At 39.8% G+C, this 72,089-nt stretch overlaps 1 long non-coding RNA gene across 1 annotated transcript; it reads left to right on the top strand.

The window, feature by feature from the left end:
* The first annotated feature begins 23,982 nt into the window (after positions 1-23,982).
* Positions 23,983-62,004, top strand: LOC114015706 (uncharacterized). Its single transcript, XR_003559775.2, has 2 exons — positions 23,983-24,095; positions 59,893-62,004. It is a non-coding gene; the product is annotated as an uncharacterized LOC114015706 (long non-coding RNA).
* Positions 62,005-72,089: the final 10,085 nt, after the last annotated feature.

The following is a 72,089-nucleotide window of genomic DNA, read 5'->3' as shown; positions in this document are numbered from 1 at the left end:
CTGGCAGAGTCAATGTGCCTAATCAGAACAACTGATGATCCACCCTGACTGAACAGTGAGTTAGCATATTTACTCACTTCTCTCTCATGCTACACAGAAATCATTAAACATTCAAGTGCCAGTCTATGGAAAGTAGGGCCAAATATTCAGAATGGACAGAAGCTGACCCAAAGATAAAACTGATCTCTGAATGGAGCAAATTCTGCTCCTTGGTAACACTAGTGTAGAGCCAGAATAATTCCATTAACAGTAATGTAAACCAGAAAGGACTTTGGATCAATTTTACATCACCAGAAGTGACCATGTTTTGCTGTTCTTTTGTTTGTTTGTTTGTCTTACAATAAAATTAATTTTGCCTCCTAACTTTCTGTGTTTCCCAATTTAGCTAAGGGAATGAAAGAACTATGTTTATTTGGAAGGATTTTAAGAAAACAAAAATAGGAAAAAATTCATCATTAGGGCTACAAACCAAGAAATACAGTGTATTTCTCATTAATGATTTAAAATATCCTTTCAATAAGAAAGTGGGAGTATTTACTTCTATCTAGTAATATAGTTAATTGCGTATGCTAAAATGCTGCTTACATTAATGAAACAAAGTTTTGAGTTTTTGTCACTATGTAACCTTCATTTCTTGTGTGTATTACTTTTAATGGGACTCACTGTGTTCTCAGGAAATTATGTGCTAAGCTTTTTACCTTCCAGAAAAAAGATAATTGAAAGTACTATCGATGTAAGAAAATTCTTCCACCCTCATCTGAGCAGACTTAAATTATGTATTTACAAAATATCTGTGGCAAGTACAGTGTGTCTGTGCTAAAGTCAATGAAGCATACAATGAACAGGACACAGTCACATGAGGCTTGAGTTCATTCCAGTTTGTACTCTGGAATTTTTATTTTTTTTTTTAAGCTCAGATGATTGCAGTGACCAACATGTGATTCGGAGGGAGGATCACTCGGGTCAGGCCTGCAGAAGCTAGCGGCAGAAGGCCTGAAAGCAGTTCAGACCAGGAGTGTTTGTGTGTGGTAGTTCAGAGAGCGTCACATGCAGATGGACACAATTTTTGAGAGAATGCCAGTGCAGCTGGGGCTGTTTCATGCTGACATACTAACAGGGTGTTCTGTTGAATGGTAAGCGCTTCTGAGATAATGCCTGAGATCTGGATACCCCTTGGCACTGAAGGGGGGGGTAGCTGTTCCTTTCCCTTAGTTGTTTCCAGAGGTATCTTCCCAGGTGTGGGTCTCCTGAGCACCTCTCAGGGCAGAGCTCAGTTTCACAGACACTGACCAATCAGCCTGCAGAGAATTTTCCTTGTACCGCTTAAATACATTACCAAAGTACATACATTATACTAATAAATACATGTATATGTAATAATACTAATACATAATGTCCATAACAATTTACATAAGCAACAAATTTTAAAACAAAATCACAAAAAATAGCACCGCTGCTAATCCACTGCTCTCTTATTCCCTGCGTTGCACAGACCACTGTAGCCTTAATACAGCTTTCCAGGGAAGAGAGCTGAAACATTTATCATAAAGAAGCCACCACTCGTCCCCAGACACATAGCAAGTGCAGAAACTGATACGGTAATCTGGGAGCAGCTTTGGTGTTTGGATGCCCCCAGCTGAATTTGCAATAGAGATGTCTTAAACTGCTTCTGTCTTTCTGACTCATCTTATCCAAACTATTCTGGGTGTTTCCTGAAAATAGCAGTTGAAAGCTATTGAAACCATTTCTCTAGCAACAGTGGCTTTTTTTCTGTTCCGAGGCAAACTCTGCCGTCCCATCAAATGTCAAGGGTGAAAAATCCTCACCCACAGAAAAAGCACTCAAGACTAGCATTTAATGTAATTGTTTAATAGCTCCCCCACATTAGTCAAATCTCAGGCTTAGGAAGATTGTTAGTATTTAAAATAAAGTTGCAGCGTCCTTCTCATTAAGCTGTCCTTCTGAAGGAAGCCACACTGTAAGTACGGAACATATAAATAAACACAATTTACACTGGAATATTTAAGGAAGTGGAACTAAAGCACAGAGGTATTGATGCTTTCACCTTTCTGTCAAATACTTGTGAAAAAGTAGTAGTCATAGGCAAACCCCACGGTGATATGAAGGTAAAGACAGATCCTCAAACCGTGCAATGGTGCTACATACAGCCACACTGCATGCCAGATGGTAAGCAGGCAGATTCCCTGGGAGGTGGGTTGCCTGCTCCTGCTGAGGCATCTGAGGGGACAGAGCCATGGCACCAGCAAGTAGCAGTATAAGCAGATGAACACTGGCTCCTACTGCTCATATGGGACTAAATTTATAGAAAAATAAAATCATTAGGAAAGTAATTACAGAGGCTGGCAGCCTGCCTTTGTATGAGGCTGTGACAGACGTGTCTCACACAGCCCATTCTACTGAAGTTATTGCTTACAATGAACCTTACTTACGCTGCTATTCCTTCTTCACTTAACTAATTTAGGTAGCTCACGTGCTGGGCTGATCTCGTGACTAAGAGCAAAGTACTCTCATTTAGTGGCTACTTCATCTCTGGAATTCTGGCAGCAGTTTTTTTCCTCAATGTTATGCTGCATCTTTTCTCTCCCAGCCTTCTCTTTCAACACATACAAAGGAAGGCGGATCAACTGCACGACGTGCCCCCACATTCCACAGAGATATCAAGGGCTTAGATGCCTCACCTTAAAGGACAAGACGGGAAAGGAATATTTCATTTTAGTGGGAATTCACTGTCACTATTTCATGTTGTTATCTACTTAACTATAATATTCTTGATGAAGAAACAAGAACAACCCTAATTTTTCATTAAATCCTGAGTCATGTAAAGCTAAACAATAAGCTAAAGAAAAAAAAAAAAGATCAAAAGAAAGAAGTGTGATACACAGGATCTGTTCAGCAGTGTGGCACAGCAGCTCTACAATGCTATTGCTGAGCTCTTCACATTTGGCAGGAGTGAAGAAGTTAATTGACAATATACTACTGTAAACATGTTTGTATTTCATTCACAAGGTTATGTTCACTCTAGTGGCTAATTTACTAGAACAGCTGTTTTTTATGAAGAATCTAGTGCGACTTGTCGGCCACAGTTATTGGAAAAAACTTTTCCACCACTTTGTGGTCACAAAAAAGTAAAACAGTGCAGAAATGGACATGAGAAAATACTGAGTGTTTGAATGTTGGTAACAAAAGTCTTATTGTCACCGATTTGCAAAACTGGTTTTCTAGACTGTAATAAACAGCTCTTATTGATAGGATTATTGTTGCAGCATTTTATTCAATACTATGGGTAGCTGATAACTAAAATATGCTTCCTTGAGTTAGTGTATTTTTGTAAAACATCCATGGAAAGCATCTGGCATGTAGAAAGTAAAGAAAATGTATTTTTAAAATCTCTTGGACTCATAGTCACTCTCCTTTGCTGTTATATTTACCTGTACATTTATAATAGTTTTTCAAAGAAGTTAGAGAACTCCATGTGGAAATGAGATGTTCACTGGATTGTACACATAGTTGTCTGGCTTCTACTGACAACTGCTGCTTTTGCACCTGCATTTTGATCGTAAGACCTTGTTTGAAAGGGGTGAGGAAAATAAGGTTGTTCCTAAAGCTTGTTTATTACTAATTCTGGGGTAGATGTTGATACTGTCTATTTAACACCTCACACTGTCGTCTTCAATTAAACTACAATACCACCATTATGGATAATAATATCTGGTCCTTCACAGAGTATTATTTTCATTTTGACTTGTATGTTTAGATTTCTTTACAGCAATCCATGAATCTGCAAAAGGGTTTAACAGAATGCTGTGAAAAAATTGCTGTCTGTTCATGGCAAACAAGCACATACATCTGATTTAGCCAGTCACCTGGGGGCTTTTGCCAGGCCTTTGGCAGACACCACTGGAGGCACACGCGTACAGAGATCAGTCCCAGTGCCAGAGTGCTCCAAGGTAAAAGGAAATAACAGTATTTTAAGCCCAAAGTTTTCTGTGATGATGCTCTTATTTCGATAGATGTCTAGGCAGGTGTGAATGAGGTTATTATGTTACAACAAAAGCGGCTGGGAATAGAATTTTAGGCTGAATTCTGGCAAGTTGAAAACAAGAATTTATGATTATTTCATCTGACACCTTGGCTGTGATTAAATGTAAGGCTTTCAACACTTGCAATGTGGAGGGTGGTGTTTGAACTACACACCTGAACTCCCTTTAATAGCAATAAGTCTGCAGGTCCAGAATCCTATTAAGCTCATCCCAAATCAGGCATCTAAACCACATCAAATCAGTCATGTTGTAGAAATGCCACTTAGAGTCCATTTGGTACAAACAGGGTCTAGATCACCAGCTCAGATGCTAATATGAATACAGAAAACATGAAACTTTAGGTAAGATGAACCTAATTCCCCTTGATGTGTGAATGACCCCAGATGGACCACTTAGATGTCAAGAAGCTCTGCATCGATATTTTGAGGAAAGCTATTTTAAGAATTTATTCATGTTCTATACGTATGTACAAACTTCTGAAAGTCACAACATGAAATCCTGTGACACAGAAATAAATTAAGACTTGAGAAGAAATGTTTAAAGAGCACAAAAAAGAGAAATAGACTATTATGTTTTTAAAGTACAACTTCACTCTGAAGCAGCAACATTTATGAGGTGAAATCTCAGAGGAGAACAGGGAATCACTATTCTAATAATATACTGAGTCTGGGTAAGGACAAAAGCTTTTTTTCCTTGTAAGAACTACAGAGAAAAGATTTGCGTACATCAAGTTGCATACATTTTTCTCCATTATATCCATTGGTCTACTAGAATATGTTACCTCTTCCCAGGAGCCTGGTGTCACCAGAACTGCTGTCAGATGAAGTTATTTCTCCAGTTTCCAAGGCATGAACATTCACACTGGATATTCTATCTGGCTGAGCATTTTGCCAACTATCTGTTGGTGGAAATGAAACTACGGAGAGAATACACACCACCTAGCAGGATTTGGCCCTGAAATGTCATGAAGAGCCAACAACTGGGCGTGACACGGCCGATGCAGCTCTTTCCAACAAGACACGAAGGGTTTTCAAAGTGCTTTCTAAACATTCATTAACTGAGCCACTCGCCACTTAATGTGATTAGGTTAGACTGGAATAATTTCTTTAACACTGAAATATAACTGTCACGGTGATAGCGTGGGGGAAATGCATGAGGCCTGGATCCTGTCTCAGAGATGACGATGGGAATTTGAAGTTGTGTTCTCCTCGAAATGGCTCAGATATAAGGACTGCCTGGAACCTTCCCAAGGACCTCAGCTCTCAGAGTCCACTCTGAGCTGTAGGAAAAGAAGTTAAGGCTCACTGAGTTGGCACTTTTCCAGAAATGAAGGTAGTTTTCATTTCTTCTGGGGGCAGGAGGGGGAAGTGCTTAGACAGTGATTGCAACTGCTAACAGCTTCCACTTTATAGTCCCTTCAAGAATCAGCACTTCTGTGTCCCCTACAAACACAAAGCCTATAAAGTTGGTGCTGGAAACCACTACCAGTGAGTTCCTCCTTAAGATCTACCCAGAAAGCCTTGACCTAATCCGAACCTTATCTGCAAGAACTGATAGGATCAGAACAGAAGCTGCCGTATTTGCAAGCATACTAACTTACTATAAGTAAGATCTTGTTATCATGTCATCCTGATTATTTTTTTTCCTGAATAAGAGCGATGAACATATACAGAAAAACTGCTGTAGTTTTCTGAAGGTCAGGGGAGGTTTCCTAAAATACATGAATGGTTGGTTGCTTTTGCTCTGCAAGCTGATGAACACCAAAATTCTGGTCAAAATGGCTAAATGCCAGTTCTGATTCCAAAAGCAAAGCAGGGCTGGACAAAGTTTTCCTCCAGTAAGAGAGTTGTCTCATTTGGTTGATTTCAATTAACAACTTCCTTAAAACATCATTGACCTTTCTGGCACAGTACACTTTCAAGCAAAATGCAGGATGCCAGTCTAATCCACTCAGCTCCAGAACAGCTTAACCAATATCCGTAGGGCACACATCCTGTGACTTGTTTTAATCTTATGATCAGGGGAGTGTCACTTGATGTGTTAGGTGCTGAAGACTTAGGAGGCCCTTGACCTTTTTCACAACTATAAGACTTCCTTGTTCTCAGAACAAAAAGAGTGATGATGAAAAGTGATATTTTTTTTTTTGCATTTCTGTCATCTGATGAACACAAAGCAGAGGAGAAAATGACAAGGATTACACTTGTAGAAAACCATTTTTAAATTAAGTATTTTAAGATGTCTCTTTCCAAAATGAACTTGATGATGTTCCAGAAGCACAGTTATTGATCACTGCTGCATTTCATTCAAGTGACTATAGTTGCATAGTCATCTGAGTGTTTCCGTCACTGGTGAAGAGAATTGGTGCTGTTTGTGACAGTTTCTGCTATTCAAAATGGCTAACTGCTCTCCAGAAGTAATGTTTTCTTTGATGTTACTTCAAATTGTAATATTTATGGGGAAGTAATACTTGGTTTTTATTTCATTCAGCCAATGTAATTGGTGAATTCCTTGCAAATTTCTAAGCCTTTCATTTGAGACATCTGGTGACACAAAGATAAAGTGACGTTTGTAACGATTAAGTAAACAGCTCTCATCATCTATGTGATTCTGAAGAGTCTTGTGTTAAGTATAAATGTGCATATTTCTCTGCACAGGTACCTCTACATAAATGAAACGTTTCCACAGTTGTTCAGAAATTGAGCCTAATCTGGGATCTCTCCCTGCTGTTGGGTTCCCTCAATGTAACACTCACTCTGTCATCTGGAAATTTGAGATCTATTAGGAAAAACAAAAAACCTCCAAAATTAAAAATGCCGCCTTCTTGTGTGTCTTGGTTTCTTGCTCTAAAATTCAAAGCAGATGCCTGAATAAGCACTGTAGCATGGACCATCCCTGAAGTCAGTGAGCATCTGTCTCAGGCAATGCAGGCCTTCTCCTGGGCTCCAGAACGGCTGGGACACAAAGACCTTCTGAGTGTCAGAAACAGAGACTGAGGATTAGGGCCCTTCTCTCCCTCAAACCCTTGTAAAGACCAAGGATGTATGTGTATATATGCATCTTTAGCCTGTTTCAGTCTCAATAGTTGCTGTGAGTGGTGTATTTTTAGCCTAAGAAATTAGATTTATGGGATTAAACCATTAATGAATCTGTCAACCACTTTCAACTAATTTCAAGAGCCAGGTCATATCTCAAAATCCTTTACTGCTATTAGAGGTTTGAGCAACGTATGACGCACAACAAAGGCACAGACAGAACAGAGCCAAAGAAACCCATCAAGAAAGTTTGAGTTGCACAGTTCTGGTATGACACAGTAAGAAGTAAAATCTGAATTGTCTATTTTATTTAAGACAGAGACTTTCAACTACAAAGCTGACATCTTCAAATATCTTATCTGTCAGACTTTTAATTTTGATGAAATGATTTCGAATGCATTTTAAGGGTCATGGTTTTGGTGGTTTTTTTTTCTCACAGTTATTTGCAGACAGTATTTTGCTGCTGATAAGAACACCTAGTGACCTGACTCTGCTAATTTATCTTAAATATAATCTTGGAAAAAGCTTCCTGTAAAAGACTCTCTGTACAGCTTCTTTTTCATTTTAATGGTAATCAGGTACATAAGAAATCTCAGACCGCTTCCAGGCTTCGTTATAACACTGAGTCTGCTCATAATAGACTTTGTAATGATTTACTCATTCATTCATTCATTCATTCATCTATTCATTTACTGAGGCGACAGTAGTCATGTGGCTTAGACCGCACTTGTTCTAGTGGCAGCACATAATCTAACTGATTAAAGAAAGTTACTCAGCTGTCTTAAGCTCCTTTTGGGAAGTCTTTCAATTTCTATATTATTTTGAGATCTAGATCTGCAATCAGGACTCCTGTTGATGTTAGGAGACATGCAGCGTTCTGAAAGAGATTATGGACTGTGTTTTGATTTATATATCCTCAAAAGGTCCAATCCTATTTCTCCCAAAGGCCAATTCCAAATTTTGCATGGACTGACCTAGAAAATAATTATCTTTTCTGTGTACATAAGGAGGTTTTCTTATATTTGACAGACCAAAGTGTAGCTGTATCCTACATTGATATGTTTACCTTTGTCTGCTAATACCAGTCTCATACTTCAGTTTTGATGTTATTTTTGGCTATATCTAGCTATGTCTGGCCAGTTCTGTGTACAGACGACACAAGAATGAATCCCAGAAGAGCTGCATTGGCATAATTTTATGGCCAGCACAGCATTTGTGCTAGTACAGTAACGTGGCTTCCAATTTGAGACCTACTCTTCATGGCACTATCTGGGGTATCTTTTTATGTCCCAGCATAGCACAATGTTAGTATAACCCTTTCACTTCTGATATATCTGTACTTAGGCTCAGCACAAACACATCACCTAAGCAATCTTAATAATAATAAAATTGTTTAAAATGTCCCATTCAGAAAGCAGACATTAAGACACAATTACATGCCAGAATTTAACTCACTCATGCAATCCTTTGGCAATTGTGAATGACGTTCTGTATTTCATTAAGCAATCACCATCATTTCATAAGATCTTTCCCCACTCTTTTTCTTACAAACAGACACATGGAGAATTCAAGAGGACAGTGACTGTTCATTGCACACAAAATCTTCGGAGAGTTCTGCTGTTAGATTTCAAGACTCCATTGAATGGAGATTTTATAATTGCACAATACAGATTAGATAGGGTTGGCAGTTTATTGGACAGGGAAAAGCATGCTCTTGCAAACGTGATCATAGCATGCTTAGGGTTCTGCTCAAAGGTATGGCCTTTCAGTAAAGGCATTTAAATAAATTTCAAAGATAAGCAGATATTTTTGCATTTTTCTCTGGTTTTTGGGGGTTTGAAATAGCTGAACTGTATTAGTTGAAATAAAATAAAATAAAAAAAGAATTAAAGAATATTAGTCTGAGAAGAAACTTTTTCCTAATATTTTGGGAAAACTATAAAAAATAAAACCATGAAAGCTTAGGGTATAAACTTTTAGGCAATCTTATTACCTTAACCAAAAGTGTCATGAAATTGTGACTTTTTGATCACATACAGGTAGAATTCTTTTTTTCTAAAAATGCTATCGTATCTGGTTTAACTATGCTGTTCAAAAATATTCAAGTTATATGTAGGGTTGTGAGGAATTCTTCCCAGTTTGCTACATTTTGTGTAATAACACTTTTTGTTCCACTAATAGTTTTGCAGGAACAAGCTGGTTTATATGGCGGTTTCTTAGTGGTTTCCTCAATAGTTAAGCACATCACCCTTCTGACTCTCACCATTGAGTGTCTGCCTGCTGCTGTTGCAAGACTGCAACAAAACTGAGTTGCAACAAATGGAATTTGACCTTTAATACACAGCTGCCCATTTTCTTTTAGACACATGCATTTAATACATTTTTGGGTTGTTTTTTTTTTTTTCTCCCTTTTTTTTTTCTGGTCTGTGGGAGGTGTTTTTCTTCCGGGTGTAAACCTCGTCTCACCTTTGGAGTAGGAACTTATAAACCTGTGCTGGCCAGAGGCCAGAGCTCTTGGTCGAGCATGGAAGGCAGCTGCCAGGTTGCTAGTAGAAAGGAAATGACATGATCACGCTGCCACCTGTTTCCAAAGAGCTACGCTGGCTGCCCGGTTGCTCATTTGCCAGGTCACCTTGTTGTAGCAGGGCCAAATCATGCTGGGTGCTGATCTCACTGGCTTTCCAGCACCCTGGGTGCCTTGTGCAGAGCCTGCCTCGGGCTGGCCATATAATTGACACTGGCTGGAGGAACTATGATGCAATTTTTTAAGAATAGTAACTTGGAAATGTCAGGAAATCTTTTTTACTCCTTTTCTATGTAGATGTCAGCGATGACAAAGGGAAAGAGGCCAGTGATGCCAAGGAGAGCGTCAAGTAGTTGTCCTAAACCACCACAAATTGATTTCAACAAGCTGCGTGCAGTTTTTGTTCATACAGCAACAATTTTTAAGACTGGGATTTATGGCATGAATTCAAAGCAACTCTGCATCATGTGTGCACTGAAATCAGACTCCCAGCACAGGAGGTGTGCAGTTTCTACACGTGTGTCTGCATCTGACTGGCTGATCAGGAATGCAGTAGGTACATGAGGCTTAATTTGTGTCCTGGTTTTGGCTGGGACAGATTTAATTATTTATTTTTTTTTCTGTAGCAGGTGCAGTGCTGTGTTTTGGATTTAGTATGAGAATACTGTTGACAACACACTGATGTTTTTAGTTGTTGCTAAGGTATGTTTATACTAAGCCAAGGACTTTTCAGTTTCTCAGGCCCTGCCAGCGAGAGAGCTGGAGGGACACAAGGAACTGAGAGGGGACACAGCCAGGACAGCTGACCGGAATTTGCCAAAGAAGTATTTCATACTATACAGCATCATGATCAGTATATAAACCAGGGGGAGCTGGCCAGGTCCTGCGGATCACTGCTCAGGGACTGGCTGGGCATCGATCAGTGGGTGGTGGGCAATTGTATTGTGCATCACTTGTCTGTTTTTTTTTCTTTTGGATTTTATTCCTCTCTCCTTCTTTCTCCTTTTCGGTACAATTGTTGTTGTTATTATTATATTTTATTTTATTTAAATTATTAAATTGGTCTTATCAGCCGACCAGGTTCATCTTTTTCCCAGTTCTGCTCCCCAACCCACTGGGGGCAGGAGGGACTGGGGATTGAGCAAGTGGCTGAGTGGTACTTAGCTGCCGTCTGGGCTTAAACCTCGGCAATTTGCCAGACCAACAGCATTTCCTGTGAGCTCCTCTCCATGAGGCTGGGAGCAAGCTCGGGCTTTTGTGCCCATCTCTTGTGATAGCTTTATCAGAAAGCCAGCTGGCAAAGAAAGAATAGGCCCTGATTGGTGGTTTTAATATTAAAACTGTCCTGCTAATGTAAAGCAGCAAGAATTCTCTGAGTGGCTTTAAGAAAGTTGATATTCTGGAGTGATGCTTGCTCAGAAACAGATGCATCTAGAGCTGCATGGACCAAGGCAAAAGTAATGTAAGAAGAAGAAAAGATGGGCTGTGCAGTAGCTCTCCTACTTCATAATTTGGACCACTCATTGCACCACACAGTTCCAAAGTGAAAAAGTCTGAAGGTCTTGAGGTAAATCTGCACTGAGAACATGAAGAATTCCCCAAACCGCTGCACTAACACTGCACCGATGTGCAGTGCTTGTGGGATGCAGCTGGTGGAACTGAAGAGCTACAGCTGTGCTGCCAGCTGCCCTTTGCACCTTTGCTAACCCTGCATGAAGCTCAGCTATCCAGATTCTCCTTGCAATGCCAGTAGCTGGTCTTGTTTGCAATACACAGTTAAGGAAACTTTCACTGTTACTGTTTGGCCAGAGCTTGTAGCCCTGCAAAGGCAGGAGAGCTCCCCAAAACTGTCAGAAATAAAGCCACATGACTTGAAGAGTTCTCCTCAAATGAAATGTTTCACATTAAGCCATAATGAAATAACATTGCTTGCACATTACTGGCTTCCCTCCCACACAACACACACACATACACACTTTCTGACACAGCAACCATGTGAAAAAGATCCGTTATCTGTGCAGCTCTAGAATTTAGACCGAGACCCACAAAGGACTCGGGGTACATCCATGCGTTCACTGCAGGCAGACACAAGCAACCTCTGTCCACACTCTAAGCTCACAAAAAGCCCACGTGACTACAGTTTAGTGAGTCACTGAACCTCAGCTAACATGCTCTGCTGAGACCAGCAAACATGTATTTTAACTGCAGGGCAAAACATTTAAAAATGTGTTTACCGCTGTCACATTTCTTGGTATCCAAACAAGTATTTATCAGTACCATTTTCCATAGCATCTACAGGCCCCTGGCTCCTGCTGTGTTAAGTAGAAAAAACAAATATGAGAAAGACATGGTCCCTACCCTTCACAGTTTGTGATTTAGCAAAAGGTAGAGACAGCCAGCAGGTGGAAGGACAAAATAAGCTGTTGTATTACACCAAGGTCACCTTCGGTTTGAGTAAAATGTTGCCTGCCTGTCCCATCATCTTCCTGTGTTTTCTTTGGGATGATGCAAAAGAAGTCTTTTCAGGGTTTAAGGTCATATATAAAACACTGATGTGGCTAGGCAAAGCATTAAGAACAACACTCCTTTTGGCCTTGGTAATTAAAATGCATTCGTACTCATTTTTACGTAGCCTTAGTGGAAATGGAAAGTAAAATTTAATGTGTATGTGCACTTCTAAGGCAGTAGAGCAGACTGCAGAAACTGCATCATCAAGGCTTTTCTGAAGCAGAGCTAGCCTCTCCCCTTTATGCCTTAGTCTCGTTACACACATGTTATGTTACATATTAACTGGAGTTATGGGTGATTATGGAAAGCCGCTATCCTCTGGGTCAAAAGAGTGGCTGTTTGTGGGAGATGATGCCTGAAGCTACTCATAGAGGGCATTACTACCCAGTGAGAGTAAATTTCTTTCATATCAATGGATATTCTTACGCTTACAAGCTAAATTCTCTCTGTAAATAAAATGAATAGTGTTTTTGTATGTATTAACTCTCAACAACTAGAAAGGGCTGTGTAATTCCAAACATCCAGTGCTCAATACTTTCTCGAAATGGGCCTGTCAGTGAGATCCTTGAAAAGCCCCAGACAATCAAACCACAAGTTCATTTAAAAAAACTCCACCTAATTGAACACACATTTTATTACATCCTTTAAAACAAAGGCAGCAGTAAATGATCATATGCTCCGAAGTTGCTTGGATGTTACAGGGGTAAGCTCCTGCATACTTATCACCGACACTTACTTCTCCAGTGCCCTCTAATCCTGAGCAGACATCTGCTTTATCGCTCTCTTTTTAGAGCTCGTGGCAGCATGGCACAACCGCTCCGCTTCTTTTCCAGGCAGCTTGATACTAGTCGTTTTGGGATGTTGTCACTGGGGGAAACATTCCTGAGTAATGACTTCAGGACTGTGTCTGATGGAATTCCTTGCTGAGAAGTAAATCTGAGGCAGTCTTCAATCCTGTGTGTAATTCTAACACAAATGTTGTTATTTATCCCTTGATATCAAGTATTACATTCCTTTCAGCTGCTTCAGGTTTAAGCTGTGTAGATTTTCAGGAGTGGGAAATAGAGATGGTTTGAAATTAAAGTTTTGGTTTGCTTTGTAGAGGTAGCCAGTGAAAGAGCTTTTTTTTTTTTTTCATGTTTTATACTTTTAATTATTTTGAAATGGAAATACCACAATAAGTGTCATAACGTGCTGGAACACGTCCAGAGAGGCTGTACAATCTCCATCCTTGGGATGTTCTTGAAAAAATCCACTGGACATAGCTCTGAACAACCTGTTTAAAGCTTTGAAATTAGTTTTGCTTTGAGCTGGACTGGGATTAGATGACCTCCAGAGGTCTGTTCCAGACAAGAAATATTCAGTGATCCTATGGTACTAGCATTTGCCCCTTGAAATTTTTGCAAACCTTCAGGTGTGTTTGCACATTGCTGTGGATATGGAGCACAGATTTGAAACTAAAACTAAAACTGACCTTTGCAATAATTCTGCATGGCACAGAGCATCACCTCACAGACACACTGGCTCCAGTCCCAAAGCATTAGAGGCATTCCTTATGATCCAATCTGGTCGCTCCAGACTTCCTGAGAGTTTACTGTACAGCTTATTATTTAAGGTGTGATGCTTTAGAACAACTCCAGGTCTCCAAGAACCAGGGAGAAGCTGTTGCAGTAAATACAGTCTGGGTTATCTTTTTTCCTGCATCTACTGTCCAGTGGTGCAAATGCCACCAGTTCTGGTCAGTCTTCCCTCTGTTCAGGACATTTGCATGGTGAGATTTGACTTTAGCATTACCCAGCCTGCTCACAGGCTAAGGAAAGTCTCCAGTGTGAAAGCTGAAACTCTTGGAATAGCTGAGGAGCTTGAGGATAGTCACCTGGTATCAGTATTAACAGAGGACGCTAACAGAGTTACAAATGGCAATCAAAAGTGCAGGCTGTGGTTTTAATTTGCTGTGAATGGCGCTGTGTTGAAGACATTCTGTGCTAGTAGCCTTTAGTATCATAGCAGGAGTAATATAGGATGTTTTAAGCTACTAGCCAAAGCATGAAGTGGCATTCGGAAATATAAAAGCTTTGTTGCCACAGTTCTTCCCAATCTCTAAAGAAGCAAACACTCCCACAGTTTCCAGTCAATTCTCATGTGGAGGCATCCTGGGCGAGGGTGCTGGCCGGGTCTCCCAGGAGCTGAGCTCAGAGGACTCCGAGCCCCATCCGTATTCAGTCATGCTCTGCTTGAGCCCACAGGAACCAAAGGCACTCAGCACTTCACTTCTGATGCCTCATAGTGTTGGGCTCTGTGTTACACCACATATTACTCTACCTCACTGTCAGAAAGCGCTTAAATTCCTGCTGATTTCAAGGAGCATATATTCATAACCAGTAAACACTGATGCGCAAATGATTTGAATAAGCTGTTTAATTTTTCTGCAACCAAGAAAAGATCTCGTGATACAGATTTGTAAAGAAACCTGTCTACTCACCATATGTATTCACTACTGGTATTTGAAGACTATTATACACATAATTTACAAAGAGCTTTTGTTTACTGGATTTTTATAGGAATCAAGAAATGTCACTGGATGCTTCCTGTTGGCTCTAGCTAGGGTCGCAGAGGCTATGTCTCTAGTAGTTAACTCACACAAGAAACAGAATTCATCCCGCCTCACTTCTGTCATCCAGAAGTTAAGCATCTCATCTGTGCTACTCACTGAGGCCTCCTTGATAGTCTGTGCAAAGAAGGCATCCGAACTAGGCAGAATAAATATTTGTCTGCAAGTACCTGATTCCCTCTATTGACTACAGGGAAAGAGTTGACTGTCTGAGACTAGCATCTGATGTTTAATTCAGTGGAAAATCACTTGAAGTTTGTATGTGCATTATCTGAATGTGCTCAGATGAAAAAAGGTACAAAATAAGCTAAGGAAGATTTGGATATGTAAAGGGATTTATTTTTCAGTTTATTAAAATATTGAATGCTTAACATTAATCTCAGTTGAATGGCTATACTTTTGTCAATACACAGTGGAAAATAGCACTGCAGTTTCTAGAGTTATTGCTATTTTAGGCGACAGCAAGAGCTGAGTGTCCTCAATAACTTTCAAGATAAAGCCTTTAAAGTAGTTATTGAAGACATAAGGTTCAGGAGGTTTCTATGGAGATGGCTCTTTTTGTGTAGGTGTATCAAAATAAGCATTTGCATCAAAGGAGACTTCTGGAAAATGGTTGTTACAAAGTCTGTGTTTTTCAATCCGTAGCTTGTCATATAGTATAATATAATATCCCTGATCTAAATATTGAAGCCAAAAGGAGTAGCAGGATTTCACCACCTATGCAAATCAGATCATGCAGATTAAATCCAATCCTATAAAATCCTGTTTTACAACAGGAATACCTTCACTCTACTTACATCCCAGATGGCAATCCACAGCACGGCCACTGCCGGCTCCTCTCTACACTGGTGTTAGGTCCTTCATTCCTGCTTTCTGCAGCTTCCCTCAGTGGGTACCATGTAGCACTCGAGATTGCTCAAAACCATGCCACTTGGTGAGACAGGCATTCATGTCCTGTCCAAACTCTGTGACAATTGCGGTAAATTCCCTAAATCCTGCCTAACATGGAAAACTTCCCAGTGTCACTGGGGCTTTGTACCCAAGCCAAGCTTCTGGTGGTGTCCCTCACTTCTGCACCTGCGTGGTGGGGTGAGAGCATGGAAACCCCTCGGCATCTCCCACAGCCCACAGTGCCTCAGACCTGCAGCATCCACTTCCCTGATTAAGCCCCAACTGTGAAAATGCAGGGTGGCCTGCCTAGGTGGATGTCTCATCTTGCTGACGGCTGTCACAGAGGTGAGGATGACTGGCAAGGGGAGCCACCTGGCAGGGGCGCAGTGCCTGCTGAGTGCGGCTGTGGCTGTCCGCCCTCCAGCACCAGGCGCGAGTGGGAATGGACCTCTGACATCCGTCCTCCTCTCCCTTCAGCAGTGAGTTCAGACGCCAGTTTCTCCCTGTCAGTTGCAGAGATCCTCTGTGCTTTTTCTGACTGCATCTTTGGGTTTTTTGCCTTGCTTCTGAAAGATCCTCTGCTCCTTTTCCCACTTTGGAGCTCACATCTTTGTAAAAGTGTAACTCTAAAATTTCCTCTGCTTCTGAGTGCTTGTAAATGTCTGTCTTTGGGATGGTGTGACACAGATGGGAGCACACTTGGGATAGAGGCATCTACTGGTTAAGCTCTTTGACTCCACTTAGAAACTTAAATATTTGATCAACTATCTTAGTGAAGGGCAAGGGGTAACACTCCTCTGTTTTTCAAAAAGGAAAATGTTTTCAGGCTGCAATGTTTTCCTAAACCCTATTAACCATATTTCCTAGTGAAGTTAGATAGCCTGCAGATTGAAGTTCAAGAAAGTGTGTTTGCTGAGCCCATGAATATATGAACATACCCTAAGGTATTGATTTGCTGTCATGAGCTGCTGAAAACCAGAAAAGCATTTCACTTAAAAAAACCCAGGGGTTTAGTAACTTGCTATACCTTTAGACCTCCTTCCCATGTTAAAAATTAACCACTGTAGTTAACAAATGTTTATCAGCTAACAGCAAGTTCACTTTGCTGATTCTCCAAGTATTCAAATAGAATTGACATCTGATCCATAGCAATTTCAGCTCACGTGGTTACAGACACCTACCAGATCAGATAGGTTCAGCTTTCACTGTTCACTGCCTCTAGGCTGGGATTTGCCCTTGACCCACATTTTTCAGCTGCTCATATAGAAAAGAAATGGGTAGATTATAATAAAAATCCAAAACAGGGCTACGTATCTATGGTATGATACATACATAAGACTTCGAGGCACCGAAAAAAAAGTGAAAAATCTATATATCAAGACCAGCATATGAAGAATTCAAAGCAAAGCTCTACATATTTTACACACACACAGATGCCATAGTAAACATACTCCAAAGAGCACTAAGGGAACTAGTTAATGAAATGTTCAATAAGAACATCTTGTACATTTTACTGAAAGAACATTATGTTGTCTGGAAGAACAATTTGAAGGAATGATTAATACCATCACTGGCCCCTGTGAAGAATAATTGCAGGCGTCTGATTTTATTAACCTAAAATGGCATACGCTGTATCTAGACTGTATGAAAGAGAACATGAAGAAAAGAATGTTGTATATATGCAGTAAAAAGGAAGCATTAATTACCAGTCAAAACATATATTATAATGGAAAAGAAGCACTTGAAATGCATCAAAATTTTTTGATAGCAAAGGGTTTTCTGGATTTTACAGTAATGATTAAATGAAGTTACACAGTAATATATGGAATACCTATTTGTTTCATATACCAGATCAGAGCTGTAGAGATTATTGCAATAACTATAACATGTTTTCCAGTGTGAAATAAATAAGCCTTAAGAGTCCCATTATTTCATATATCTGTGTGGGGATTTATGCACATCCCTCCCAGCACCATTAACAGAGATAAGACTTATGTATGCAAATCCTAAGATAGCATGTGTAGAATACACCGGTAAATTTTGCAGAATAGCTATTAGACTGAAATTATAGAGGAAACACAAAAACGAACTGTCTTGTAAGAAATTAAGTATTCTGGGCTTGATCTTTATGCCCAGAGCATGACAGATGGAAAAAAAGTATAAATTGCAAGATTAAGATGTAAAATAGTACAGTAGAGAATGTTTCTGCCTGTACTCCTGGTCATGGGCAGGCAGTGCCAGAGTACGTTGAGGTTATTAACTGGAAGATGTTAATATGAAGGTGTGCTGAGAGGGGGAACAAAGGGCTCTGTTGAAATTATGTGTCATAGGTACCTGATTTAGGAGCTGGAATTGCTCTGGGATTTGAGGTCAGGAGGGTGATGAGTGAACCAAGCTCAGGTGCCCAGGGCTGGCACACCCTAGTTTCCTGCAGAAGCGATGGGGAGGTATGCCGATATTAGGTAGCCTGGTTCCTCCTTATATGTTGCAGGACATAGTTTCAATCTATGGAAAGCAATGTTACAAAAAAATCTTGGAGGACAAAGACAAATGTGCTAAGCACTCCTGGCTCTGTGGAGCCTATTCCCCAGAGCAGTTCATGAAGCTCAGGACTCCCAGTAACATCCTGGGACTGGGGCACATGTTGCTTTCCTTGTGCAGTCTCTATCACTGGCTGGGCTTTGCCATTTCTGATTTGTGGGTAACCAGTTAGCAGAGCCCTTCTATACACGTCTTTTCTTTTTCCTCCCCCCTCTGGGGTTGAGCAATGGTTGAGTTCCTTTACCTTATTATGACTTTTAGGGTAGCTTTACGTTCAAGATCTCACCTTGCCCGTGACTCAAACTGTGCATGCTATAACTTTGATGTGTGCCTTAGATGTTTTCCAAGAAATGATGTGACACTATTTATTTACCTGCAACTGTACACAAAGCTGGGCAGATGTTGCATCTGTCTTTCTGGATGACAAGATAGTAGCTGATGACAGAAAGAATCTCTGCCACCTTCTCGTCTATTAATTATGGTTTTATGTAATTAATGTAAATAATGCTCATTTTGTACATTATGTAATTACAGTACAGCGTTAATTATACCATTTGGAGATCTACTGAATATGAAAAACATATGGTGACTTTGTTTTCCTGATCAACCAAATAATTTTAGACAATATATAATGTTTAGACAACTTGTGATTTAGGGAGAGTGGGAATGTTGTTGGGGTCTAGTTAATTTTGTTGAAGTTCCCATTCTGTCATGAAAAGTGGGAAAACACAATAGCTCTACTAGCTTTTCTGTCATTATATTGGTAAAAGAATCAGTCTTGTAATAGGCTATAGGGCCCATCGACAGGTACCAGAGCTCATTTGTGCTGAGAATTGTACAAAAATGTGACAAAAAGAAAGTCCTTGTTCCTGAAAGCCTAAATAAATTTTCTGATCTGCAACACAGCTAAGTGGAGCGGTTAATATTTTCAGCAACTCTTCATTCCTCTAGTATATAATATTAATTAATATTTATTTTTAAAGTAATAATTTTGTTTTGCAAGTGACAATGACCTTTCCAGGTTTCTTTTAGCAAGAATAATTTCCAAGTTCAGATAATATCTACTTCCCTACTGCTTGTGCTAATGGAGAATGCTCTTTCTGTCATTTTGAGCTATGAAATTTAATTGCCCAGAGTGGCTGATACTTATTTTCAACAGCTGCTGAAGAAACTCTTTAAAATGCTATAATTGCATATACAAGAATCCTTAATTTAATGTATGCCTTGTGGCATTAAAAATGTAAGTGTATGCAAAGGAGATAAAAAGCTCACAGGCCTTCTGAAGAATCTTCATTTGGGGAGGAGCACATCATGTGCTTTTTTGTGCTCTCACCTACATTTGTTATAGACGGAAGTAAAGTACTTCATTTATATAGACTTTTCCTCAATTTTACAGGTAGCAGTGAAGGGCGGTTTCAACTCTTCCTTTCATTAATTGCTTTTTCAACGAACCCGAACACCTGAATGCCACACCTCATCTTTGGTAGTCTTTGTGGTAGTGCGTCTTTGGGTGACAAGCGCAATATAATTTCTCCCTAGAAATATTTTCATGTCATAATTTGTAGTTCAGTATACAAATGAACCTTTTTACCTGAAAGGGAAAAGTCTTTGGGTGCAAGCTAGTATCTGCTATCACAGACCTATGCGACATCCTGACATACATTGTGCAGATGATGTATTTGAATATGTTTTTGACAAAAGCAAAAAAATACTATGAAAAAGTCTTCAAGAGAAAGCATTCAGAAATTATCTGCTGTAGTAGGTAATGCACTGATTTTTGGGTGGTGGCCAGGTATTGCAGCACTTACCCTCCTTCATGCTCCCTGGAGGGTTCCTAAGGTTGATGGCTCTCCCTGGTCTGGTTGAGGTTCACTAAAAGCTGAAGAAAAATCCAGCAAAGCCCAGCATGAAATAGCTGTGAGCAGAACAGTACAGTACAGTAGCAGATAGAGGTTTTAAACATTTGACTGTTAGGTAAATCAATCCAAATATTTATATTACAGTTAGCAGTCTGGGGTAGGAAACTCTTTGTACTAAATACCAGGAGCTGCCAACTGAGACATGCCTTGATGTACTCTATGTACCAAAGAATTGAGAACTTCTGCCCTGGAGGGGTAGGCATATGAAAGAAAAGTGGTTATCTGATATCAAAGAGTACTGTCTAGATTAGAGCAGCAAGATGTAGCTGCTGAAGTGCTGAAGCTCTCTGAATTTAAAAAAAAAAAAAGACATTTTACCTACTCTGTGGGGGCGTGCCTTTTCCATTATACAGGTCACAGAGTAATGGTTTAGCTACCTAGGCATGTCCTCTTTCCAGTGATAGAGTCACTGGCTTTGCCTAACCTAGGTCATATAAATGCTGCCAGGGGATCCATTAAGTGCACAGTGTAATTCCCACCGTTCCCATAGAGGAATGGTGTTTTTTCTTAGCTGTATGTTTGCTGTCGATGAACTCCAGCATTGAAGGACTTCCAGGATAACAGCTCTAAAATTAACTCACAGGTTCAACAGAGAGCCAAGTAGAGATTTCTTGCTTAGTGGAAGTTCTGAAAATAGAAGGGGGTGTCTTAAATAGGCTGGTTTTTGCTGATCAGCAACCACAGGTTTCTGTTCCCTTCTATTTTGAAGAATCCCAACAGAAAAGAAATCATTTCAATGAACTTGTGAAGCAAACAAAACACAACAAAACTCACTCAGCAATCAGAATTTACTTGGAAGTTTTTCTCCTCCACCCTTAATAAAAAGCCCTAGGTATTTGCATAATCCCCTCTCTGGCTCTTGGGACTCAGCAAGTCATCTGTTTTTAGGATGTGCTGGAGTGGGAAGAGAAGTGGTGCACATGGGCAGAAAGCACATTTATATGTTGTCACTTCTGAGCTGCTCTCTGGGGACTGACCTTGCAGAGCAAGCAGCATTTTCCCTGAAACAGTGTGGAAGCATTACCAGATTAATATGGAAATGTAGGTTAAAAATGTTCTCTGTCATTGGGAAGCTACAGGAATTACTTAGCTGCTACCAAGGGATTGTGAATGAGTTTCAGGGCAATTGAGCACTGAATTTCCTAGTGTATCACAATTACAGAAAGAAATGTGCTGTGAGTGGGAGAGCTTTTAAAATGTTATTAATTACTTCATCAAAGGTTTAATACCACTATTTGTGAGGATCATGCCTTTCGTCCCCCTTTTCCAGCAATCATCATCGCATTTCCTTTATTCTTTCAGCTCATGTATTTGGATGCTTATTGTACTTATTTTCCAAGTTTGAGGTTGTCAAATACACTCTGGGATGAGGAGGGAAATGAGTGGAGGTAGGAAAATACAGAATTAGAAAGATGGTATTTATTACAAAATGTTTCAGTTAAAGGAATTTTACTGAGCTGGAAACCAGACATTTCAATTCCCAGATCTTCCATTGTCACCTACAAATGAATTTGTGTCCATCCCGACCACATCTGCTTAATTGAGATCTCTTATCCCACATGAAGGAAATTATTATTATGCACCCATGCCACAAGTAAGACAACGGAGAATTTGCAAAAAGCACACTGTCAAAACTGGGAAGAGATCCATCAGCGCCAGTTTGCTTTGCGGTGGACTGAGGAGCATGTACACACACAGCTGGCTCCGCTCCACTTGAAAGTGGGAAAGGGATGGATCTCCTCAAAACATGGTGACAGGGTTGCTTGTGGTCGTGTAAGCATTCCTTCATAGAGGTCCTGGACTTTAATGGATTTGTTAGATTCGAGTGTTGTTTAAAAGAATTGGCCCAGAGTTAAATAACTAGGGTTGCTGAATTGTCTGAAGGAATACAGAAAGCATTCACGCCAGCATCTGGTGTCTCTGTTCCTCTAAGCATCTAGGATCTCAAGTCTTTCTACTTACACTAGGAGCAAACACATTTCCACTATAACTTGGCATCTTCTCAGAGCATTTTGTATTATTCTGTAGACATCCCTAGAAAGCTCTTTTCCTTAATTAGAAAAGGAAACAGCATTTCAGGGCTACTGAACACACTTAGCTTATACCTACTTGTGGTAGAGAAGGTATTACAGAATGCTTTTTATGGTTTAAACCTGGTACAATTTTCATGCAATTCTGCAGATTTTGAATGGGCCTCTAACACTTGTTGTTTTTTTCTTTATTTCTCCCTACTTTTTATTAACTGCTGTTTAATCATGGTTGTCCTAACCTCAACCTTTAAAGGTCTGGGTACATTTCAGATGGATATTATGGTAATCGAATTATTAAGGCTGGATAAGAACTGGAATACAGTTGAAGCAAAAAACTACATATGATATAAAACTTCAAAGACTTGGTCAGCTAAATTCAAATAGGGTTCCAGGTCATATTTAGTAAATCACCTCCAGCAACAAAAGGGGTCAAGTCAGCCATCACTTTTTTTCAGGAAATCTTGCAGGGAAAAGGGAATCTCTTTTCTTCTGTCCTGGAACCATCAATTCCATTCATCTCCACTGGTTGAGGCACATCACTGTAAAATGACAAATATTCCTGCAGAGTTACAAAAGCCATTCCTTTTTGTTTTATTCACTGCCTGCGTGGTAGCGGAGGGAGTGACTGGGGGGAGAGGGCAAGTGCAACACAAGGTGCGTGTGGCTTTCAGGGGTCTGCGGGCAGCGGTGCCCAGGCGGCCAGGGTCGCTCAGCTGCTGTGACACTGAACTGCTGGTCACCCTCACGCTTGAGAGCATGGGGTTGTGTGGTGGCACAGCTGCCCCCCCCGCACCACAGCTGCCCCCCCCCGCACGGCTGGCAGCTGTTTCGCACGGGCTGTCCAGCAGCCGTCAGCTGGCAGCAGCCCTCAGCTGTCACTCCTGGCCTCATCCGTATTCCAAATGCTGGGCAAAAAGGGAGGTTAAAGACCGCATAGCCCTTCAGCTCCTCACCTAAATCCAGTTTTGCAATAAAACTAAGACCATAGCATAAAAGATAAACTGGTGTTATCTAAGTCGCAGGGTGTGAGCCCGAGGTGTCCTCCAGGGGCTCATTCCAGGCTCTGAGTTCCGGGCAGCCAGTTTTGTTGTATAACTATGTCATCATCAGCTGAGTTTTGGTATTTTGTTTTCCAGAACTGCTAGTGCAATAATAATAAGCCCAGTAGTAATCTTTGCAAAATCCCTTCTCATTGCCTACTATATTGAAGTAGAATGGAAACAAATTGGCAGCAGGCATCTAGAAAATTAGATATTAACTTTCAAAAGTGCATGCTAGTTTGCCCTGTAATAGCTGGGAAGCAAGAACATTATGTTTCAGCACTGAACTTTTTTGTGGAATCAAAATATTCTCTCACTATAGCCTGGTTCACATCTGCTGTGGGCTTTAACGTTGTTAACAATACTTGTGATTGCAGTAATAGAAATGTAGTCAGGGAAGAGAAAAGGAAAAGCCCTCTTATTTGTATTCAGACCTCTAACTCTAACAATGCAGTTAATCCTACTGCAATTACTGTGAAAAAAAAAAAAAAAGAAAGGAACAAATCTGAGAAAAGAAAATTAATGTGAAAAAACCCCACTCCTCTGCATTTATTTAATGTTAAGGATGTGAAATAAACCCACACAATCAAAGAAGTGCACAACTGTGACAGGAAATTTGGATCAAAATCAGGATCTTGATAAAGACTGTTATTATAAAAATAGTGTAGTTGACCACAGAGGAAAAAAATACTCCCTTTGACTATTTAGGGCAAATCAGATAGCTGAGGCTGTTATTAAAGTGACCATGGGTTACAGGCTAGAGGTAGCAGCATTACTGGAAGGGAAGTTGCATAACGGCAGTCACTGCTCTGCCCTGGGCCTCTGAGCTCACCAGGCGCTGCCCGTGGGGCAGGGGCGCTGCGGCTGCTTGGCTTTCTCCTTCCCAATAGACCTGACCGAATAGCACAAATCATTTGCTGCAAGAAGTAAAAGAGAAGGTATGCCCACCCTTCCTGGTTTCAGCAAAGGGGCACCTGCCCATTTTATCCCGTTTTCCATTTACCATTTTTCTTTGAGCATTTTGGTAGGCTCCTTATTCCCTGTCTTTCACTGCTGCCTGACATGAAGCTTTTTTGGACATTTTCTGCTTTTGGCATCTGTGACTCGAGCCCCTGCCCATCAGCTTCTCAGGAACTTCAACATGAACTTTCCCAGATTTGCTCCTTCCTTCTTGTCACATGAAGATCTGTCTGTCCCACTCTCTATAGCTTCTTATTACTCATGATGTCCCTCGTGTTTTTTCTTCCCATCTACTAGTGTCACCATCCTTCCTGATTGGGTTTCATCTCCCTTAAGTTATGTACACATTAGATATCCATGCCTGAACTGCTCACCCAGGCTTCCTTTGGCAGCTGTTTACAGGAATAGACACTCGTATTGTGACTCATCTGACTTGTTTTAGATGTCCTCATTGGGATGAAATGCATTCTGGAAATGCCCATATATCTTACTGAAAATAACAGGGAGTTATCCAAATAGGCCAGATGGAGTTGTTGGCATTGTAGCTGTGTAAAATGAGGTATGATGACTGCCTCTGATATGTTTCTTCAGAAGGTAGCATAGAGAATAAATACATCAAGAACTTTTTCAAAACTTCTTATGCCTAAATCTTAAGTCAGTTTCTGAGAATGATTAAAGAACCCAGATAAACTTCACACAATACCTGACTTTTATTACAAACAAGAGCACTATTTTCAGACTATTAAATAATGCTAAAAATGATTCAGAAGCATCTGTTTTCCTTATATGTTGACTTGTTTCCTCCTGCCCATAAAATACATACTTTTAATCTTAATGACTGATAAAAATTGTGGTTTAGCAGAAACTTTATGGTATACTGTTAAAAGAAAAGAAAAGAATTTGTAGATGTTGGAACTTAGTGCATATATATTCTGAAACTATCTTCAATCCTGTGCAATAGGATATTGAAATTGTGAGCTGTCTAAAAACTACCTTAGGGCGGTTTTTTGGATATATATATATTTTAAGCACATCTTTTTGATTGTTAAATTATATTATTTTATAATAAAACAGTTTTGGTTTTTAAGTTAGTCTCCTAAATCAGATCTGTCAAACTATTGGGTTACATCATTGCTCATTACACATCAGGACATACAATAACAGATTTTACATGACATAGTAGCGTTTTACAATTTCTCAAATCACCTCGAATATAACCGTGTTTAATTCATAGTTATGTTGGTCGTCTGAGTATTGGCTGGTTCTGCAAACACGAAGCTGCGCAGTTAATACATTACAAATGCACCTTCCTGCCTCTTGCAGTGAACCACTGCCCTGTCGCGGTGCGCTCTGCAGCCCTCTTCACCGGTGAGGCCAGTGCTGAGATCTTTCTGCTTTACCCCAGTTCACTGAAAAGATCATTGTGGTCTGTCTGGCCCAAGCATTTGACTCAACACCCTTTTATTTCTCTCAGTGGCTTATACTTCGCTGGTGCATCTAATCGGTGCCTTGCCCTGAGGTCTCCACAGAGTTTGTCCCTTCCCTATGTGACCATTTTTTGCTGCTTCTGGGTCATTCTTAACCCTGTTGCAGCACCAGTGATTCTGTATCCAGTTCTCTCTTCATTAATTTTTTTGTCTTCCGTTTGCGGTGTCTCCCAGGCAAATCATCACCTGGGATTCCTCTCCTGACTGGCCTGCAGCTCCCTCCTCCTGCAACTTGCTTCTCAATACAAACTTTTGCCAATATGGCTACAAAATTCAACCTATTCAAAATTGCTTTATAGAAGTACAGGTAAGGGTATGGCATAAGTTCACGATATGGAACAAAACAAAACAAAGTATGAAATACATCTCATATATATTTTAGCCTTTGTTCCCATTCTTAGCATGTTTGTTTTTCTATAACCGTAAGTATTCATATCATGCATTTATAAAGCCTAACACAACCTGCATGTTACTGAAACATTAAAGATTTTCAGAGATGCAGAGGTAGAACCTGTAAACATTAATGCTCATTATGGTTCAATATTTGGTACAGCACCATATACACAAACCAGATGTTTTTGAAAGTTTAATCTTTTTATCTTGAATGCTTCCATGAATTCTGTTATTGTTGCATTTCCTAATTATACCTCATAATTTATAGTATATTTGTCTTCCTAATACCAATGCAATGCAAATATGTGCTATTGTTCCCATTTAGCAGATGGAGAACTAACGAATAGAGAAACTATGATCCAATAAAGAGCACTGACATCCAAAGCAGAGCAAAATTGAGGTGTCTAGATTATTAAAAACAAACTTAAAGCCACATTCGATAAACTTCACTCTCTATGAACATCATTGTAACTGACTGCATACTGCAATTGTCAGTCAAAAAAACTCAAAATAAGGGTTATTTCTAGATTTATATCAGGATTTAATGCACAGTATCTGATTACTGATATCAGTTACCCATGAGGCACCATGCAACAGTGGACACAGAATATTCAAGTTTCACATCCTTGTATATGTGAGAAAACTCGCAATAACAGTAGTGAACAAACATAAAAAAAATTAATCACACCCATGTAATATTTACCATTAAAGAACAAAATTACTTTAAACTGAGAAAACTAGTTAAAAAGAATAATTAGCTAAAAGGGTAATTTTTCTTCCCTGAACTAGTAATTGAACAGCAGACAACAAGGGATTATTAGTAGAAAAGAAATCATCTATCAGAAATGAAATAAAGCTTTCCCTCCCACCCCTACCCCCACCCCCCTACCTCCCCCCCAAAAAAATGGGGGGAAGAAGTATTTCAAATGTTTGGAAGGAAAGTCATCTGTTAAAGGCAGATTCATTCGTGAATAGGATTGTAATAAACAAAGACTCTAGTGCAAGCCTATAGATGATTTTTTTTTTTTTTTTGCATTAGTGGTCATTGTAGGAAAGACTAAGGAGGTATCTATACTGCAGATTTTCTTTATGGGTAAAATACACGAGGACTGTATCTGTGTGAACTGGTAATAGAAGAGACTAATACCTAGCAATCTGATAGCAAAACAATAAAAACATCAAATGGGTCATCAGCTGTTAAAATGGGCTTTTATTGGCTCCAGCAGATCAGTAAGTCTAACATGCTTATCAGAAAATTTGCTAGAAATTATAATAAAAAATATTCAGTGGACAAAAGAGTAAAAATGATATATTGGGCAAGAATCAGAACAACTTCTGTGGAAGAAAGCCACACTTTGCAAAACTATGACAATTCTCTGAAGGAGGCAAGGATTATTTGCATAATGTTGATTCAAACTTATGAACTTGAATTTTCAAAAAGAGACCAACAGCACTAATTAAACCGAATTGTCATGGGGTAGAAGGGTAAACCCTTTCCTGGATTACTTGTTGAAAGATAGGAAACAAAGGATAGGGTGAATAATCATTTTTGACAGCAAGGAACCATCAGCAGTCCAAGGATCTGGATTCATAAATACTGTGGAAAAGTGAGCTGAGAGGTGATTTTTTGTGTAATGATACAGAATTAATCAGGGTAGTAAAAGCATAAGCTGCATGTGAAGAGTAACAGAACAGTCTCATGATATTAAGTAATGAAATGACAGATGAAATCAACGTCAATAAATGGAAAGTCATGCACTGAGAAAAAATAACCTTCACTGTTCATACACAGTGATGGACTCTAAATTGACTATTACTACTCTTGAAACCAACCTTAAAGTCCCTGAAAACATCAGTGAAATGTTCAGTTGACGTGCCTTCTACAAGAAAAACGTGACAATTAAAGTAGGAATTATTGGGAAAAGAATGAGGAAATAAAAATTTCAGATGGATATGTAAATCTATTGTACACCCACATCTGAACAATAAATGTGGTTCTGAGTAATCCATTTCTGAAATGGATCTAGAGAGCACAGAGAAGGGTGACAAGGAAGAACTGCGCTACAGAAAAATTTCTATACAAGCAGAGGTTAAATAGATAACACTGGAAAAATGATTGAGGGGAAATTATGAAGCCTGTAAAAATAATAATAAAAAAGTTTGGAACAATGAGTAAAAAAAATAAATATTCAGTGTTTCTTACAGAATAAGAATTAAGAACTAGTGCATCTATTAGGTGCCAGACTTGAAACAAATGAAAAGAAGCACATTTTCATGCAATAAAGCTGAAAAAGACATGGAGGAGAGTCCGTCTTCATATATTAAATTGTAGCTACAGCTTCTGGCTCAGGAAGTCCCAAGGGTGCTGAACTGCAGAGGCTGGGATGCTGTACCAGAGAAAGGATCATTTGACTTGATCTATTTCCTATATTCTTTCCTTAACAATCTATTAAGCTACATTTATTCTAGGAAACTAAATAGAGCCACAGCAGAGACCCAAGTTTAGAGAACTCAGCGGTTCTGACAGAAGTTGTGCTGTGCTGTTTGTCTGCAAGGCTGAAAACGTGCCCTGACTTCTTTTATTCACTGTCAGAGGCACAGCCTTGGTGGCCACAGTGAAAGTGGTGGGCAAGGGACGTCTTTGGCTCCATGCAGGGCAATTATTTGCTCTTAACATTAGCCTCCCTTTCTTTGCCTTGTACACATTTTTTAAACATCTTGGGGCTGGTTAAGTCCTTTACCTCTTTTAAATCCCTTACCTCTTTCCAACTGCATCGTGCAGAAGTGCTTTGTTCAAAGTGTGAAACTATTTTTCCTTTTGTAAATTTTCATTTAGCTGTAAAAGATGTGCTTAGTAAATTCTCTGCCTGCTTATTTTTCTGGAGCGTGGTTAGACATCTCTGTCATGTATGTATGGGGGACACATTCTGGTGTAAAGGAAGTGAGTTTTGTTCAGATATAGGTGATAATCTGGTTCAAATCCAAACCACGATAATTAAAACTCAGGTCAGCCCAGAGACAAAACCAAGTGCAGATCTCTCACATGGGCTTTGTTCCATTCCCACCCAAGCACTAGGGTAACTCTAGAAACAGAAAGAGAACAAATGTTTGTTCCCACACTATTGTTACAATAAAACAAAAGCTTCCAATTTTTGGAGGAATTTTGGAAAGCTGTAACATTTTTTGTTTTACATGCTTGCTACAGACGAAAAAGTTTTTCTGAAGAGGCTTTTTGTGCTCTTATGACAGTCATTTCCATTTGTTGGACCAACCCTCGCATTTTCTCATGGGCCACTGTGTGCATCTACTATCACACTTCTAGTCAACCCATTTGTAAATTTTGCTGCTTAACAGTGCTCCACAGGCTCTCTTGCAAACCATCATGGTTTCAGACCACAGCTTGAGAACTAATGATGTGTTGGATAACTGAATTTTCTTTTTCCTGCTGATGCCTTTAGTTCAAGCTAATCCCAGGGGCACTGAGTTAACCACCATTCAAGAGTCTCAACATGTACGCTGATTACAGAACTGTGTTTACTGTACACAGAGCTGGCAGATCCCTTGGAGAGGGTCTCTAGACAGCAGATCACTCCTTACTGCTTGGTTTAGGTGCAAAGTCAGTGTGGGCTGAGGAGCTGTGTCCTGCAGCATGCCTGGACTCATGTGCGCCTCTCAGGATGACACTCACTGGAGGCTATTGCCTCCCCAGCCTTCCTTATCATTGTCCAAATGTCACCTACCTATACTTGCTCTTTCCCCAGTAAAAATTATTTTTTATCACAAGCCCATTTCTCTAATAGTTGTGTTGATTATGACATTATTCTGCAGCATAAAAAAAAAATAATTTGCTTCCATACACGTGTCTCTGACTAAAACATCTGCAGGGCCTGACAAACATATATTTTAAAATACAGGTTAGTCATATTTCTAACTGAAATCAGGTGATTTCGCAGATGCTTGATAATTTTAAAAAATAGGACAAAAAGTTTTCACTTTTAACTATATGCTTACTTGAAGTGCATTTATTTTCTGAAAAAACAGCATTGTAACAGCTGTTGATGCAAGGGATTTTTTCAGGAACTGCTTGTATGCTCTCAGAGAATGATGGTGAAGATACAGCAATGATAAGAAATGAAACAGCTATCAGAAGTGAGACTATAATCGCAAATATTTGGATGATTGGGTAACAATGCATAAGTGAATTAATTCTAAGAGCAGTCATCTGAGTACATACTGAACTGAACAAGAACATTCCCTTTAAGAAATTATTAAGAGGCTTTAACTATAACATAAATAACAATGTGGCACAAAGTGTTTGGATATGCCTTTAATGGAGAGGAGATAAGCTGAGATAAGAAAGGAATTGGAAGAATTTTGTCTAAGGACAAGAAGTATTATTCTCAGACCCTAATGTTATACATGTGATCATGGCCACATTGTTAGAATAACATGAAGTTTTTTGGTAAATGTACATGGTGGTATTGCTGTTACATAAATTATACCCGTTGCTCCAGGTAAACCTGGGAATTTGACCTTGACACGTAACACAGTTCTGATCCATTGATCAGAATGAAGCAAATTCATTAGTACCTAGACACTGCAGCCACTTCCATGCTCACAGATTTATCTCCTAGGCAGCAAACCCGGTGTGATTCTCGCACGTACAAGTGTGGCTGTGACACACAAGTGGACATTTTCCTGAGACTTGCTCTAGCCCTGAGGGTATACGGCTCAGTCCAGGAAACATGTCTTCTTGGAGCAGGATGCAAGCGATATATCCTGAATGTGTACACTGGTCAAATAAAAAAAGAAGTTAAGAATTACCTTTTTTTTTAAAAAAAAAAAACAAACCTGAAACAAAAACCCAACACTTTTTGCTGTTCTTTTGGATTGAAAATTTACTGTGAATAGTCCATATCTGAGTTAGCATGCTTGGTCAGCTCAAGCTTGTAAATCACATAATACCACTTCTAATGTGATGTTGTGTGAGGTGTTTTCAGAAAAAAGAATCATGTTAGCTGTTTCTTTTCCATGAAGGTATGGAAACAGGATCATTTCCAGTGATTACAAGGTAGCATCAGAATAGTTGTGAAGATGGCTGAAGAAAATTCTTTTTTAAAAAAAAAATCTAATATCTCTTCACAAAAAGACAGTCTGCATGGCTGTGCACCTGTTCAGTACCACTGAATGGACCTAGTGCAGACAGGACAGATACTTGTATGCTCATGGCCAATTGATCTCTAAAACTGGTGGTCTGGGGGGATGGCAGGTGTGATAGTGTGGGCTATTTGCTATGAAACCTTCCTGAGAATGTGTGTAAGTGCTCAGGTGGCTAGCCTCAGCTATGTCCCTTATGGCAGCTATCACCCACCTCCACAGGCCATTTAAATTGCTTTAGTTGACAAAACTACAGACACCTCAGTGACAGCGCATCGTAAGTGTTATAAAGTCCAGTTGGAAACTTTTGACAAGTGCTCGCTAGCTCCCCTTTGCTTATCTTACTGAAAACCAGAGAAAATATATCCATGGCATGTTCTCTAAGAGAACCCTTAAGGGCATGTCTACACCAAGCTCTGTCTGAAAACAGAAACAGCATGAGAAAAATGGGAGAAAGTCAAGAGGGAGGTGGCTATGATGACCAGGTTATTGTCTAAGAGACTGGCACAGAAGGAAAAGTTGAGGCACCTGGTGATGCTTATTCAGAAAATTGGTGGGGCATAGTCATCTTCATGTATATAAAAAACCTGTAGAAAATCAAGGAATAAACTGGAAAACATATATTGCCAAGTCTGCTATGTCTAGGATGAGAAATAATAGGCCTAAAATGAAGCAGTATTTAGCATACTAGGAATAAAATGGTGTAATAGATTGCTCAGGGAGGTTATGAGATGTTCATCATTGGAGACTTCAGGAACAGACTAGAAAAATATATGTCAGGAATTATGTGGACAGAGCTGATCCTGCTTCCGGGCAGGGAGTTGAGCTGGATGACCTCTTGAGGTCCTTTCTGGTCTTATTTTCAATGATTTTATGACTGTGGCAGTCTACCCAGCTTGATGTGTTTGGGTGCAAGATCTTACCAACATGACCATGCTGCATTTCAAGGCAGAAATGTTCCCTTCACTGAATTAATGAACCCACTTAGTGGTAGCTTGGGGGTCCCTGTAGCAGACTGTGATATGGCCTGCAGATCTGCTATTTAGCATCAAATAACCACCTTAGACATTTTAAAGATACACTCTGAAGAACAGGCTGGGTACAACATCTATTGAGAACACCGTTGTGCTCAGGGGTCAGCTAGGGAGACAGTTCTGTTAACCACTGTCAAACACCATCTGAGGGAGTCACACAAAGTGACACTTCTCCATCCCAGGCATCACACATTCTTTCCACGGTCCAGCGCATGTGACCACTTGGTTCAGTCTGCGACAGCCAGCCTTGCAGGGGGGTGCAAGCAGCTGCAATAGGCTGTACTCAGGCTCTCTTTTTAGCTGCTTCTGTTAGGGCTTGTGCTTTAGGGGATGTACACCTATGTGTTGAGTGCTGATGACACATGGCGCTCTGCTTTGCAGACCATAATCTGCTGTTCTCTATTATAGGGGTCGGCTTTCCAACCTCGCCACTTTTCCTTTGATAAGCAGCTCACATTGCTGTGCTATTTCTGGTCTACAGGGAATTCCTAGGGAATACTGCAAATACTGTGGCGATACTGTCTGGTGTCAGCTGAAGTGTGTGAGAGGGTGCAATGTACTGCTTTGCCAGGGAGAGAAAATTGGGTCATGTTAAATCTAGTACGTATGTCAGCCATTCTTCATTTGGCATAAGTGAAGAAAGCCATTGATCTTTATTACAGAAGAGATGGCCAAAACACAGGCTACATGCACAGCTAGTGTGCGAGCAAAGCCGTGGGTCCAGGGGCTGCCTGAGGTCCTCAGACTAGAAAGCTGGGGAATAGACAGGGCTGCGGGGCTCTCACTTTCTCAAGTTCCCACTATAAAAGCATCCTTTTGCTTCATACTGCATACAGGCTCTGGCTAGCTCATTTAATCTCATCTGTGAGACGCAGTGGCTGGATCCTAAGTGTCCCACTGGCTCTCAAGCTACATATCTGTAGGCACTTCAGTTGCACTTTCTATGTCCAGGATGGGCAGAGCAGCCAGCAGGGAAGATGTCCTTGCCCAAGGACACTCAGATTATTTTAATCCCCAGTTGTTATATGGAAGAAGTCAGCAAAGATTTCTGCTGCAGCAAAGATCATAGGTTTTCTTGAGATCTGGCAGAAGAGCTAGTGGTGCTCAGCCTTGCTCTGCAGTGTACAGGCCTTGACAAGAATTTAGAAGAAATATGCTTGATTTACATTATTGTGGTAATTTGTCCAATTTATCCCAAGAGGGACTGTGGGCAAGACAGAAATTCAGCATGGGGATTTTAAAACACTACACAATGCAGAACCTGTGTTGTCCTAGAGGACTGTTCCTGCAAGGAGATGTAGTAAGAGTAATGCTGGTGTTCATCTGATACGACAAGGGACCTTGAATCATGAGATATCTTGAATCTCTTAGGAGAAACAATAAACCCAAATATGAATCTCTTAAACCTTTCAACAGAGACCTAAAAGTATGCTAGTGAACCAACATTCAGATGTTATGATGAATTTCACAAGACAAAGCTTTTGTCTTTCTGTAGTTCATTTAAAGCTACTGAATTGTGATTTATACAGGACTGGCTATTTTTACTGCCAAAGGGACTAAATGTCACAGATGAGTTTCTTCCCACTGGAATTCAATCAACTTGAGTGCAGGATTTTAAAATCTTATGTACTCATTCTAGTTCTGAAGTTTGTTGATATTTTTTTTTCAGATCAGCTCCCTAAATAATATTGGCAAATGCTGATTCAGGTTTTCATAGCATAACATATGCTGCTGCTTTCTCTAATTAACAGAGTTTCCAAAGTTTCTTATCCACATGCATGTGTGCACACAAACACAAGCCTGCACATGTGTCTATGCGAAGCACTTGAAAGAAATCAGATGACAAATGCAAAATGGCATGAAATCTGAAAAGTGAAAACAGATTAAGATGTTCTTAAAATGTGATTTTACTCTAAAATGTACTGACAGAAATTTTCACTTTGTCAGGGTGCTATGGTAAAAAGCACATTTTTTCATTAGAATAATCAGGAGTATTGTTTTGTCACTGTATAATAACTTTAACCCTGGAACTCTTCAAAGACAAATAAAATGATTATCATAATGCAAATGTCTCTCAGCTCACAGTGCTGAGGACCGAAGGACACAGGGGCTGCATTCTCCTCAGAACGGGGGATGGACCCACTGCAGTCTCCCTGCTTCTTTCCTTGGTTATTCTGGTGTAAAATGAAGCTGTAACACTTTGTCACCCTGTTTCTCTGAGATGATAGAAACTTTTTCATCGTTCTGTGAGCAGCGACTGTTGCTGCACAGTCCCAAGGTCATCAACGCCATTCACAGGCACAAGGAGGAGGATTTCAAACTGCTGCTACTCCTTGGCCAGGGCACAGTCAGGTGCTTGTTGTAACGGCCTTGTCAAAGTTGGTAGATGAGTTAAATATGATTTAAGCTAATTCTGCCCTCAGTTACTAAACCACTTTGCTCCAAAATGTGTTACTAGCTTCTGGTTGTTGTTTTTCCAGGCTTGTCAGTTGGCCGATCTTACTGATGATGAGAGGGATTGGCAGTAATCTCTTGCTGGTATCAGCCAGATAGCAAGTCTGCATATCAGTGAGCTTTCGTAAACGTTTGCAGTGATCTCTAGAGGGACTTTGTATATTTGATGCTGGCTTTTTCTGAGTAATGGTCACAATGAAATGTCCTCCCTCTCCAAGTAATTTTTTTTCTTTGAGGTTTTCATAAGACATTTACATTCTTTTCTATTAACAAATAATCTTAATAAAATAACTTCATTTGCATAATATCATTTGCAAAACTGATAATATTTTGATCTTTAGTGAAAATGGGCATGATTTCTTTACCCTTAGTCTTTTAAAGCTCATCTACTGCATCAGAGGATCACATGTCATGTTGGCTTCCCTTTTATTTCCCTGTGTGAGCTTTATTGCAAGATACACATTGTTTTGTCTATAGACAAACACGCTGAGTAGCCTTGTATCTGTGCAGCTACACTGCTGAAAAGTACAGTCAATAAACACAGAGGCATTTTGCTCTGTCTCATATTTAGACAATATAGTGGTCACGACAGACAACACCTACACAGAATGTCAACAAGCTCCAAGTCCTTGTGATCAGGCTCTGGGTTTGTCTTCGGCCAAACTTTGATTTAAGAGAAAACAAAAGCTCAGGTTAAATCCCTACCTGGTACAAACTGATGTAGTTCCACTGAATTCAGTTAACACCAGCTGAGAATGTAGTCTTGTGTTTGTTGACTGGAAGCTTGTTCAAGTACCTTATCCAGGCTAATTGTAGTTAAAATGATTGCATCTATTCTGACCCGAACAGCTGAAGGTGTCACATTTGGCTGCAGAAGGTTTTGTCTAAATAGAATATGAGGCAATGTGTCTCCCAGAGGTCTCAGTTCACACCTTGGGGTGCTGCAGCATGGCTGCAACTTGTTCACCACTGTATTAGCAACTGGGATTATATATAAACCTTGGGATGAGTGCAATATCATTTGGGAAGCTCTGTTTCTGTTGTTTGAAAGTAAGTTGGACAAACCTGGTGTAACTTTTTCATTTGATTGCCCTGCTATGAAATTTGAATTTACTCTAACTGAAAACCAGTTTCTGTAGCAAAATTAAGGAGCACATGTTAAAAAGAGCAAACATTGCCTGATTTAATGGCTGCCTGCCTATATTCATAGGGTCTGAATACTGGAAAATAGAAAAATTCACTAAAACCTGCAATATTAGAGAGCTTCATATGGAAATAAAAGATAAAGGAGAGAATTAGTCTAAAACAGGTTTAAATTTTTTTTTAAAAATCTATTTGTTTTTATTGTATTTTCAGTTTTATCAGTCATGGCTTAATGTGATTGCTCTAAGTTACACATATCAACTGTAACCGACTTGGAAGTGAGCTTGAATGTAGTAGTAATGAGAGGAGTCCCTGGATAACCCCATCTGGCTGGTGACTGGAATCAGCATTTTCCCTGAACGTCATAATTTTCTTACAGACATACAAGAACTTTTTTCTGCTGCTTTACAGCCAGATGTTGCCCTTTCTGGCTGGACACAGGATTATTCCAAAGTAGATCTATCTTTTGTTGGAACACCTGGGTGGAGAACAAGGTAGAGGAAAGTTGACGGTATGGTTAAAGTGTGGCAATCCTAGTTTCACAGAGGGCAGCCAGAGGCTCTCACGAGGCTCTGGACTCTACAGGAAAACTTGCAATGGATGGATGTCCACACCACACAGGCTAGAATATCTCTGAATAGTTTTAATTGGTTACATTTAGATAATCAGCTCACAATCCCTTCTGGACAATCAAGAAATAAAGATCTTGCCACATATATTACCAGCACTTGCCATACTGAAAATCACTTTGAACATAAAAGAGCTGGCGTTAGATATTGTTTCTTGTTCTGTTATTTTACTAAAGGCTTCTTGCACATGGAGGCAGCATTTAAAAGTTTCGTTGGATACTCATGTGGTCTTCATACAATGTGAAAATCAGATTCATGATAATTTGTCAGCTGGAACCTATGAATGATTTGGAAAATGGATTGTTGCTAGGCCATGCATTTATTCCTGCTTTTTACTATTAAGAAAAATAAAAAGTTAAGATTGTAAAGGAGAGGCAAAACATTGCATTTTTAAAGATTGGTTATGTTAGATCAGATTAAGAGCTTCTTAATAAGCCAAATACATGACAGCATAGTCATGTAAGAGACCAAAATGAAAACTTTTATGCTAAAATTGCAGGAAAATAAACACGTCTGACACCCCAGGTTGCACAAACCTCATAATACTACTGGTTGTTTTGTGAGAGCACTGCATTTAGCATAGGACAGTAAATTGCAGTTTACAAACCATTTTCCAATTTGCTTTCATAATGTAACATTTTTCCAAGCAGCTCTACTCCACCGGGCATCCCGGCTTTGGATTATTCGTCCGTTAGGTAACACAGACTCCTGCCAGACCACTGGCTTCCCTGGACCCAGTCGTGTTCGCTAACCCTGGGCCTTTGGTTGTTTACAACCCCTTTAACTTTATATTGCTTGGAAATTCAGCATGAACTGACCTCCTATTCTAAATCAGCTGGGCAAACAAGAACAAATTTGACACTTCCCTTAAGACAAAAAACTAACAACAAAACCAAAAGCCAACTACTGGATAGTATGTTGTTATGCAATATGTAGCAATTATACATATATGAATCTCCAAATTTGTTATTTCCATTAGGTATTACTTTATAGTGCATATAGTTCTATTCATCACACTAGGAGCATGCTGGGGCACAGCACGTTCAGTGGTATAGAAGCTCAGAAATATCGCTAGCTGCCAAACCATATAGAACTAGGTTTGCATACTTTTTTTTTGAAAATGTCAAGAACCTGGCATTCTACTTGCTTTGTTTGATAGTCACACACAAAGGAAAAACAACTCAAATTCTCAGTGGGTATGTTGTTATTCTGCAACAGAGCAAAATGCAGAGAGACCTGGCCTGACAGAGGTGTGCCTGAACGAGGAACTGCTAGGGTTGCTTCAGCTCTTTACTGAGCCAGAACTAGAAAATTGCCCTTACAGAAGGCCCTTTAGCAAAGGTACTTTGTTTAATCAATACGTGCTACATATTTCCAAGCTATACCATGTTACATTGCAAAGCATCAGCAAGTATGTTTTATTAAATTTTGTATAAATGTCATAAACCACAGACCTTCCCCAGATAATTTTCAGTCCATAATAATAATAAATGCAGTAGAAAACATTTCATTCTCCTGTCTCAGTAATACATCAGTTCTTTTGGACTCTAGGATGTCTGTTCCATCCAAATTGCCCGTTCCTCTTCTCTCTTTCCTTTTATCTGCAAATCATTATCCTTGCCTTTCCTCACACCATGCACTGCACACAAGATTGATCTCGCCTCTCTCTGCCACAGCTCCTACTGCCTACATTGTTCATTCCTAATTGTTCTTAATATCAGCACGCTCACTTTTTGCCTTGCTTCTGCCTGGTAACAGACCCCACCTTTACCACTGTTGATCAAATTACTTCTTCCAGATTGTCGGTCAGCAGAAATATTCATGTCTTTAGCAGGATCAATTAACAGCACACCTCAGAGAGCACTGTTACTGCTTAAGGGGAGAACAATTAGTAGCTTATATAAATGGACAACTTCTGAATTGATTAAAGTGATCTGTAAAACTGTCACACTAAATGAACATTCTAAAAGGCCTTTGTTCCTCCCCCCCAAAAAAAAGTCACAAAAGAAAGTACTGTAGTTAGCAAAACTGATATTGAAATTCAAGAACCGGGCAGATTTCCTATGCTGTAGTGAGTATGCATTGCTTAATTCTTCTCTTTTGGCTTGATTCTTACTTACAATATCAAAGAAGTAGAATGTTTTTTTCATGATGTCTTGGAGTGGGACAATTCAGAGGAAATCCCCAAGTGAAACAATGATTCATCGGTGATGACTCAGTCAGTATTTATCCTCTGAAGTCAGCACTAGCCCAGTGCTGGGCAGATGGCAAGGCTGCTGGTTTGTGTGGTAAAAAGCCAAGCTGCAGACCCCAAAATTTCGAGCAATTAAAGAAGCCAAAGCAATTTTTGTAAGAACAAGGATTTTAGTATGCTCCAGCCATGTTTTGTCATTGTCATGTTTTAATGTTTTTCCAGGATTTTTAATTCAATAAACCATAGTTTTTGGTAAAGTACAAAATTCCTAACAAGATTTTAAATGGTGATTTGGTCTAAACTGGAGGCAAGCAGCCAAAAAGCATGGTGAAAGTGAGTGGCTGAGCTACATATCTAGGGTTCTCATTTGGGCTCTGGTTCCACAGACTATAGGAGACATCCATGCATGAAACTGCAGCAATATGGTACATTAGAGAGACTATAACAACAAAATTTGTCAGTCCCTGTGACAAGGATCACATTAAAGAAATGAGGCATTTTTATGGAGAAAATAGCTCACATCAGTGTATTTGATCAAAAATCTCATCATTCGTAGGAGAAAGTCTACACATAGCTTCCAGTGGGTTCAGTAGAAATGGAAGACCTTCTTCCTCCATTAACATAGAAAACCCCAGTTTGGTATTCACAGCATGGGGCTGCCTCTGAGAAGAAAAGTCATTGTTCAGAGGCAAAATATCTGATTATTTCTTGTGTGCCAAAAAATCTCAGGCCTGCTTCAAGAATGCAAGAGACAAAATTTTCTAGTATCTTGTGCCTAAAAGATTAATTTATTTATTTTTTTTATCTGGTGCTCTTGTATTATGTGTGATGAAGTCACGCTCAGACCAGTCAGCATATAATTAAACAGCATCAATAATCTTTATCTTTTCTTTTACCTCCTTCTGATTGCAAAAATATTTTGAATGCACATGTGTATAGCCAAGAAGAAATTTAAGACAGAAAATTGTAGGTGAATTGTTCAGTTATGCTCTACCCCTAGTTAAAATAGCAAAAGTTATGTATGAAATCTTGGCCAGATCTTGCAAAACCTTTGCCACACTGTTAAACCATGGGACTTCCACACACCAGCTTGTATTTTCTGCAGTTGCTACTAGCTTGGACAAAGCTGGAGTGAGGCAGCAGAAGTTATGAGATACCAGTAAATGTCAATGTTACTGTTATCTGGTAAACCAGCTACATCTAGCCTGAGCCAGTGCTTATTCAAGTACAGTCAGATGATCTATATAACTGTTTCCAGGTACTCATGGTAGGAACAGCGAGACCTTTTGAGGAAGAGATAGCTGGAATAGGCAATCATTGTATGAACATGGTTGGGTAAACATTTAGACTGGGGAACAGTGAACCTTACTTTCAAATCCCTTTGTACAACTGCAACAACTTTGCACAACAATTTCAGAGAAAAAACCCTCTTAATAGTATGAAGAAAAGCATCCCTCAGAAGAACAGTAAATTCCTACCACTCTTGGCAAGTTATGCCAAATTGGTTAAGAATCTTTTTTCCATGGACATAAGGGTCCAGATTCTGAATCCAAATGCCCTGCTAGAGATTGCTTCCAAAGGATTTTTAAAGGTCCTTTGTCATTCCCCACTTTTTATGCTGCTCCCAGTTCCACCCTCTGGGCAGAACAGCCTGGTGCCACCCCGATTTATTCTGTAGGACTTGAAGTGGAGGCCAAGGTGAATGTGCCATGGGAGCATGAAAATCACTTGGAACTACTGATGATCACTTGTCTGGCTCCATAGGCGCCCTAATATGTGTGCAGTTATCCACAGGCTAATTGCCGTCTCCTTGGGGCTGGCAAATGCTGGCCTAACTTCTCTTGTATATACCAGTTTAAACGTATGTTGGACTGAGGCACTTACCCACAACACAGAGGGATTTTATTGCATTATTATCTTGTCTTGTTTGTCCCTCCATGTGTTTAGTGCATCTGGTTGTAAATCAAGATGTTAAACTTTATGGAATAAGAATTTTATTTCTGTTTTGTGGTCATAAGAAAACTAGTGTGGAAAATCTGTTCCTTATATGGCTTTATGTAATAGTATGACACATGCTCTTAAATATTTGGAGTAATTTAATTCCTTTTCAGGTAGCCAGGTCAAGCCTTTGGCATTACAGTTTCTATTTTCACAATTTCATATAATAGTGCTTTATTTCCTTCAGTGCTAGAATGCAGTTTGTAAAAATATAAAGGATTTTCTAAGTTAGTTACAAGTAAGATAGGTGGAAAGAAAACAAAATTCATGGAGTGTTCTTTACCTTTCTACTCTAGTGCTTGATGTTTTTCCATGAGTATTTTATGGAAAACCATGAAGAAAATAGTTATATGACAGTTTAAAGTGAAATATGCAACAGTTTTTAATTTCAATATTGAAGACCAGGGAAAGGCTTACTATAAAAAGGAAACAGCAGTCCCAAGTCTGATATATTTCCAAGTTCCAAATCCAACTATTTCTGCACACAACGTTTTGCTGTTGATTACAGTATATTGCGGTAGCGTTGTTACCTACCACAGCATATAGCCAGAGCCTGAGAAGCTCTCTGTAGCTGGTTGTTTATATTCTTTAGCCTATGTCTGCAATGGAGATCAAAGGGGTGTTGTCGATTCATGTGGTCATACTTAAGTCGATTTAAATGGTATAGGTCAACCTTAGAGAGTAGTATAAATGACCTGGGTAAATGACAAGGTTAGATACTGTCTTCTGAGCTGCTGTTGGGAAGCTACTGTCAGCATCTGATTTGCATAGTGTAATGCAGAGGTCGAGAAATTTTCCTTGCAAAGGACTGAAATGGCTTTCTAAACAACTTTTATGCACCATAAAATAGTATGTATCTTAAAATCATGAGGCCGCGGATTATATGAAGTGAAGTCACAGGCTTTATTCAGTTCCCACCCTGAAAGTCCCCTCTAGCTTGGAAGTTTCCTCCTTGAAAAATCCCTTCTTGCTAAAAGCTAGGCTCAATTTATATGTAAATACAACAGACCAGTATCAGCAGCACCTCAAAAGACAAACTGTAGAAGAAGAAAAACCCACACCTAGACGTTACATACAATATCACTGATTTCAACTCGTCAACAAAGTCAAGCACTAAATTCAGGCATTCTGAATCTTACACCTGCAGTCTGTGCATGCAGGAAGGGAGTTTAATGATGCCCAGGACTGATTTCTCAAGAATGTTTTATGAATGGAATTTGAGATAAGTTCCCCAAGGTATAGCTTTCGTTCTTGTGCACTGAAAAGAAACACAAGTTACCCAGCTACTGAACAGACAGCACGACTGGAGGAAGTTTGTAATTAAAGATCAGGAGACAAAGTTATATCTTGGCCTTATTGGTTTATCTTGACAAGCTGCAATTGTCTGATTCTGCTGGTACAGATGCGTGACTGCCCGTGAGCACGCACACGGAGCATTTCCGAAATGCATCATAGTGTCTGTGGAATGTGGCTGTTATCCCAGCAGTCTCCGCAGACTTTCCCAGAGCAGATGTATATCTGCACCTGTCTGCCTTCCCTGCTCGTTCCCACCACTGCTTCAAAGGATCCTGCACTTCACAAGTGCTGTGTTTGCTGTGCGGCTCGTGCTCTCGTGCAGCTTCCCGTGAGTGCCATAGCAGAGGGCTACTGGCTGTGGGCTTGCATGTGGCCAGATGGGCTTGGGGTGCAAAGGCAGGGTGTCCTTACAGAGACATGGCCACTGCCATGTGAGGATGGGCTTCACTGCAACAAAGAGTTTAATTCTCATGGTAACTCATCACTCTTAGCAGCAGACTTTGTGGTATTATCATCTTCTCTCTTGTTTTGCTGACTTCTTTCACAGGTGAGCTATCTTCTTGTGTGTTTTAACTTAGTTCTTGCAAACAGGACTTGTCCAGGTTGAGCACATACAACCTATGCAGCACAAATCCCAGAAGGGTCCTTGCTTGACAGGTAGCCTGATACTTCAGCAGGGAGAGAGCAAGAAAATGTGTAGGCAGAGAGAGAGCCCCAAAGAAATGAAAATACAAGTTGTTAGTACATGTGATATGAGATAAAGTTGATCAAATGAACTGACTTGACATACTGACTGGTTCCTGGCAAAGTGGTACAACGTCACCCAAAATCCAGCATACAGCTTCCAGGCAGGAACCTCAGCATCAACTTGTAAGTATAGGGGTAATTTATAATCTTCAGTATAGACACGGCTTTTAGTCCCTAAATTTAGCAATTTGGCTTTCATAAGAAATGCCTTTTTAAGAGAACTAACATGTTTTTGCTAAAAGACGTCAATGTTGATGAAATTTGATTTTGGAAAAAAAAAATCAGAGAAAAGCATTTTCTTATAGCCCATGTCCCTTTTACTCTTTTTCGTTTAGAAACCGACTGCTATTTAAAACTTAAAAGGTATAAAACTGTTACCTACAGAACAGTTGAGTTAAGCAAAGCGCTTTCGATTTATGCTTAGGTCAAATGCCCTATAATGAAGTATTTTCAAAATTTCATTTTTGTGAAATAGTTTTAAATGATGGCTTTCCAGTCCCCGTTTTGACTTTTTAGCTGCCAATATTTCTTTTTAAGGAAACCCATTTCTATGATGAAGTTTACTATTCATTAATTACCTTTTCTTCATTTGGGGTCCAAGGAGTAGACATATGTGGCTGAGGCAACACCCACAGAATCTACTTCTTTACCTTTGAGTAAAAAGTGATTTTTCTACTACTCTTGCACTGCATGACAAAGTAAAATGAGCCACATAAACTAAAGGAAGTTCTTATGCTTTAACTTTTCATCAACATACTTTACATTAATAGTTTGTGTCATTTGTTGCTGCTTTAGCAGGACAAAGCAGGCAAGGAACTGCCAGCCAGTCACCTCTTTTGTTCATGATCTGTCCCAAGCCAACAACTCTCAAACGTTTTCCTTTGTGTTCCTTCCCATAATGCCTCCCCAGCAAAATCCTGGCCTCCGCTCCCATAACGTGCTATGAGCTGGGACTGAAAAGGGTGAACCAGGAGTTGTGCTGAGGAGGAGGATGGCACTTCAAGAAAAAAACATAAAGCATTCCCCTGTTTGAATTTATGATGGTGGTCAGAGGAAGCCTATGTGTCCTAGGGCCTCCTAGCTACCTCCTGCCAGCCATAACCCCATCTCCGCTCCCAACAGTTTTGTGGCCATGCACTTCCACTCAAAAATCCCTTAATTTTCTTTAAGGCTTGTTCCAAAGGTCACAGACTGCTGCCCTGAGCTGAGGTCATGAGAAAAGGGGTTTTCACAAGTGGTTAACATGTAGGTGACTGAGCAGTGGGGGAGAATGGAAATTTTACAAGATGTGTGCTGCTGAAATTGAAAACAACTGTTCATAAAGACATATTCTGTCTAAAAGAAAAGTATGCCATGAAAGAGTACAGGAGTAGGCATAAATGCTGTATCATAGCCTATATTCAAGGTATACTTGCTAGCGTACACACACATATGCAGAGTGTGTATATCTGCATATATGTGCATATCATCAGAAGCTACTTCTCAGTTGTGCCTATCAAAATGGTGCCTGTGGTGGAAGCGAGCCATCTGCTTCACAGTATTTCTATTTTTAAGATTTGCAGTAAGGCAGTTTAACACATCCAATGTCACTTCAAGCCCTCCTCCCCCAGATGAACTCCAATATGTCACTGGGTTGTCCCATCAGCTCTACGTTGTCTCTGTAAACAGAAACCCTACCTCCCTGCAGACTGAGTCAGCAGCTGTACCGCAGGACCTATCTTTAAGAGTTACAGAATGTGTAATCTGATGTCGAAAAAACCAAAGGAGGGTATTTGCCACCTGACTCTGGAATGAACAGCGACCCTTTAATAGGAGTTTCTGCTAGTCTGTCTTCACATACATGGATGAAACTTCTGTGGCATTTGCTTGACTTTTGCAAGGCTGGAGGAAACCCCTCTGCTTCAAACTATTTTTCTGGGAGTTCTGACTCTGAACTTCTTACCTGCCTACATGCCATTTTAGAACTGTTGTGCAATGTGCTTATCAGCTTTGCATATCAAATGTGTTATGTGCATATCATATTCACTTTCAATTTGGGGACTTAGACCAAAATCCCCTTCAGGTATCAAGAAATTAAATATGACAATTCAAATCTGACTGAAAAGCCTCTGTGGTGTACAAAAACCCGATAGGAGCATGAGCAGACCTAAAGAAGTATTATGAAACAGTGTGTTGACATACAGCGGCTTGCATTCTACACGCCATTAGAACTTCTGCACACATTTTAGTGCCCTCCTGCCAGCACAGCTTATATGAGTTCCTCCTAGCATTATCATGAAATGTACTCAATAAATAGGCCACAGATAATGGTTCTAGTTAACACTATGGGAGGGCAAAGATGCTTGTGCTAGAAACCACTACAAGAGTTTTCCTGTTGTAGGACACATATGAGAGTACCTGGGTGGACAGGTTCCTTTTCCCTGTTGCATTTTGATGGAAAAGTTACATGACTGCTTTCACCACAAACCTCAATGGAATGGAAATACAGTTGAGATCACACCAATTTCCTGTGGCTGATGATATGGCATGCTTTATTCATAAGAAAGTGGCACAGGTATATCAGTACTTTTTGTCTTTTATTGCTTGAAGGGTTAAAGTCACTCATACCAAGAAGTGACTTCTCCAGAAAGAAACCAACACAATTCTTTGTCACAAGTTATGTTGTGTGGGAGACTAGACGAAATGGAATTAGCAGTGTTCTCCACATCAACAGTGCACAGCATGATCTTGTTAAAGAATTATACAGCCTCATAATCCTCAAACAAATAACATTATGCTATAATGGATTGGTTTTTACTTCCTAAGCAGAAGTTGGTAGGTTTGTTTTTCCTATTAAACCTAATTTTCATTTCAGACAAAAGATAAATGATACATTGATGTATTTACTTATCCTTTTCTTGAAGTTTACAGCTGGGAAGAGGAACTTTATTTTGTGAATCTGTTGTTGTAAACAAAGCTTACTCTTCTGATTCATAATTTATCATTTTTTTCTTTTCTGCTGCTTTGCATCTGAGTATTGATGGAAGAAACTGTTGGTTAATCAAATGCACTTGCCATTCTTGATAGCAAACAACAAAGAATTGTTAAATAGACCATTTATTTAATCTTGCTTTCACAAGTGGGAAAAAAAATTATTCCTAAGTCAAAATAATCACTGACTAAAAACTCCCCTCTTCTTGATTTTCTGTGCTGCAGCCCACTGGGAACAAGATTCACTGGGAAAGGGCATCCCCATCGAAGTTCAGTCCCTTACCCTGCAGAACCTCTTCTTAATGTATAAATGATAATAGCGATGCAAGCATGGTGTCAGGTCAATTAAAATTTTTATATAATTTTATTTTTTTCTTACTCTTCTTGTTCAGTGCCTCAATCTTTAAATGAAACATTTCCAAATAAAAAATATAAATGTATCTTTCAAAAAATATTGAAATAAAGCATTCTAGCTTTAAAAGAAAAGGAACATTTTTAAAGCCAAAATTATTTAACAGTTGTTAACACATACTTCTAAATAATGTTCATGTACTTGAGAACATATTACTCAGATGTAAAATTAAAGGTCTGAAAAACATTATGCCATGTAATTAAAAATCTTTAGACACTTTTGGCCCCTGGCTATTAGCCATTAATAACTGCTTTTCTGCATTGGATTGAGAAGGGAATAATCTCCCTGCAAATTAAAAAACCTTAAAGGCAAATATATAAGAGCTCTTTCTATTCCTGAATTTCCTGGGCTTATCTCATCATGTTGCCACACTCTACAGTTTCTTTTCGCCATGACACTGTTTTCTGCCAAATTGGAGGAAAAAAAATTAAATTGTGCAGTAGCAAGGATCTGGTCATGCTCATTTTTCTTTTTGTGGTCATGTTTTCTTTATGGTAGCTAAGTAAAAATACGACCTCCCCAAACACTGTCATCAGCAGCTAGTTTGGAGCAAAGCTCAGTCTGAAAAAATATTAAACATAACAAAAAAACCCAGTATGTCCACAAAATTTGAACGATGGTTATATCTTCCATGATGGATCCCACTTTGACATTTTTAGTGAATTACAATATGTGTACCAAGGGCATGTCACATGGTTTCCTGTTGCTTTTATCTTTCCACCCAGTGCCAAGGTAGTATAGTCCATTACAATATGTGTACTATTATTCTTTCCTGGAAGTGATGAAGACAGTGACCTACTGTTGGCAAATATAGCCCTTCCTCTTAAAGTCCTCATTAATCCACTAGTTTGCAGCTCAACTCTGTCCTTGAGTAAGCAGTGTGTAGAACCTCTTCCTCACTCCCCTATCTCCAGCATATATGTTTGGTGGCTGAGCAGGCCTGGCAGCGTGGTGGAGGGACAACCGCCCCATATGACACTGCCATAATCCAGTACTAAGATATCAAGCAGAGATGGGATGTTATAAACATAGCAGACACATGCTTCATGGAAATTCTGCAATATATTTACCTAAGCACCGTAAACATTTCCCAAACACTGGGATGGTATAAATAGATTAGTAACAATCAGGAGGAACAATATTTTTGCAACAAAATTAGTGGCAGTAAAGGAGACAAGGGACAGACAGCTAAAAAAAGAACCCAACAAAAGCCCCAGTTAAAATGAAAGGGATATTTGTAGAGGAGAATTAATTAACCCTCACTATAACAGAAAAAAAAATAAATCACTTTGGCTGCTCACAGGAGCTGGAAAAATGCATTCATTGTGAAGTTGTAGATTTCCCTACTGACAGGGAAACTACAGTTAGAAGAGATATAGTTTACCAGTCCACATCTTCCCTCTCCTACCCAGTGGGGTTTTGGCTTGCGGGTGGGGGGAACCCACCCATTATCTCCTGCCAGGCTGCCACCTGCACACTAGCCCCTGCGCTGCTGCTAGATGTCAGCAGTGCTTAGAGCAGCATGAAGGCTGGTGAAACCAAAGCCAGCATGGAGCTGCATTAGCATCCTAGTGTTTCTTCCTACTGTTCCTACTGACCATTTCCTAGTGTTCTCTGCAAGGTTAGATCCAATGAAAGACCTGATTGCATTGACCCTGGATGCTAAGGCAACTGGTATTTCAGCAGTCAGGCCGAGAAGATGACCCAGACCATTAAGGGCACCAAGGTTCTGGACTGAACACATAAGTCAAGGCAGGCACTGCAGAATAAAGTTCACTCGAAGTTGGAATTCACTTATAGCTAGTGAACAGAGAAAGCTGATCCCTCCTCAGAAACCGAGCTCCTCCTCTGGAGACACAGGAAGTCATGACCAGCTCTTCCCATCACATCTTTTCTAGAGAGCAGGCGCAAGGACAGCTGCTCTTTCAAAGAACTGGGCCAGGAATTGCTCTTATAAAAAGATACAGCTGATGGACACAGTGCTCTTTTTGAAGTGATAGTTTCAGGATGGGAGCACTCATTCAGGACTGGTAGGCATCAGCCGGATCTAGACTGCAAAGCAAAGCAGAGCATGGGACTTTTATCTGTCTCTGAGACCAGGTTGCACTGACTGATCATGTTCATGGAACATGCCACTTGGCTCTGCATCTCTTTTTGGTCAACAGTGGTATTTCTAAAGCCCTCTATGGAATCTTTTCTTTTGAAGTTTATTTTTTCCCACTGGAAGTGCCTGAATAAATGTAGGGGTAGTGATGCAACCCATCAGAGTGGTGTCTTTATAGCATGAGAGTGAGGATGTGGGCAAATGTGGCCTTGACTAAGCTGTGTAGAAGCTGAGTCAGGCTCTACTAATAGGTAAGTCGCGAGGGTGACTAGTAGTGCCATGCTTGAGTTTGTTTTTCGTGACAGTATGAGCCCAGCTTGGTACTCTAGGTCTTCCTACATTTCCTTTCTCCCAGGACAATCTCAACCATTAGCTGAGGGAGAAAAGTCTCTAGCCCTCAGGTGGGAGTGCAGGCCTTGGCGAGAGTTAAGAGTACAAGGCTGGCTGGATCCAAGTGTCTACCCTGAGGTAGATCCCTCCCCACAGGCTCATGTTGAATGCAGTGAACTTCCCTGGGTAAAATGCAAAACTGCACAGCGAGCTCCCTGCCTGCATGAGGAAAGATTTGGGCTTACATCTTCTGACAAACCTCTGATTGCTTGGCAGACTTTTGGAAAAGAGAAACAGGGCCTATGTGTGCGAGCATGCATGTGTTGGGGGAGTTGTCCCAACATCCACTTTTGAAGAGATGCTGCTTGCAGATGCATTTTCTGAGGAGCTTAGTTCTGTCAGTACGGCTATGTTTGAAGCCCATTTACTTGGTTTGCAACCCCTCACCCCCACAAAGACAGTTAGTCAAAGTAATGACTAGTAGTTGTATTTCTACAATGCTTCACGGAGCATTAATGGCTGAGTGGCTTTGGCTGGGGCAGTCTGCACATGCACAGAGAAGAGTCCTGGGCACCACAGGACCTTAAAAGTTAAACATGGAGGGCTGTAGAGAGCAAAAGTCTTCTAGGGTGAGAAAGTGAATCATTTTTTTATTATTACTGTTGTCCTCAGTTTTATCTCTGATCTGTTCCATGTCCCTTATTAGATGCACTTCTGACTTGCACTGATTTCTGCGTGTTGGTGCTGAAATGGGGTGGCCTTGGGTCTAAAAGCCATGAAAGAGTAAAATTATTTTCCCCACTGATCATGTATAGAACCTGGAACTGATTTTTCAGTTCTCTGTTCTAATTAATACCTACCACGCCCTCTCTGGGGGTGGGGTGGTTTAGGGTTATTAGAAGGCTGATTGTTGAATATGGACCCCTCTGACTCCTTTCCTCGCTGATTAATTCTGTTATGTCAATATTTATGTTATAATCTCAGGAATCTCTGTATTTGTGTTTGGGAACCTATCCAGAGTTTGACTGTCTGGGAGAAAGTAGTCTGTTTTGTGTATGTAAAAGCTTTTCCAGGTCAGGCAGAAAAGAAGTAGGTCAAATTTTATATCCTCAAATTTTGATCTGAGGGATGGGAAAACAAAAATAAAAAAACATCACATGACTTAATGCTTATGCTTTGAGATTCTTTTTCTGCTAGAGTTACTCTGAGGGCACTCACACAGATCTGTATACACAGATACTAGGCCAGTGACTTATAAACAAGCTCAGTTACATGAAATGACGCACATCAATTTCATTAACAGTTGTATGATCCAGGTACTCATTTATACTCACTTCCCTTTGTTTGCCTTGGAACTGCAGTACAAGCGGGGACAGTAAAAGGCAGAAGAATAAGTCTGTCATGTATTTAGCTGATATTGTGTGGAGTTGCTATCTGCACACAAAAGAAGGTGCTCTATTCATCTCATTACTATGTCTTATCAGTCCTAGATCAAGCAGTGTATCTGCTGTCATTTTTTAAAATTGTCAATTAGGTTTTAATTAAATTGACTTAAAGCTTTAATGACAAATTGTATAGCTGAAACCATTTAGATCCTTCTTCCTTTATGAGTTACAGCTTCTGAAATAGAATTGTGCATTGACACCTTTTTTAGGTAAGTTTTTTAACAGCAACAACAGACGCAGTAACGTCCTGGACCTTTAGCAGCCAGGTGTCTGTAAAATAGCTCTTCTCTGGGGAGGTGAAAGGAATGCAAAGGGAAGCATTAACTGGTTTGGCTGGAAGCCTAACCTGCAGTGGCTTCGCCTGCACTGTGGGAAAACTTACTGCAGTGTCACAGCCCTGCTACTATCAATTAGTGTCAATATGCACAAAGAACACCAGATATAAGGGCAATGTTCTGGAAATACAACAAGCAAAATTATGTTTTGCAGCAATGCTGAACTTCCACTTTGTATGTGAAAGAGGATCCAGGAAAGGGAAAACAAAAGCAGATTAGTCATATATCTAAATTTAGGGTTTTTTCCATATATGCTACTGTTTCAAATAGGTCATGGAAACTAATGAAGTCAGTGTTATGAGATGAAAGGAATCCCACAGTGACCTGATATGAACTCGTGGAAGCCTGATAGGAGGATTTGGCAGAGAATGTGGAGGAACTTTTTTTATCATCCAATGACTCCTTTTAACAGCAACTCCTATCATGCTGTCAGCTGAGCAAATAAAATTGCCCCACTTCTCAGGCCTTCCCTCCAGTATGTTCTAATATCCGAGAGCTGACTTGATTTTCATAGAACCATAGAATGGTTTGGGTTAGAAAGAACCTTAAAAATCATTTAGTTCCAAGCCCCCTGCCACAGGCAGGGACACTTTCCACTAGGCCAGGCTGCTCAAAGATCCATCCAACCTGGTCTGAACACTTCCAGGGAGGGGGCATCCACAGCTTCTCTGGGCAGCTGTTCCAGTGTCTCATCACCCACATAAGGAAAAATTTCTTCCTTATATTTAATCTAAATCTACCCTTTTTTCAGTTTAAAGCCATTACCTCTCATCCTATTGCTTACAAGCCCTTGTAAAAAGTCTCTCTCCAGCTTTCCTGTAGGTCTCTTTAGGTACTGGAAGGCTGCTATAAGGTCTCCCTGGAGCCTTCTCTTCCCTGGCTGAACAACCCAACTCTCTCAACCTGTCTTCACAGGAGAGGTGCTCCAGCCCTCTGATCATCTTCATGGACCTCCTCTGGACTTGCTCCAGCAGGTCCCTGTCCTTCTTGTGCTGGGGGACCCAGAGCTGAACACAGTACTCCAGGTGGGGTCTCATGAGAGCAGACCAGAGGGAGAGAATCATCTCCCTTGACCTGCTGATCACACTTTTCTGCAGCCCAGGCTATGGTTGGCTTTCTGGCCTGCAACACACATTGCCAAATTGTGTTGAGCTTCTCATCCACCGACACCTCCAAATCTTACTCCTTAGGGCTTTTCTCAACCCATCCTCTGCCCAGCCTGTATTTGTGCTTGGGATTGCCCTGACCCAGGAGCAGGACCTTGCGCTTGGCATTGTTGAATTTCGTGAGGTTCACACAGGCCCACCTTTCGAGCCTGTCAAGGTCCCTCTGGGTGGCATCCTTTTGCTCCAGCATGTTGACTGTACCACAGAGCTAGTGTCATTGGCAAAGTTGCTGAAGGTGCACTCAATCCCACTGTCCGTGTCACCAACAAAGATGTTAAACAGTGCTGGTCTCAATACTGAACTCCCAAGGAGCGCCACTCTCCACAGGTCTCCACTTGAACATTGAGCCATTGACCACAACTCTTTGAGTGCGACCATACAGCTAATTCCTTATCTGCTGAGTGGTCCATCCATCAGATCCATGTGTCTCCGGTTTAGAGGCAAGGATGTTGTGTGGGACAGTGTCAAAAGCTTTGCACAAATCCAGGTAGATTACATCAGTTGTTCTTCCACTATCCACCAATGCTGTATCCCTGTCATAGAAGGCCACCAAATTTGTCAGGCATGATTTGTCCTTGGTGAAGCCATAGTGGCTGTCAGCAACCACCTACTTATTTTCTGTGTGCCTTAGCATAGTTTCCAGGAGGATCTGTTCCATGATCTTGCCAGGCACAGAGATGAGACTGACCAGCCTGTAGTTCCCCAGGTCTTCCTTTTTTCCCTTGTTAAAAATGGGCATTATGTTTTCCCTTTTCCAGCCACTGGGAACTTCACCACACTGCCACAACTGCTCAAATACGATGGATAGTGGCTTAGCCACTTCATCTGTTAGTACCCTCAGGACCCATGAATGCATTGCATCAGGTCCCATGGACTTGTGAACCTTCAGGTTCCTTAGATGTTCTCAAACCTGATCTCCTACATCAGGCAGTTCTTCATTCTCCTGGTCGCTGCCTTTTTTTTTTCTGTGACTTGGATGGTGTGGCTAGTGCACTTGCCGGTGAAGGCTGAAGCAAAAAAGTCGTTGAGTACCTCAGACTTCTCCATATCCCAGGTAACGAGGTCTCCCATTTCCTTCTGGAGAGGGCCCACATTTTCCCTAGTGATCCTTTTCTGACTCTGCTTGAGGGCTGCACATGATTCTCCCCAGACGAAAAGGGGATATGTTGACCAGGAGAAGTGTTGCCCCACAGACAGCATACAGACCTCCTTCTCAAAGAAGGATAGGACATGGCACACAAGACACCTGCCTGCAGTACAGGCATCCTACTCTTTTCTGGTCACTGTGGACACAGTTTAGAAATAAAGACGGTTAACCAGTGGTTGTTCAATTATCTGTAACCTCTCTGCATTTCTCTGTGCTCTGCAGCTCTGCACTGGTACAGTAAAAGAAGTGAATGTAACAGCCTATAGAAACTGAACCTAATTACATGCAACTGTTCTAATTTATGTTTGACACTGCTAACTGCCTCCCATGGGTAACAGGGGCAACACTGACATATCCTTAATGTCAGTGTGTACTCGCCAAGACCTGAATAGAGCTTGTAAATTGGAGCACAGTTTGCTTAATATTGTTAATAGTAATTGTGATCAATTTTCTAGCATCTAAATTCATCAACATGACTGTAACGGCTGAAGCCTGGCTTAAAATCCATTCCAGGCTATCAGTATTTGTGGGTCTTTTGCCCTGGTATACTGCTACATTTATTTGCTTACATTTATTCAGTTCATTTATGTATGTGGAAATGACCTTGCTATGTGATTTTAATGTTTTTTGGAAATGAATTTTTGCCCTATCTAAGGACATATTGCTCAGGTGTTCAGTCTGTGCAAATCAGAATCAGCCTGTTATTAATCACAATTTAGTAGACCTGCTTGGAAAATAATAGTGTTGATAGGGAATTTTATTATTGTTTTCCTGCACATTATTCTAGATTATACACAGTTCAGAGAACGCATGCTGTGCTCTGCCTTTCTTAGAAAGGGGTAATGGGTGTGACTCCTTGCTAGTGGTAGAAATAATGCAGTATTGTGCACAACTACGTGAGCCAACTCTAAGCAAACCATCTTGGATACTGGGAACAACCCAAGTTCTGACTGGGTTAAAATTAGGGCTCATAAAATGCTGGCACCTGAGCGAGTTCATTTAGAGCCAACATCAGCGTGCCCGTATGACACTGCACTGTACCATCCAGAGAAACTTTGAGGCCCAGGGACTTGGGGCATTTCTGGGCAGCAAACACGGGAGTTTTGAGAACCTAGGACTTGAGGTTATCTCTTTGGCTAAGTGTCCAAAACCAGTGCAGTAGTACCTGATCAATAGCTTGGCTACATGATAATGCTGATGGTGTAAACTGGTGAAGACCCTTTCCAAGCTGTTGAAGCTATTGGTTTTGGAACACCTACCCTGGAAAGCAATAAAAGCAGCCCTGGATGACTCAGCCAGAATTCCTTCTGATGATACTAGTTGCAATACAATTCCCTTTGCAACCGTCAGTCTCTTCAGTTTACTCGTATCTTTGGCAGAAATCTTGCCCTTGAACAGTCATTATGCAAGAGAAAGACTACAAAAGCAGTTCAGAAAAGTCACCCTCTGGTAAGACCTAAATGTCTTTTATAGAAGTATTCTCCTAACCTGAGTATACACATAGTAATTGCCTATAAACCAACAGCTCTTTTTCTTTCAGGTATTCTGCAATATAAAGAAAATAGATACAACGGAGTGAGAGTTATTTTTGACTCAAGATGGCCACACCAACTTGAGTAAAAGTAATGTACTTCAAGGAATAAGAAAAGAGGCACTGACCTACTCAAACTTGTGTCTTCATGATTCTACTACATGGTAAATCACTTTCACACCTTCACATCTTCACAGTATTTTTGAAGTAGTGTTTGGTCTTTGATTCCCAGCTTTTAAAAACCTGAGATGCGGACCAAAATTCTTGCTTGTCTGTCTGCTTACCTAGTCTTCAATGTATTTTTTTTCGATAAAAAGAGGACCTGAGCTTCTCTAGATTTTATCAGCTTTCCTGATATGCCATTATGTTTCACAAAAAAACAATACAAAGCTACCACCTCAAATTGTCAAATAGTATCAGGTGTACTCAAAGGATCATGCATGTCCATGACTGGCCTATCTTGTGGATTAAACTCCGTCCATGCTTCTGGACAAAGAGCTGGGTTTGTTTAAAATAAGATTATTTTAATCTTGTAAGACAGCACAAATTTGAACCCCAATGTGTATGTCTTTTGGACATATTATTTTATTTCAAGGAATTGACAGAATTCCAGGACCCTTATTTCCCTTAACATGGAGATGGGGAAGAAAGAGTAACTCTCTTTCCCAGGGATAATAAATAAGATGCATTTCCTTAGTAATGTAAGTTCCAGCCTATGTGGGACTTTGGACTTGCCAGCACAAAGGGTCCTCATACACGGTCTTGTGTCCGTGCGTGTCCATTGTGTTAGAGCTCAGCAGTCTGGGTTGGCTTTTATCTTTGCTTTTAGAAATGTAAGCACAAGGGGCTTACAGTAGGAAAAACAGTATTTCACAAATATAACATTTAAACAGGCTATTATATATCATATATTTTTCCTTGCTGCAGTGGGTTTGCATCAGGCAAACATATTCCGCCCTTATGTGTTCTGTTGTTAAATATTTACGTAAAATACCAATAACTATTTTTAAGAGTGCTATTTAAACTTGTTTACTGATTAAGGCTCCCTCCCGCCCAAACTGGAGGTCTGAATATCCTGTTTTGCATAGCACTTTTGCTATCTCACACTAGTACATGGATCATGAATGAACAGGAAGAAGATGTAGATGAAGTCTTGGAATCAGCAGCACAGAAACCTACATAACCAGGCCAGAACAGTCCAAGACAACTGTCACAACTAAGCTAGAAAACACCTCAAAAGATCACTCAGTCTGTCTTCCTGCTGAAGAAAGCTTTACCTATTGTACTCCTGACAGTTCATCTAATTTATTCTGAAAGACCTTCAGACCTGGAGATTTCATGACCATCCCATACAATCATTTCAGTGCTTCACTATTTGTATTGTTAGGAAGCTCTTCTTAGCATCTTAAATGAAGTTCCCTTGTTGAAATTCAAACCCATTGCATTTGGTCAACAGCGTGCACGTGGACCATGTTGTCTGGGCTGGCAGACTTCAAAGTATTTGAAGACTACTAATAAGATTTTCCTCTCTCTTCCCTTATCTAAGCTAAATAGCCCTACTTCTTTCATTTTTCCCTCCTAAGCCATGTTTTCTAATCAATTGCTCATTCTTGTTGCCCTCTTCCTGATGGCCTTCCATTGCTCCCACCTTCTTTTGAAGTTCCTTATCTAGTCCTGGGCAGAAAACTCCAAGAAAGACCTTGCCAGGGCGAACCATTGCTCATCTTAGAGATCACGCTCCTGTTTGTCTGATTTTGTTTTCCTACAGTATGACTGCTGATTCAAGTTCAGGCGGTGATTCAATGCAATTTCTACAACTTCTTATAAGGAACATTTTTTTAACCCCTTTCTGACTTACCTAGATCATTCCTTCCAACAGTACAACTTTGGTCTTGTTCTTATAGGCATGCTGGGTTTTTTTCTCCAGATCATTTCTTCAAATAATCAAAATTATTTTGAATTCTGGTCCTATCTTCAAAAGTGCTTTCAGGCCCTTCCAATGTGATTTTATCTGAAGATCTAATTAACGTATTCTTTTTTCTATTAGTTGGGATTTTTCATTGAAAATATTAATTATCAGGTCCAAGACACACATCTGACAACTTCACTAAATACATCCTTACATTTAAACAGTGAACAAGGAGGGGAGAGAACAATCTGTGGTTGAGCCAATTTACTTCTCTCCAACCCGAAACAAGAGGACAACCAGTGATCAGACTATGACTCAGGTGCAACTTGGCTTTTCATGTTCTTCTGAGGCCTGTGTGATCAGTCACTACACTAGATATGTAATGGAGTCTACTGTAAGTCTTTTCCTGCAAGGAGCAAATCCTGTGCACTGGGATATTAAGTAGAGCTTGTGATACAGTGACAAGGAAGATGAAGAAATCAACATTAGAAAATGAGATGAAAGAACATGAAGGGTATTGCAAGGTTCCTTGAGTGTGTGCAAGGGGAAATTTTCTAAATGAAATTTGGAGCAACTCTGACTGCAGGCTGGAGTTAAAGGAGGAATGTATATTGAATATTAGACAGACGTCCAACCGTGAGTGTTGGACAGATGTCAGAAACATCAGAGAAATCAGAAGGACCAGAAAGTGAGCTGTGAAAGGGATCATCATGTTCTCTTCCACAAGGCAGGAGAAAAGAAGGATTCAGGGTTTTTTTAGCCCAAGGAAGAGAAGGTTTTACAGTGAGGATATGACCTCGCAATGGAACTTTAGAGAAAACTGGGCAGAAAGAAGTTTCAGTTCAGTAGGGAGACTGGAGAGATGTCTTTACAGAGGTTGGAAAAGACAGCAATGACAGATACCAAGGTTCAAGGACTGATTACCCAGTGAAGTGGTTTACCTGCATAAAATTATTTACTCTATGAATAAAAAAGAAAAGAAGAAGCAATAAGTAGTTTAATCCTTCTGAAACTTGATCCAGACCCACAGAAATCAATGGAAAAGCTACACTGACTTCATGTGGTTTGGAATAAATCCCTTAGAGTGTGCCATTGAAACATTACAGGATAAATTAATCCCTGGTGTAATTTTATTAAAGCAAATTGAATTTATCCTAAGGATCTGTTATTTCAAATATGCATTCATTCTTTCATTTACACATTCTCCCTTTTCATTGATACAAGTGGGATCTCAGTGTGCTGTAAACCGTGTGCGTACTGGAAAAAAGACAGGAAATGTACACTGTGAAGAACATTAGCTAAGAAAAAATAAGGTTTCAAAAAATATTTGTTCCAGCATATATTTTTAAATACCTTTCATAATTATGAAACTTCCAAAAAAAAAAAAAAAAGGAAAAAAAAAAGCCACAGAAAAATCCCCCATACACCATCAGGGGGCCACTCCTCATATTCCATTAGATTTGTGGTTCCTATCTGATGAAAACGGCACTGAGCTGGAACAAACAATGCGTCAGGGATGATTATGTAACATGAGATGAAGAAATATTACTCAGCCCAGTGCCAGGAAAGCTACAGGCAATTCTGGAAGTCACATGCTTTCTGGTGGGTTTTTTTTGCATTTCTGTTTTTGTGTCTTGTACAAAAGGGTAGCCCTGTTTCGGAAGTCAAGTTGCAGGAGGAAACAGCCAGTAGAGAGGATCTTTTCTGTGTTTGTGAATTCTGGTTGAACCACAATGAGCACATTCTTCCTTCCCTCTTTTGTGTGTGTTTGGAGTTTTGTTCTTCTAGTAGTGAAAGTTAAATGGATAGAAAGGCGTCAATGGGGACATTGTTGAACTGACCTCTGGTGACCATCTGAAAACAAACGAGGGCCACAAACAAGATGGACACTGCCCTAGCTAGCCATATCTGCATCTATTTTCAGATTAATTATTGTATAGTGGATTCTGTATTATCGTGTTTTGCTCACAGTGTCATTAAAGACTAAATGTCGGGGGGGGGGGGGGGGGGACGGGGACAGACACGGACAGGACCAAACCAAACCAAACCAAACAAGGGATTTTACATAGTAGCATACAATATGTCTGAAAAGCAGTGATAAAAGGATAATTAGAGCTATGAAAAATTTAAATGCCATTCAAAACAGATCGTTGTGAGCACAACTGTCAGTTTCAGCTGTCCCAAACTGGCAATACCACCTCTGTGTGAGGAAGGCAGGGGCTGAACAGGTCCTAAACCTCAGTGCAAAATTCAGTCAGTCCATGGACAGGTTGGTTACACAAGGCTGGCAGAATGACTATCACACTAAGCAGATCTGCCTAACCCCATAGTCTGAAGTTAGTCCCAAGCTTCAGTTGTGTAAGATACTGGATCAGAACCTATGAAAATTGCATTTAGAACTAGGATCCTTCTATACTAGCATGCATCCACTAATTTTTATCTTGATAATTTCCAAATTTTGCACAAGTGTCACTAATTCAGTCTGTGAAAGACTTAATAAAGTTACCTCAAAACACTGTCACGTGCCATTTGACACTTCAGCATTTAGATGGTCAGTGACAGCTGCATGTGATGTGGGACCTGTAAGAGACAATCTTCTTCCAAAAAGGACAGCCTGATGTAAGAGGAACAGCACTGTACATTCCTGCTCTGGTAGCTAAATCCCACCCTAATCACCAAATTCAGATCACAAAGGAAAACACCTGTATTCAGGTATGTAGATATGCAAGATACCACCTGGACACCTAAGTATCACTCTTAAATTTCCATTGACAGTAGTGATCAAATCTCAGTTAATTTACAAGGACAGTTTAGCCACATGTTTAATGTCTGCACAATTTGGTTTTGGTGTCTTGATTTGAGGGCTAAACAGGGTTCATATCCTGCTAGTATTTCTCATGTTAGGTTATAGCTTAGCCACCAACACATCAAATTCTTGTAGAAGCAGCTAACTATTGTGTTGAAACCAGAGTTATAGTGAGTCAAAACTTTGGGACAGTACATGAAACAAGCCTATTCTTATTTATTTCTCTCTTGGGAACTACTTAGATGCTACAAAATAGACACTAAATACTAAGTTTCAGAGAGCTATTTCAAACTTGCACCTTAACCCAGATTCATTTGCGAAGTAGGTAAATAAGATTAATTAGTTGGAGGATTACGTTTTGTGTTGTGGAAGTAAAAAAAATAATTGTCTGATCATGTGAATCACTGGTAATATCTAGCAAAAGACTTTACTCATGCCTGTGGGTAAATCAGGCGATCAGGAAAAAACAAAGATCGCTAAGGGACAGGTGCAGGAGGAGCTTCCCATCTACTGAATCAGGAATCTCCCATGGGCGCTGTAGTGTTTTGTCTCCCTGTTTTCCATAAAGTCACTTTCCTCAGAAAAAGAGAAGCAACCTCCCCTTCCCCCACCCCCAGAAGAAAAAAAAGGAAAAGAAAGGAAAAAAAGTGGGGTTAATTTTTTTAGAGAACATCTCTCCTTTCATTGTTCTGTATTCTTTTCTATGGAATGACCCTGGATAGCAAAAACAAAACACAAGACAAAAATGATCCTTTCATTCTCTTCTATTGCACTCTAAAACAGATGGTGTTTTTGACTCACGTTATAAGTGGTATATAAGGAATGGTAAGATTTTTATAGAAAATCCCAGGTAGTTTCCTCCCAGCTTTGTTTCTTTTTGTTCATTGTCCTTTACTTACCATTAATGAGGAAACTGATATCAAGAGAGATATGCATTGTCTTTTATCACTTTTAATTTAAATATAGACAGCCACAGCCTGGCCTCAATCCCACAAACTATCCAAAAGGTATGATTCAAGTATATTATGTATCCTTATATTTTGAAAACCCTTTAAACAGTTTTTATATTTAATGTTTTTCTTCCACAGCTGATGATCCAGTGGCTCAGGGAAGGGTGGCCACCACACAGAGAGACTTTCCTAACTTCACAGACATCTTGCGAACACCTGACAATGCCAACAAAAAGAATAATTGAAAAAAATGCCAGAAGGATGTATTAAACATTCTTGATTGAGGAATGGATTAAGCTACTTTTTTTAAACCTAAATCTGAGCATATTTGTGTTCTGAGGACTTCAAGGCTACAAACACTGTCCCAAAATCAGACAAAACAGGGCAGATTATTCTCTCAGTTATATTGTTATACAGGACATCTGTATTGAATTCAGTAGATTTATGAGCAGATGTAAACCCAGATAGTCTCCACCAAAGAATATTTAAACCCTAGATTAAATGTTCTTAGCAAATTTTGAGTCTATGCATATTAACAATTATAATATTTATTTAATGTTTTCTTTTAATATCCATTTCAAATGCACTGTTTGGTACTTGGAATGTACTTCAGCAATGAAAAGTACTCATGCCTCCCTAACAGGAATAACGCCTCTAGAAAATTTTCAAAAATAATGTCACATTTTCTTGAGCCCTGGGGTGGTTTGGCCACCAATGAACTGCTTTTCTGGGAAGAAAAAAGAATGGAGAGGAAGTATAGCCTGAATTTGTGCTGTGTATTTGCTACTCTTTGAACTGCACACAAAAGGTGATTCAGATCAGTAGCATCCCTAAAAGGCATCACAGTTGAGTACTGAGAGTCCAACCACACTGTACTGTGAGCATAGAATCTATTACTATGGCTTCTGTGGCTCAAAGTTAAAGGTGATTTTTAAGAACAAGTTAATGACTATTAGTTTTCCTCCTGCTTCACACCATAATCAGATCATTTGAAACACCCTAAGCAGATATTAGGGTGTATTACCGTGTGTCTTCAGGAAAATCTAATGAGAGGAACCAGCAGATAGTAAGCAAAAACATTGTTGTTATTTATGTGCTGACACGGAGTGCAGTTCAGCTCTGTTCTAGGGATTTTATGTACACTTGGGGGAGAAGACTTGTTTTCTGTTTGCAATAGTTCAGGCTGACTGAAGTGAGGAATCCTCATTTCACAGAGAGGAAACAAAGCATTTGCTGAAAAAACTTCACTGAAGCAGCTATTAAGCCCAGACCATGGTCCATATATGAAGTAAAAGACCTCAACAACGGTCATCTTCCAACCAGAAAAAATCAGAGTGCTGCCACAGAACACTTCATGGGTAGTAACATTGAGCGTGAACTGGTAACTCCACTGAAGATAAATATGTGTGCTTGTTGCTTATTTTCTTAATGATGGCAATAGAGACTCCCTCTGTAGAAATTGCAGGATGTGTCAGCTAGAATGTATATATGATTTAGTCTACTGTACCTTTGCCTATGTAGTTGCTTTCTGCATACCAATTTATCTCTCTGAGAGAGAATTTCAGACTTGCAACAGATTAACACAGTTCTCCTGTACTGCTTTTATTTAATGTGCAATATAAACAAGTGGTTCCTCTTCTGGGCCCAAACATGGAATTCCCCCAGAGCTACCCTGGACAAAATGAGCACACCCAAGATGAACAAAATTAAAATGAAAATCAATAAGCATAATGATTCCATCACTGTCATTTCCTGAGTCCTCGGGATAGCCTCCGTTTTGAAAAAGGTCACTTAGATTTGAGGTTTCAGGGTCGAGTACTCTTCAGTGCTTACTGCCTAGCAGAATTTCCAATCTAGTCTGAGGTTACCAGGTAAGTGAAGGGAATTCAACACCTGAAAACTAGTGGTCCAAAAAGGGGGTTGGTTTTAACCATTATTTGAATACCGTGCTTGCCTCACACTCACAGTGGGGAAAACTATTCATCACAACTTTTCATCATCTCTTCCATATGTAGATGAATGAGAAATGTAAAAGCATGTGCAGTAGCAAAAGTTACATTGTACGCCTGGAGTTCTACTCTAATGCCTATTTTTATTTGCTCATGATTCTATATACATCAGTGGAAAATATTATTTTCTATATTGTAAGTGAGCATACATCTCTGACTTCTTGTAAATTTTAATTTTAGGTATCATCCTCAAGTGATTCATATTTTATGTGAAAAAAATAAAGTTCCACTATGATTTAGATATATTTTTCTTAAACATGCCAATATATCAAAACCAGAGAGATACTGAAAGCCTTCTTTTCCAACTCCTCTATTGATCACCCAGAAGCAGATAAAATGGAATTCAGGCTACTCCCTAAGGAAGTACAGATGCATTCAAAATCTCTCACTCCAGCTAATAGTTTGTTATGTCAGAATGAAATCAGAAAACTGACTGAATTTATTTGCCCTTTCAAGGACATGTTCCTGCACACAGCATGATCTGTGACCTGTAGTAAATCAAGCATGCATAACGATGAATGAACTTACTACTTTTGTATGCTGCCTCCCTTCAGTTAAACAGATGTATGGTTTATCTCAGCAAATATTGTCCATCAACCAGAAGCTGATATACTTCTTTTTCTTTTAACTAGAACACCACCACCACCACCCCGACAGTAAATTATGTTACTGTATCTTCCTAGGTAAAATATATTTTTGCATTATTTTCTCCTTAGCTATTTCTTTCCTGGTTAATCTTCCTATATTACTATATTTCTTATGAAACATACTGGCCGTTGAATGAATCTAGTCTGGAGGCTGGACTGGACACAATGATTAAGGAATAATTAGGATAAAACAGGTCCCGATATGCTTCTGTCTTGATTTTGCACCAGCAAGAACTAACACTAAAAGGAGGAGGAAGGAATCCAGAAGGGGAGGCAGGGAGGGAATGTGTTATTGAAGATTGGTTTGATGCTTACATTAATGGAGTAAGATGGTATTTGAGCAGGCACATGCATGTTTTATCATTTTCTGCTTTTTAAGTAGATTAATATTTGTTTAATTTTGCTTCAATCTCTATAGACTTGAACAATGATACACTGCAGTTCAAATCTCCAAAGCATGTCGCAAACACTATTCTGCAACTTCAGAAGGGGGGGAGCAGCAAGAGATAACTGCATCTAATAGTTGATGAGGAACAGAATTTGGGAAAAGAAAATAAAGGGAAGCTTTATCCAGGAATTGCAACAGATTTAAGTCAGTCAGGCACATACTTGCATGTTTGAAGGCCACTACAGTCAAAACAGGACGTTCAAATCTTGTTGTTATTTATATAATACTGGAATGTATGAGCCCTGAACATATTAGTTCAAGGCCAACAAAGCTCTCAGTGGTTTATGTCTGAATTTGATTTATGTATATAAGAAAAAGTTTATTTCTTCTGTGAAAACACAAGAGGTTTCTCAGAGGGTTTCCTATGACCAGGGCACTCTAGGTCATCATGGCATCATCTGGAAATGCCTGTAACTGCACATGCCTGCTTTGGTGACACTCCACAATGTGGAATGTACTTTTGCAAAAATGAAACATTTCCTTAGATCCAAAGGCAGCTATAAAAAATTACCTGAAAAAAGTGAAAATGACAGTGCAATTTGATGGGTGGATGTGGACACACACATTGATAATATAAAGAACAATAATGAACAAGATGGGATGGATTTCGCTTGGTCGAATTTTCTTCTCAACATCTATGAAAAAAAGAGACAACATTTTCAACACCTTTTAGTAGTCCTGTTAGGTGAGACAAGGAGGTCTGACTTTGTCGATGCTGCAGCTTGAGTTAAAGGGCTCCCTTTTTTCCTCCATCCCCCCCTCCAACTGTTACAGTGGCACGAGCAATTCAGAGCTTTGCCAGGCTGCTTCTGTTTTCTGCTCTCCATCATGCAAGCAGTTATTAGCTTCTAAGGACTGGGCACGAGAAAGAAATGTGCCCACTTCTCACACTGGTCCAGGGCTCCGAGCTGCCCGTGCACATTACTTGGGCTGTGCTTGGTGCTTGAGTAGCTCTTCCCTTGATCCCCCAGGAAAAGCAGAGGCATCAGATGCAGCTGCAGATTGCTGGCTGGGTTATGCTGAATAGGGTAAAATTCATCTTAGCGCAGGGAAACATTGCACACCTAAACAGGGCTGCAAGACTGAAGAAGTGAAAAGCAGACACGAGGTGAGGTATTATGGCAAGTGCTGGAAAATTTTGGTGTGTGCCCAGAGAAATGAACCTTAGAAAGATTTGGCAATGTAGAGAAAAGGGGAGAAATGTCTGGTCCTTTTCGCTCTCTCCAGCAGTAGAGGGTGAGAGAGAAGGAAGGTCAGCAGATGAGCTGGTGAAAGGGGAAAAGTTAATCCTTCAACCTCAGCTCTACAACTAGCATCAGGCCCAAAACCTGTGAGAGTCCTTGTTTTTCTAGGTCTTGTCATCTTGCTGGCAGGTGAAGGGCAGTCAGAGCTGCCACGTGTCACAACTAGCACATGGCACCTGAGCATCTGTCATGCTTTCTCACATCCCAGGTAGAAGGTTACTCGCTGTACTCCCAGAGAGCACTATTTGTCTCACAGGAACGTGCCGCAGGCCAAAAGTCAAGCAATCACAGGCTCCAGACTCAGTTGACTGTTGTTAATAATTCCTTGTAGTTCACAACCTTTGTAACCAGCCTGGGCTTCATTTCCCTAAGCAACTTAGCAGGCAGGTATCGGGAGATGTGCAAAAACAGAGATAAAGCAAATGTATTATTAAACAAATTGACACAGACTTAGGAAAAGTAGGCCTTTCAAGCTTTAAATCATACCTGTTTAGGTTCATATTGTGATTCAGGACCTCGTGCAATACTGACTGGTGTGATGGGTGTGCAGAGCCCAACATGCTGGAACCCCTCCAGACTCATCCAGAGCTCAGCAGCAACCAACTGAGCTCAGAAAAAGCAGCATAACCAGCATGGCTTCTTAAAATAACCAGATCCATACAAGTGAAACAATCCTGAGAAGACACCCTCAGCCATCAGTAAAACTGAAAACCATAAAAAAACAGGAAAATCCTTATTGTACTAATCTGTGACCCACTGGGTGAGTGAAAGAAGAAAAATATTTTGGGATTCATCCTAAAGCATACTATGAGGCTCTTCTCTATTCTTAAGAGACTAGCATCTGCTGGGGGGAAAAAAGCTATAAACAATAAACCCTAAGTTGCTCCCATTGGGTCAGCTTGATTGTTATCTCTGCTCATTCCATTTTCAGTGAAGTGTGCTGTAGCTCTAACCACTGAGCAATAGAAAAGAATGAATGTATTAATTGCTAAGCTGTATTAAGGGTTTAAGTAAACGATAAGTTTGGAATTTCCTTTAATGGCTTATTTACTATACTTACAGTAATGTTTTGAACTATGTACTGAACTTTTAGATCTGTCATAAGACTTTTCTTACTTTGCCTGGAGACACATAACATGTCAGCCTACTGCCGTGAGCTGTTTGTGCAGTGTTGGGGATTTGTTCACTCTCACGCAAATTGGCACAGACGAGATTGCACTTACAGGACAATTTTGTTTTCAGTAAGCAAGAATGAAAATTTCAATTAGGAAACAAATTCAGGTTTCCTAGGATGAGAAGAATTTTACTCTGTGAAACCTTCTTAAAGTCAACGGAAGGCTTAATTTTCCCATGCCTTAAAAAGAACAAAGAGTAACTGTGAGATTTGCAGTAGGAGTTGCAATAGTACTTGTGAAGTAGCCCCAGCGAAGACATAAGGGCAACGTGTACAGAAAGCTGATATATTTAGAAAGTACGGACAAGCTTTTAGACATTAAACCACCTTTTCAGTCAGAACTTTCTGGAGTTTTTTTATATACTGAGGTGTATTTGCTGAACTCTGACACAGGAGATACCATACAGAACAACTTCTGTGAGAACGGTTGTGGACTGACAAGAATTACACCGGAGATGCCATGGCCTCAGTGGCCTATCCAGTGGGACTTTGACTATGGCAAAGATGGGGCAATGTGTGTGCAACAGCATTTTTGAGCTCTGAATGTTAGCTTTGCCCCAGCGTAACTTGTATTTTTGCATGTTGGTCTATAGCTTTGGGGCTTTGGGAGAGGTTACGGAAGGGCTTTAGTCAAATAGTAATGCAACGGTGGCACAGCAACTTAAACAATAACAGTTCATTAACTAGCTGGAGTCACCCTGCTACTTCGACCTCTTTGGTAACCAAACAACTCTGGAGAGTCTGAAAGCCTCCCTGTACAGCTACACTTACACAAAATAAGTTGCCCCAAATGGTATAATGCAAATGTGCTAAATTGAGCTAACTCTTTAGCTCAGTGAGTGGGTATCATATGTGATACTGAGCAACCTCAGTTTATTAGTGACAGACATATTAATTCATTCCAAAACACTACCTAATCTGACTGTAAAATTAAAGTAACTATGTCAAAGACAAGTCTCAAAAGAAAAAAACATCAGCAGAAATAACTGTGTCGTTCCCTTATAAACCGTTATTGCTTACACAAACTCCAAGCTGTTCCATTAAAATATGCTCTGCTTCATTAAAAAGGACCTGTTGGTTAGCTAGGCTAAGAGTCATGTAACCTGACTAAAATATCTAAAAGATGAACATTTCAGTCTGAACTAGTAATTTTAACTTTTCCTTATAGTCAGAAGCTAGCAACAAGGTGATTCATGTGACCTGTCTCTCAATTGCTATCTGAATAAGAATCCGTCTCTGCCTGTTTCTCCTCATTGACTCTAAAGAGTTTGAGGTGAATGGTTCAGGCTTAGATCTTTAAGTTTCTGATGTTTAAGTTATGGTACACTAAATTTTATCCTTTCTATATCTTCATTCAAATATTATTTCTTTCATTACATTTTCTTATGTATTCGCTCTGCCTCAGCAGTAAAACTTCCTCAAACTATCTTGACTCCACAGTGCGGCAGATCAGACGTTATGTAGCTTACCCTGATACTCAGTAATATCAAATTGCTTCCATAGATTATCTGAGAAGCAAATGTCTTAAAACATTCAGCTGTCACTGACTTTCCCTGGTGCTCTCCTTGTCTTTTTTTCCTTTGTTAGCCTCCTTTTCTATATAATTATTATGTAATAGGAACTCTAAAAGTTTAAGTTATCAAGCCATGCATGTGATGATCAAAAGAATATGTAATGGTAACAAAGATATCAGTAGTGTAATAAGTGCAGTAGTTTGTTAATTTTCTCACCTCGCTCCTTGGGTCTTGGCTTTAGTATGTGGGAGCTTGTTCTAGAGATGAGAGAGGAGCTCAGTTCTCCTGCTTGTTGAATCTTTGAGGTTTATATTTTATTTGAACAAAAAGCCAAGGCAGTGGCTACTTTGGAGGCATCCAAATAGCAGAAAACATGAGCAAGAGAGCATGCATAGCAAGTAAAATTATTTTTTTTCTCACAATCCATGATGATCTAGAAAATCATTACTAGTGACATTTGTTGAAACAACACTTACCAGGCTGCCTGACTTCTGGCCTTATTTTACAAATCCACGCAACACAAAATGGTACAGAGCAAGCAACTTCATCAAGCATATTTTTCCCTCTGTTGCTGCTGCTACCTTAATGCAAAATTCAAAATACGTAGTCAGAAATGTAAATAGCATTCTTCAGTTTTACCACATTTCCTTTTTGGCAATTATGTTAATTTATTATATGTGAAACATATTGTATTTATTATATGTGCATACTGTATAACTTGCCACATTTCTGTACAGCATGTGTTACTCTAGGATTTGTTAATGACACAGTAATTGTGGTGTTTTTCCGAGTTGGACTGTCACAACCTGTCTGAGCTCTACAAGAAAGACTGGTTAATGTGAGTTCCCATTAGGAAAACAAACAGAAAGGGAGACAAAAAAGAAAACCAAACTGTGCCAATATAAAATTATTACTATCATCCCAAAATTACTTATAAAACATCAGAAAAAATAGAATTCCATGTGAAAATATTGCATTATCTACAGGGAAACATTGCTGGATTTTTTTGTTCAGCTTCCACTCTGCTTATACCAATTCTGAACAAGAACTACTGCAAACCTTAAACAGGATACTACAAAGTTTCCTCTTGGATGCATTAACCTAGAAAGTAAATAAAATGCAGGCTCATCTGAAGTCTATAGAAAAACTGCTGGGAAAACTGCAGGTAGCTGAGGAATGTGACACAGACTGCAGAGCTCTGTGGTATATTCCCACACTTTTCTGTGCTGGACAGAAGATGGTGGCTCTGCTTCACAGCAAATTTTGGGGTTTGGAATTTTCAGGGTTGAAAGAAAATATTTGGAACACATTTTCAAAATGTAGTTCTACCAAAACATAGGTTAAAGGCCTTTTATTCAGAAATCTCACTGAAAGCGTCTTCAAAATCTGTTCAGCTCCATTAACGTTTCAGCTTAAATAAAACAACACCTTTCAAGAAAAATACATTTTGTCAAAAACTGCCTGACCAATACTGCCCTGTGTTTAGAGAGGCCATTTAAAAATAGGTTTAAAGGCATTTTTAGAATTGCAAATTAGGGGAAATCTATTTACTTGAGAAGTGTAGATCCATAAATAATGCTGAACTTCTATCTTCATCTAGAAACAACTGGTATTTCTGACAAGTTGCAATTACTTTTCAAGGACAAAAGCTGCATGTGACTTTTCAGGACAAACCCTTCAGTTCCTGCTCAGAACTCAGCAACCTTTCTGTTACTGACCTCTGCTACAGAGCTATCTGCCTTTTTTTTTTTCTTCCCCAGCTACCTGACCTTTTGCAGAAAAAATAATAAACCTAACAAACAAGAAATGCACTACAAACAGAACAGCTTATAGATCTGCCTGTAAAGCAGCTCTCTGCTATCAGTTTGTCTCTCTGCTGTTTACTCGTAGTCTCCCCTGTCTCCCATCATCCATGATAATTACATTGTTGTGTTACGTTTTCTAAAAAAATCTTCTTTGGACAAGATCCTTGTATTTTTACATCTCTGAAGACCATCTTGCTCACGGTTGGAACATAAGTAATAACAGATACTCACCAGGATTTCAAAATGACCTTGCAGAGAAGTAAGGCTTATCTTTGGGGCAAATTTAAAAGGAGTAAAAAATTCCGAGCTGATTACATTCTTTTCTGAGACCCCTGTTCTCAAAAAATGTCTTGCAGGGTGAATAAAGAGAGATAGACTTTACTGCCTGACAGCACTAACCATGGAGCTCTAGTTTATATATCTGGTATTTATTAGGTCACTTGAAAAAGACATGACCATAAAACCCTCTAATCACATTGTAAATTTTTCATACTAAGCCATTCTCTCACAGTTTGTGCTAGTTCATATCAACAAAATTATAGGTGGCTTTGCTGAATGTAAGCAATCAGGATACGAAGCCACAGTGCTAAGAAACTCTCTCTAAGGTCTTTGGGTTAAAAATGAGAAGGTCATGGAAGACGAAAGCCAACTTGTCCACTCTATAACCTTCCATCAGGGTTTCAAGCCTTGTTTCTTAGCCACAATTAAATAAGATTGCAATCTTCTTTAAGTAAGAAAGTGAGTAAGCAAGCACAGTAAGTGCTTGTGAGAGATTGTGGGAAAGGCTGATTTTAAGAAATTAACTTTCATGGATAAAATATCTCCATCTGAAAATAATCCAAATTTCAGACTAACAGGAGTTGAGGAAACTGTCTTTTCAGCCAGCGTATGTTTGCATTTCAGAAGCCTAAAGCACTTTTTGCCATGCTATTATCAGACCTTAAAGGCATTAAAAGTACAAAAATCCTTCAGGTGACTTTTCATTGCTCAATGTATTCTTGTTCTGAGGTACCTGGAAACAGGTCTGGTTTTCAGCTCATTATCTATTCAGCCCTCTGAACAGAAAAATCAGGCTGGAGTGGTGTTTTATGTGTTACAGTCTCCCTAGGAGAAATGCAGGCCATGAGGAAAGCATGGCTGGCAGATATTTAAAATTCACTTTAGCTCTGCCCTCACAAGCAAATCCCAGGGGACAGGATCTTCCAAACACACAACATAGCAACCATCAGGCTGCCATGGGATTGCTGGCGCTTCACAGCACCTGAGCACAAGAAGGGTGATCAATAATCCAGGCAGTGACAATCTGGAATTGTTGAAAAATCTCAAATATAAGGTATTTTGAAAGTTTTGGACCTGACAAAGTAGAAATCCCCTAAACATTGTTTTCTGCTAAATTTTCAATATATTCTAATTAGAGAAGCTATATTGTTAGGTAATAAGAAATAGTTGGGGAAGGAGCATAGAGTTTGAACTGGATTGATTAGTTCAACTGACAACACAGAAGTAACTTAAAAAAAAAATCTGCTTTCTCTGACAGACAATTTCCTACCCTTAAGCCAATTTTATCATTGCAGAAGGGAGGTTTTTGTGGGCTACCATAGGATCTAATTCTCTAAAAGAAAGAGAGGTATGCAAATGCAAAAAAGAAAAATCTATATTACAGATAAGCATACATATAATATTTTTCTTTATTCCAGTCTGAGAATCTTTAAAAGCACTTTAGGGTGGTTAAGATTTTGTCTCCACTGACCTGTGTTGAGCTTGCTGAAGATTTATGATCAAATATAGCATTTTTCAGAATCAATATTTTGCTGGTCAGAAAAGATTTCCTCAAGCATGTACAGCTAAGAGGCTGCCCAAAGATGCTGAACACTCTCCTGCTCTGCAGCAAAAGGCCATGGGGGGGGGGGGGGGGGGGGCGTTTATCATAAGGTCAATTACATACAGGTGGATGGAGTTTTCAGGTCTTTTGCACAATTACTTTGGTCATCTTTTTTGTAACCAGGAAGGAATAAGATACCAAAATGTCTCAGTAATTTTATTCAACATTGGGGTCAAATTCCTGTTATAAATTGTTGTAACTGTTTGCTTCAAGAAAGCAGTGTTGATTTCCCTCAGCTGAGCGTATACATGTAGCTGAGTTTTCTGCCTCCTTGCTCTTGCTTCTCAGATACCATGTTGTAGAAAAACAGCATTTTGTATTATTTTTGGAATTTGTTGAGGGATTTACAGTTTCTATTGAAATCTTTACTGTTAGACTGTAGCTCTATTTGCTTATTGCTATTCATATACCAAATATGATTTCACCAGTAGCTGGAACCACAGGGATGTGGTGCCCAGACGGTCTTCAGGAGCCAAAAGGGAGCAAGACAGAAGCAGTGCAACAGGGTGAGACCTTCCTTGTTGTTCAAATGCCAGTGCTGACCTGAAAGAAGCATGGCTGTAGTTGCCTCCTCCCAGCAATGGACTCAAAGGGGAACCATGGTGAGCAATCTCTTCTGCCCTCACTCAAATGAAATGCTTTTTCATTGAGAAAACATTGAGTGAGACGTTGGCTTGGGCCACTAAAAGAGCGTTAGCACCAGCTGCCTACCAGCTATCTAATATATGCTTTCTGAGATGAGTTTTAAAAGCTGTCAGACACCTAATTGCTGTTGAAATTATGTTGCATGTTAGTGCTTTTTATAACATCTCATTTGTTCATGTTAGTAGATACCTCACTGTTAAAAGGAAACTTCCTCTGAAGAATCCAAAGAGATTGTTTTGGGGATCCAGTATGGCTCTCCATACTACGTTTACTAACACAGCTGAACTGAAGGGATGGTGAAATAGCTACCAGAAGGAAAAAAGCCATTAGGAAAAGCAATAAAAGGGTATAAGCAATGCGTAAATCCAGAGAAAGAGAAGGTAAACTGAAATGCAGGCAATAAGAAAAAAATATCATTTAATCATTTGATTAAGTGAGAATTCAATGGACAAATGAACTTTTTATTGTTTCCTGAGATGGTATAACATATGTGTTGAGTAGACATCCTCAGAAGGTAACAAAATGCAGGCTTTGCAATTAGGGAGCTAAACTTGCTAATAACTGCCTGCTTTCCCACACATAGATTCTAATACAATCACAGAGAAGCATTTCTCTGGGTCAGACGTTTTCAAAGTGTGCATCTAGATAAAAGCAATACAATGTTAATGTCCACCAAAGGCATAAACAGAAAAATCAGATATGGGGCAGTGATTTTAGGATTCTCTGAATGAACATCCTACTGCAGTCAAAAACTAGTGAATGTTAGATATTCTTCCTCCTGTATCAGAAGCATCAGAAACAGGAGGAAGAAAGAAAACCGTTCCTTCAACTAGTAACTCTCTGTGTTTGCCCTCATCTTCTCCTATATTTGTACTCTGGTCCTTATTTTCTCAGAATTCCTGACTTAATCACAACTCTTAACTGATCTGTTCTAGAGCTCAACTTTATTTGTTCATGGGAGACAGTA

The sequence above is a fragment of the Falco cherrug genome, chromosome 5 (genome assembly GCF_023634085.1).
Source record: "Falco cherrug isolate bFalChe1 chromosome 5, bFalChe1.pri, whole genome shotgun sequence".
NCBI lineage: Eukaryota > Metazoa > Chordata > Aves > Falconiformes > Falconidae > Falco > Falco cherrug.
The sequence above is the reverse complement of the archived record's forward strand: the minus strand, read 5'-3'. Positions and strand labels throughout refer to the sequence as shown.